The following is a 72,089-nucleotide window of genomic DNA, read 5'->3' on the forward strand; positions in this document are numbered from 1 at the left end:
TTGATAAAACACTGAGGAAAATATGACAACACTCGGGCAGACGTGATAAGAAAGAAGGGGATGTTAGGAATTGGTAAATGGTCTTGTATGTCAAGGGTAAACTTTTGAATGCTGATTTTGTTTTACGTGTTGTTTGAAAAAGAAAAAGATCTGACCCACCCCTAAACTTCACATTCAGGGTTATCTTTGATCACATGCGGTGAAGGAGGAGAGTATTTATCACACTTGTTGAGCAATTCCAGTTGTTTTTTTTGTTTTTTTGTTGTATTCTAGTGAAATGTGTCCTTATATATGTGATAACCCAAAGACATAATGCCCTCCTCCTGTCACCTTTAGTGCTGTTAAACAAATCAGCTTTGACACATAATCCTCTTCTGAATTAGATTGTATCTGAGCTAAATATTGACAATTCCAGTGTGCTTCAGGAGTTATGCTTGTGGATGCTTTTAAATCTACAGTGATGAATAATAATAAAGAAATACAGTCAACTGAATTCACACCAAAAACAAGAGAATCCATTGGTGAAATGGTTGCCAGGATAATTATACAAAAAAAACAACACTGCTAGCAACCTAGCAACTCATATTTTGATAAAGGCTTAGAGTTAGTTAAAGGGGTGATTGAATGATTATATAGGGTATTTTACACTGCTCCTTAAGGTCTCCTAATAGGGTATGTAACATTGGTTGGGCTGAAAATTGCCCAAATGCTATTTTATTAGGCCCTTAACTACCCTGTGAATATGGCTCTATTTGGAACAAGAGCGTTTCTTCCAAATATGGTATGCTCATGAATATTTAGATGAGCTGCGCGCTGATTGGTTTGAGCAAACAGCATAGAAACACATTGGAGATGAGACAGCAGGTCTCATATTTCAGACACTGCAAAGTTATACATTGTTTGTCGGGCTATTTCTGTTTAAAGTTATAAAACTAGTGTGGCTGATAACAGAAAGGTATTGTTTAAACAGCCTGTTCACACCATGACATCTAAGTCTGTCCTTTGTCTTTATCACTCTCTCACGCAGAGACAAACAAACACAATTGGCTTAGGCTTTCTTTGGCTTATCCTGTACTCTGAACATAGCATAGAGAGTGAAGCTCCAGTGAGATAGGCTACTCTGTATAAAGACAGAGATGATAAAAGAAGACAAAGACCAAACTAAAATGTCAAAGCCAAAAGTTTACAGATTACAGACACCACATTGGGCATCTACTGTAGTTCAGGTGTTGGCAACTTTTCTGTCTGTGCTGTAAAACTATGACGTTTTGATCCCTACCTCTATTTTTAAGCATCACAATCTTCATCTATGTCAGACGTCTATTCATAGCTCACTGTACACTTTTCAGGGAACCTTTCAAGTCTATTCATATAACCTGATTTAAATAAACCACAGTGTATAATGCATGTGTGTCAGTGTCCCTCACTTTATTTAAATGAGTTGCACAGAGACAGTGGAAAGTCTGAGGGATGGAATGCTGTCATGCAATGTTTGTGGCTTGTAAGGACACACCTGTAGCACACACCCACACGCCAAGCTATCCTTGAATTGACAATGCTCTTGCACTTGCTCGTGTACTAAGCCTATTTTATTCCAATGTGGCTTTGATTAAAAATGAGGAAACAGCAAGTAGTTTCCTGAGAAGAACCTGATTTACCCGAGAGGTCTGTTTAGACACTTAAACAGCTGAAACTAAATTGACAGAAACTATGCATGATAAAGGACTACATAAAGGAGACATTGTTAACCAGCACTGTGATATGTTAATCGTACTCTCCCAGAAATATGGCCCCGAGCCTGTTGCATGTATTACTGTGAAAACTTGGGATGAAATATATGAATTAGGCCTATCATGAGGCTATCTCAATATGGTACTCTGAAAAAGGTCTGCCCTTGCTGTGACGTTACATTTAAGACTTATGACTAGCTATATATATATATATATATATATATATATATATATAGCTATATATATATATATATATATATATATATATATATATATATATATATATATATATATATATATATATATATATATATATGGCAGTAGTGCAACATTAAAGATGCAAGCTGCCATTAAAACCCAAAGAAGAAGAGTCTTTCTGTGCGCCTGGCAAGTCAAGCCGCCGTGGTCACACCCTTCCCAGCGTCCCCCCCTCCCGCTCTGCCCGCCATGTTCTGGAGGAGGAGATACGTGTAGCCTGGCTTTAGCTGGTTTAGCATTAGCAACACATAGCTAGGCGGAGGCGCAACAAGCTCCCTGAACGCCAAAATAAGTACTCTTTTTTATTTTACCCTGGAATTGGCAAAACTCGTTTATGGGTTTATATCCCTGGAGTAACAGTTAAATCTGACGTAACTCAAACGATATGGTAAGTTAACGTCGGCTTTCAAGACAGTGGAGTTGTTTTGTTTTTCCAGGGTGTCCTGTAATCCAGTTTGCTCTGGTGATGTCTCCACCGAGCACCCGTCTTGGCTGCTAGCTTGAAGGATTGCTAACTAGCTTAGCATGCTAGTTTGCTGTCTGAGCACAGAAAATACGTTTAGGAGCTGACCGGAATGGTTGTGTATCTAGGTGTAGGGCTGATTGTTAATCCAATACAGGCACGCTTTGTGTTACATTTAGCTGAGCAATCAACAGTTGAATGTTCAGCCAGACTACAGGAGAGAGGAGACCTGCCGATGGCTAACCTAACATAAGCGTTGCTAGCTTCGGTCCAACTTTTTTTTCAAAGCCAAGTTTTGATCTCATATTAGAAATGAACGTTAGTCAGTGGTTGTGTCGAGCGCAAATATCAAAGCCAGTGGCAAAATCAAGTTGTACAGAAAATGCATTGTTAATTTTATTTAGTTGGGTCATACACTTTTACAACAACCTGAGTTGACTAACTAGCTAAATCAACGTAAGCAAGTTGTTCGCTAGCTTATTTTGCTAGCTAATGACAACTACTTTCCGCAAGTTTGCACTCAACTTGCTAACGTTAGCGGTAACCGTAAGTAGCAAGTTATTCCATGGTTATTCCCCCCCCGATTTATTAAAGTGACGTTGCACAAATTAGATCGCTGCAGCTACACCCAACATTATTTCGCAATTTCAAACAGATCACTTGACTAAGAAAATTGGAAATATGATTGAGGCAGTTTACTTCACTAATGTTAGCCATAGCTATTTCTATGGGGCTAGCAATCCCGTCAGTGCAATGAAACGCCGTGATTTGTTCTTTTTCTTGTGTTGTTTTTTTTAGGAGCGGCATCATTATTTGTATTTTCTCTACTAATGCACCGTGCTTTGATAGAGAAGACCTGATAAGCTAGATCATACTATTGTGAGTCACCAAGGCAACACTTGACGTTCTTGTATACTTATTGAGATTGCATACATCTTGGCATTAACTCTTTGCTGAAAGACGCTCAACAGTGGTAGGGTTTATTTATTTGATGAGCTATAGTCGGAGGTGCTGGTGTTTGGATGTAAGCTTTGTATTTAGATCTACACTGAGCCCATATAAACGTGGCCTGAGAGAGGAGCAGGGCTTTGTCTATTGTCACAGTGATCAGTCAGTCACAGTGGGTGACAGATGCATCATTACCGTCCTCCTCCCTTCCCCGACTTGGCTTTGTCTCCCAGCCGGCCAGGGAGGACAAAAGGCGGGGTGACATGCCGATCAGAAGGTGGCTTATCAACATACCGTCTTTTACTCACTGCTTCAGGTTGCTGCTCATCATAACTCATGTTAGTAGTTTGATTTTCTTTGGGTTAGACTTGATATGATTGTTATTTTGGTTAACGGAACTTAGTCCTTGAGTAGCTGAGTGGGTATGGATTAATTACTGTATGTTGGATGGTAAAGAACCGGCTGGATAACTTGATGTCATGCTGTTGCACACTCTACCCTCTCTCTCTTTCTTAACACACACACACACACACACACATACACAGGCACCCAGTTGTTACATTACATGTCATTTAGCTGACGCTTTTATCCAAAGCGACTTCCAATTAAGTGCTTTCAACCTTGAAGGTGCAAACTCCAGACAACAAGTAGTAAGTGCAAGTACATTAGCTTTAAATAAGCAATACTACAAAGAGCCATAGATGACAGTGCAGCTTTAAGAATATATATATATATATATATATATATATATATATATATATATATATATATACACACACACACACACACACACACATATATATATATATATATATAATTATTATTTTTTAATCCGAGGTGCAGTTGGAAGAGATGTGTTTTTAGCCTTAATCAGAAGATGCGTAGGCTTTCGGCCGTCCTGATGTCAGTTGGGACCTCATTCCAACGTTTAGGAGCCAGGACAGCAAACAGTCTGGATTTCGTTGAGTGATTAGTTGTCCCTCGCTGTGAGGGGGCAGCAAGCAGGTTGGCTGATGCAGAGCGGAGTGGGCGAGTTGGGGTATAGGGTTTGACCATGTCCTGGCTGTATGCTGGGTCTGATCCGTTCGTGGCCCTGTATGCAAGAACTAGTGTCTTGAAGCAGATGCGGGCAGCAATTGGTAACCAATGAAGAGAGCGGAGGAGCGGTGTAGTGTGAGAGAACTGGGGGAGATTGAAGACAAGTCGAGCTGCTGCGTTCTGAATGAGCTGCAGGGGCCGGATGGCACATGCAGGCCATCCGGTTGTGCAAGCCTTCTATTGCCAGATCAGCTTTACTCTTGTTGTTTGGGCCTGGCAAGGTAGACCTGTTCTCAGTGTACAGCTTCTTAGCCCTTAATGCTAATCATAGTATACCTATGTTTTGCCAAGACACGCCCAGACACCGGCACAGGATAGGTTTGCCTCTTTGTGTTCTTGACATCGAACAGTACACTTGTGTCCAGTGTTAAGTTTCGTCTTGGTCCACATTCACTGTCCTATTGTAGGTCATTGCATTTTCTCATACACTACGTTTTTCTTTTCTCAGTCTCTATTACAGATGTTATGTGTAGGTTAGTCTCACGTTGTCAGACCTCTCTCCAAAGCACTGCAGAGAAAGGTCTGGCTAGTTCACCCACAACATTCCAGGATAGGAGAAAAACATGCTCTCCTTTTATTGGCATTTCTTTAAACCAATCACAATTGTCTTGGGCGGTGCTAAGAGCCGGACGGAGCAACGGGGCCTCTGCAAAATAGACCTTGGGAAGGAACTTGTTTTGGTGGAACATTTGTAAGTTCACAAGTTGTTTTAGTCGTGCAAGAGAAAACTCTGATTCAACAGATAGTCTAGCTAGCTGTCTGGATTTACCCTGCAGAGATCTGAGGAGCAGTTAACCATAGTCCTCATTAATCGACCAGAGTTTAGAATGCCAACAGAAAGAAAGCGTCCTTGATATAGACTGTGTAGATCATTCATTCACCACACTGTGAAGTTCCAGTGTTTTAACCAAGTGCAATAGGGCATTTTTGATAGCTGACAATCAGCCCCAAAAACGATCCTGCCAATCGGGTCTTGATGTCCCCTGTTGTAAATGCCTTGGACAAAGGAATTGATTCACAGCCTAGCAAGGGATTTCACCTGTTGATAAACACCACCTCAACAGTAGATGGACATGTGGTCAGTCTGTTCCGTGCATTCATTAAATAGGCCTACTTGAAATGATTCTGTTTAGACTCTTTTATTCACTTTCTGATTGCCCATATGCTTTTCTTTCTGAAGCTACTTTTTACAACCTAATTCTTTTTTTTTAACATCACAGTATCAAATTAGGGATTTTTCTGCTGATGCTACAGTTCTGTACATCTCTAAACATTAGGCTAATAGTCAGAAATTTCAACATGAACTTGACAGCTTGATGGCAGAAAAGACAACCACATATGTCAAAGTCGACATGACTAATACTAAGAAAACAAAAACACAAAATGTAGGTAGGGGTAGAGGATGTCGGGAAAATCTGTAATGGTCAATGAAATCCAATGTAAATCCAGTATTGCTACTAGGCAAAATATACACAAGTGTATCTAATCCAGGAGAAGGACCACTGATTGAATTATAAATGAAGGAGTCTTATTATAAATTAGGGAACAGGAATGTCATGAACAGATACCAATATTTACCTAATTTTTTTTTAAAAATTTATTTTCAAATTTCGTCAACCTCCAGTCAGATACAGACAGGCAGAAAGAGGAGGGGGCCGAAAGGGTGGCTGCAGATGTTGGGTGTGTGAGTTCATCTGAAGCTGCAAGAACTAGACCCTGGACTTAATTATTTTTATGGTTATCCTCACATTCTAGCAACAACGAGGCATAACAACAATTCAACAAGAATGACATTCAGACATAATGAACCTGCATTGACACACGAATATGTATTTCTGCACACACACAGATAAGTCTTGGGTGCAGTCTCTTCTGGGCCTTTGAGTGATCCAATAGCGCGTTCTATTTATACTCGGAACTCGGATTTTCCGAGGTCAAAGTCGGAAACACGCCCCCTGACCCGGCTTTCCGAGCTCGGAACTCGGACAACCTCGCAGTAGCCCGAGTTCAAAATCCAACATGTCTGCCCCCTGTATCAACAGTTGTGAAAGCTGTAGTAATACAAAGTTATAAGCACTTCTGTCTCACTAAATCGGTCGTTCGCACAGGCGTGTTCAACTTCTCTCTGTGGACATTGTTGTTGTTATGCTGTTTGCACAAAAAAACGGCGTAATGCGTTGTTATCAACTAGTATTACTAACAATGGCCAACCGGGCTAGAGCTAATGAAAACAATGAAAATCCGACTTGTAAATGGAACGCATTCTACTCGGGTGTGACGTCATTCCCAGCTCCGGCTTCCGAGTTCCGAGGTAAATGGAACGCACTATTAGCACAGAAGGGCTGAAGAAAGGCGGCCCAGCGGTGTCTTGTGGTGGGGGTTGTTCCGGGGTGTGAGGGAGGTGTGTGTGTGTGTGTGTGTGTGTGGGGGGGGGATGGACGGACAAGACAGACTCTCCTCTCTTCTTCCTGTCTGCTATGGGTGAATAGGTGATTATAGCAGCAGATGTGTCATTAGGTCTGAGCTGTATTCATGCGGATGCAGGGTGAGAAGGAGGGTGATGAAGGAACATTTGGGGGGGGGGGGGCATGCTCCACAGGAATCACATTTCACAAGCGTTTAGTAAATTTAGGGGATGTGCCAAGTTGTTTTTTTGACCCCCACCCCCCAACACATACACACCCACCTTCTCGTTCCCCTACCCTCGTCCCTCCAGCTGTCTTTCCATGACATTGCTACATTGCTAGGCAGGAAGCTCCCTGAAACAAATGCACACACATGCGTAATTTACATCGTTTAAAAATTTAACATTTTTAACTGTTGCATTTAACACGGGAGTCTGCATAGAATGCAAATCACTTTAAACACTCTTCCTCTGTTCATGAAAGCACTAGGTTTTGTGGCATGCCGGTGCACGCTTGGTGCAGGGATCAGATTACTGAATAGGATAAGTCATCATGGGTCTCCCTAGATGGTAGTCAGAGGAACAGTGGGCACAAAAAGATCTCAGATAACCTAAGCTGCTATTTATTACCAAGAACAAAGATTTGGTCAATTTGGAGTTGATGTCAATGTGTGAAGCTATGCCAATGTAAGGATGTCACGCGACCCGGTGCTTCGGTACCAAAATTCTGAAAACGTGACAGTACTCGGGGGGGGGGGGGGGGGCTTTACAGTACGTGGACATGCAATTCTTCCGGACATGACGGGGGAGGTGTACGCCTACAAGTGTTCTAGTCTGCTGCTAATTGCTGGAGAAGAAGAAGAACGCCCACCAGCACAGAAAAAAAGAGCGCCTCATCTCCGTTGCCGCGCACGGCGGCTTGACCGCGGTCAGCCTCTGGCTTTACCGTAACTAGAGGCCGACCGATTTTTGGCATTTTTTTACATAATCGGCATCGGCCAATATCCCAGTATATCAAACCGATTAATAGGCAGGCGCATCTGCGGGCAGCCTAGTGTTAAAAACATGAATAGGCGACATTTTTTTTACAGCGCACCCAGACCAGCTGCCTCCAGCCCCTCCCCTTGTGAAGTCTTGCGCCGTGTGTCTCGCGCAGTCACTTCAGGCTCAGATGCTACCGTTAGCAGTAGCATGTTGCTGGTGTTCTTGCCTTGGGATTAACTGTACTAATAAAACCGTACGAAACAGCGCGGCCACACCGCTGTGGAAGCTCCCCGAATGTCATTTATCAGAGTCTGGTTGTTACCCCTGTCCGTGGCAGTCTCATCCACTCCTATAACGGAGCTAACTGGAGCTAACCGCTAACGGAGCTAATCGTTGCTAACAGAGCCTTCAGTTCTCCGTGCCTGTATCCATTAACTGCATCTATGGACTCAAGCACGAATAAAACCCTTAATTTTCTTAAATTGGCTGGACGAGTTTTAAATTCCAACTAAGAGTTGTTTAAATGACTCTTGATAATGCTCAGATAAGATCATAATGAGTGCAACAGGACATGTAACAGTAGGATCCCCAAAACACAGATAAAAGACTTCAACAAATGAACAACGATCTAACAAACAAGGTGAACAAGAACTGACTTTAGAGAGCCCTAGTCTTATGTGATTCAACAGGAGTTAGGAGGAAATAGTGTTGAGATTAATAATAACATGTCACTTTCTGTGAAGCTTGCAGATGTGTATTCTCAGAAGTTTAATAAATGCTGCTAAGTGCACTAAACTTTATTTTTTCATTGAAAAGTTTATTTGACAAAGTTTATTTTCTTCTAACCTGTTTCGTTTAATATATTTTTCATACATTATACAATATACAGTATGTTTTTACATTATACATTTTTAATTGAAGTATACAAGTGTAGATTGGTGAAGTGTTCAATAAATGTTTTTGTTGAGAAATTCTGTGTATATTAGTGTTACATTTTGTCTTTCAAATAGAGGTTTAAAAACAAGCACATATCGGCCAAATATCGGCCAAAATAAATCGGCAGCATTTAGCGGCCATCGGCTGACCCTGATTTTTAAAAGATCGGCATCGGCCTGAGAAAACCCATGTCGGTCGACCTCTAACCGTAACGTAGATTTACCGTGGGGGATGTTTGGGATTTCCCCCTTTCTGGTCTACATATCCCTGCCACTGCAGAATCATTTTTAAATGTATGCTTTCCCAAGTTGGCGCCTGCATGTATACATGAACGGTATTGTCTTTTATAAACTATCTTTTTAATAAACTGTCTGTAAGTTCTCAATGCTTCAGTTTACATGTAGGGACACTCATTATGTTACCATTGAAGTGTGGTGATATTTTGAGCCTTGTTAGTGGTATAGAAATAGCGATTTCTTTTTACTTTTTAGTGGTCGCATTCGATTAGCATGAAAACATATCCCAGAGAACGGTCGAACACGGACACACGTATTAACACGTTATTAACCCCTGGGTTCATTTTGCGCCGTAATTGTCCTTTTAAGTTTTGGGAAAAGATCGTGTTTTGGATTGAAACACTCCCGAGGAACGAACAAACGTTTCCTGGGTGCATGGATTTTGTTTGCGCCGCAAAGTAATTTCCCCCCTCTCCGGCTTGAAAGCGCTGTGTTTAATGTTGACACCACTTTGTGCAATTTCATTTTGAGATTATTTTCCATTGGATATTGAAGTTCATAAATAAGTGCTTGGAATGGCTGGCCGAGTGGCACTATATCCATGGTATTAAAAGAGGGATTTAATTCTTGGATGTTTTAATAAATATATATATATATATATATATATATATATATATATATATATATATATATATATATATTATTAGGGGTGGTACGGTTCACAAAACCCACGGTTTGGTTCGTATCATGGTTTTAGGGTCACGGTTTTTCCGTTCTGTACGGTTCTTGTTATTTTTTCTTTTAATCTTTAACACTCCAGAAATATACTTCAGCATATGATATATAGCTTAATTATCCACAATGTAGGATACAGTATTAAATAATTATATAGTTATATCATGTAATCATGCACAAACTGAATCTGACTTGACTGTAAGAACATTATTGGGACCATCTCAGCAAGAGGGAAGACATTGATGAGTTCAACGTGCTTTTCATTTATTTGGCAAAAAAAGGAGAATGTGTATTGCCATCTACAGGAACTTATGTGCCTTTTTAGCACATGAAGATTGAAATATTACAGAATATCAATTGAAATAATTTATCAAACTGCCAACTTCAGTGTAGCTCTTACAAAAATGTATCCTTTAAAAGAAAAAGAGAGGAACTCTTAAAGCTCCGTCTTTTGAATAAGTCAGAATACGTTAAACATAAAAACAGTTATCCCAGCCCAGTCCTATCCTGGGCTGGGAGACACAGTCATACGGTTTGATAAAGTACTTATTGGGACTTATCATTGCACTTACAATAACGAGCGTAGCTGTGTGGTCCTCCTGTATACGTCTCATCTCCGTTTTTTTCCTGCTGTGTGTGTGTGTGCGTGTGCGCGCGTCAGTCACGGGGAGAACTGAGCAGCCCCGCCCGCTGTGGAGACCCGACAGGATCTAAACTGCAGCCGCTTCAGCGACTTTAGAGTGAAAAAACATTACAGTACATTGATGTTAAAATGTATACAGGTTGGCAGGACGGTCTGAAATGTTTTGCACGGTCTTTAGCTGTACGTTTTGTTGATAACTTCAGGTCCACACCTCTTCTTTCGCGCGAAAGGGAAACACACTGTCTGAGGTCACATATGGGCACCTGACGGGCACGAGGCTACATTGCGCATGTGTCGAACCATGCGGCACACACACGCTCCGAACTGAGACAAGGGGACCGAGCGGTTTGGATGTTTTTTTCATGAACCGTACCACTCCCATATATATATATATATATATATATATATATATATATATATATATATATATATATATATATATATATATATATATATAAATATATAATGCCGTTGTCTGTCACAGCCTAACGTTAGCTCCAATAGCTGACATTAGCTAACTTTAGCGCTTGTTTTAGCAGACGTCTATAACATCTGTTAAGTTAACTTTAACCAGCCTGGTTCTATGTGAAAAAACAACAACGGCAGAGAGAAACAGACTAACTAAACATGCTTGCTGTCTGGAAGTTCCAGGTGAACTCCTGGAAGACGGTACCGTACGCTGGCTGTGGTGATGCCAGGTTTCAGAGCAGCGGACTGTGGGTCCAGAAGATGTAAATCACTTGCCCCCTCCACTTCACACCAAAACAGTGACAGAAAGTTGAAAAATACTGACACTGAAAAAAGAGTCACATGAGACTGTCCCAACCTCCCCCTCAAATGTTTTTTTATTTTTTTTAAATTTTTTTTACACACTGTGGTATCGACTTTGGCATTGAGTATTGTGTACTTTTGGAGGTATCGGTACCGCCTACTAGATTTTTGGTATCGTGACATCCCTATGCTAATGTGGTGCATGCCAGTAGTGGGGGATTGTGTGTGTGTGTGTGTGTGTGTGTGTGTGTGTGTGTGTGTGTGTGTGTGTGTGCGCGCTCAAGAAATATGTTGTGGATAAATGAAAGTAGACCAGCGATGTACTAAACTGGCTGAATGACTAAGCCAAGAAAATCCTGCTGTGGTGCGTTTGCATCTGAGCTTAAACCGTATTATTACAATATCGTATTTCATTGGAATCAACTTTTAAAGAGCCAATATCACATAAACATAAGGGCATTACTTGGTAAACAGAGAGCATAAACGGTAAATGTGTGTTTCATAACTTCATGTTATGTACTAAAGTGACGTCTTTCATACTCATCAGAGTTAGCTTTGGAAATTAGATGTGTAGGTGGTTGCACAGCTGTGAGTCTCCACACACTTTCCATACGTGTGCGTGTCATCAAGTGTTTAGTAGCTGGACTGCTGATCTGTTAGAAACAGGACAGAGGAGTTATCAGTCACTCCTGTAGTCGTCATCAGACTGGAAATGGTTTATCTCCCCTGCCACCCACCAAAGGGTGGAAGCACATTTTTACTCACTCATTGTACTGGTATCTCTCATAACAATACATACTGTTAATACTGTGGCGTTGGGAAAGAGCACAGATAAATGCTCATTAAGATCTAAATTGTTTAAGAATGATGCTCAAATTCATCGGAAATAAAATGATCCAAACTTTGAATCCAGCTCTGCTAAAATTAGCTATTACTTTTGTGCTACTTTGTGGTACTCAACACTTGGGCTGCACAATATATAAAAAAAATTTTTTTATCGCCATTGCAATATCAACTGGCGCAATAACCATATCGCCAAAGGTTGCAAAATATCGTGAAAGACACTCCGAGATTTTTTGTGTTGGATGGTAGAAAATATCAGTATGCACTTATATATATGTACTTTAAAATGTAACTGTCATTTTCTTTTTAGTGCTGACTTTTATATTCAATTCAATGTTCAAGTTGTTCAATAAAACAATGTTGGAAATTATTTCCTTTCATTTGTTTTAAATTCAACTATCAGTTTGTTGTATTTTAGCAGAGTACTGAAAGCAGCAGAACTGAAGACACATTATCTGTTTATGTACCGCAAGTAATATCGTTATCGCGATATTCAACAGCGCTATCGTATGTTTTCCTCCTATCATGCAGCCCTACTTAACATAGCTCTGCAACATTTGCTATTGCTATACTAAAATGCTATTTTGGGAAATGAATGCATTAGGCATAAGGGTGCTCAGTTCAGCATATTTGGGGCCGATAGCTGAAAGCAGTATGGGCCGATAACGAGCCACTAGCTGATATTAAGATTAAGAGATGAAAGTATCGTAAATTGTTTATTTAATGGCAGGCAGTTAGCCTGGATGCCAGCCGAATTTAGCCCCGCCCACAACATTTGAGGTCGGGAAGTTCGGTCTGGACTTGATCCGAGCAACTATGTTTGAGCCAGAGCTGTTCGGACCAATCAAATTGTCAGGGCGGGCTTTATACGATGATGGACAGATGATCAACAGTAACGTAATTATCACGATCATATCACAATATCGATATAATATCGATATATTGCCCAGCTCTATATACACATTGCCACACCCGTCCGCACAACACGGAAACTGCCGTCTCTGCCTTTGCTCTGTCGAAGCCTGCCTTTGACTCGCAGCTTCTGTGACGTCTGTCTCCGTTGATCTGATTGGTTGTAGGTCTATCCAATTGAGTGCAGAGGCATTTTCTTTCCTGGTTCGGTTGAAACACGGCCCATAATCACAGCCCAATGGAGCAGTATCAGACTCATATTCTGACTAGAATCTGAGTATGACGACGTCAGGCTAGCAGGCAGTACATTCCACTCTCTGTTTTACGTCTGGGCCACACCGACTACCTCTACCTGTGCGTGACGGCTACCATGCTGAAGTGCGGTGGCTTGCATGCGTGTGGTGTCCACACAGAAAGCGTTGCTGCTGCAGCGCTGCCTGCCAGCCCTATCTTTCTACACTGAGTTTGGCTTTTGATAATGGCCATCAATGATAGAATGTTTCATTTCATTATGTACTTCATTTGTTTTTATTTTAGACTGAAAAAAGGTTAAGAACCATGTGCATTTTCCACAACCTGGTGCTGCAAATATTTCACAACAAAAGCTTTAACAAATGAAGGGATCCTGTCCACAGAACTTTTAATTTGAAATGGAAACAGGAAGTGTTGAGTTAGAAATAAATATGTATACTCTTTCACATATCTGTCTGTGACATATTCTACAGATATACACATTGAAACGTGAAAGACTGGCATGGGTGTCAATATAGACACAACTTAAACCGTAGAAATTGTCTGGCGTGTTTTCCGTTATCTGATCGTCTCTTCTGATCGGCCTTTTATAGAGACCAGCGATCAAACTATCTAGATCAGGGGTGTCAAACTCATTTTAGCTCAGGGGCCACATGGAGGAAAATCTATTCCCAAGTGGGCCGGACCGGTAAAATCATGTGTGTGTATATATAACAACTTCAGATTGTTTTCTTTGTTTTAATAGTAATTCACAGAACTGTTTCACAGATCACAGAACTATATCAGGGTGTCATTTCTCAGGCAGAAATGTAGATAAAAATAATGAAATCCTGTTCCCCAAACAAGTGCAAGAACCACAGTGTCAAGAATAGGTTAAATATACAAATCAAATCAATTAAAAACAATAGCACATCAACATAAAAACATATAAACATAGCTGGAGCAGTGTCCAAAAGCACAACATCACTATTAATCATAAAACACCTCAAGTTATTTGAAAATTCTGAGGACAAAGAACACATAAACACACAATGCCTCAGTGATTCACAGAAGTATATCACAGATCACAGAACTATACCAGGGTGTCTCATGCAGCACTTTAAGTGGGGTTGCATAGTTTATTTGACTCCTGATACCTGGCATCTTTTAGCTTTCACCAGCGCATCAATATCAGGCGTCACATCCTGAGTGGCAGCCAACTTCAGGATGTGATTCAAGTGCTTGTGCGTGAGCCTTGAGCGCAGCTTTGTTTTATTTATGCTCATTACAGAGAGAACTTGCTCACAAAGAGATGTGGTTCCAAACATGCACAACCGTTTTGCTGCGAGGGCTGTCAAGTTGGGGTAACCTGGCAAGAGATTCTGATAAAAGTGTCCAAGCCAGCTGCGGCAAATTTGCCCTTCAAATCCGAGTCACACTGCAAGTCTATTATTTCAAGTTGGATGCTGACGGGCAGATCAGAGGGCTTCACGGTGAATGGCGAGCAAAAAACTTTGAAGTCTTTCTCCAGTTCTCCCGTAACAGTCCCGTTATGTTATCTATGGGTCGCGCACACAGACAGGGGAAGTGAGCTGCATCACCACCGGCGAGTTGCGTCTCCCACAATGACAGCTTCAACTTGAAAGAACGTATGCTGTCGTCATAATACTGCGTGACAACTTTGTTGCGGCATGAAGACTCACATAGTGGCGACGAAGGTTATATTCTTTCAGCACTGCGACATGCTGTGAACACACCAAACATACAGCTTTCCCATTCACTTCCGTGAATAAATAGGAGGATGACCATTTTTCTTGGAACACTCTGCACTCCGCGTCCACTTTTCTTTTTTTTGACAGAGACATATTGGGACAATGAGGGTGCCAAAGCACATGATGTTAAAAGTAGAAGCCGTAATAAATATCGCGGGCAAAACAAAGTAGCTCATCCGGACTGGCTGCACTTGCTTGACCTATTTGCTCTGCCCCGGTATAAACAGTTTGCTTGCTTAACACAATTGCTATTCAGTGGACGCAATTGGAACAGCAGTTTCTTTTATTGAAAAATTGCAGCTCATTTTTATACTTTACAAAATCATCTCGCCGGCCGGATTAAACCCGGCCGGCCGGATTAAACCCGTCTACGGGCCTGATCCGGCCCGCGGGCCGTACATTTGACACCCCTGATTTAGATCAAATATCGATCTAAATAGGTCATAGGTCCGCTCTGCTTTAAAAATTGAGTACCACCTTTATCCACAAAGCTGACAACAATCTTCTTTTAAGCTTTTTGATTATTATTTGTTACATTTTCACCGCATGGATCTTAATAGGTTCCTACTAATCTTGTGTTTGCTTTGAATGCCTTGCGTTTTCTGCTCCAATTTCTTGTCCTCCAAGCCCACCCACTGAGCAACTTTACCCTCACACAGACATGACTGCCCTGAGATTATTCATTTTCAACACCCTGCCTTTTAATTTGCAATTGAGTCAGGTTACTGTAAACTCAAGTGAGATCAAAAAAGTGGAAACACAATTCTTGGTCACAACACCATGGCCCTGCATTATAAGAAGGAGGCAGGCTCTCTGTAAGTTCATGGAAATTGCTTATCTAAGTGTGAAAGTATGAAACATTGTTTTGTCTAGTTTCAAAAAGGAAGGCAAGTTCAGCTGCTCCTATAAATACAAATGGTCTACGCAATCGTATTGTTGTGTAGAAATCAGCCAGCATTACAATAACACCTTTTAAGAAAGAAACTCCGATGAGACCCACGACTTTAGCAGATGTTCGGTATTATGTCTTGTAATTTAAATTAAACGCTGCGACTTTTATTTACACCTCAGTGTGTCTCTATTAAAAGATAGGTTTAATATTTTATGCTTCAAAGGTGGCTACTCGAGGAAGAGAAATTTGATAAGTTGGGATTGTTGGCATACAACGTGAAGATTTAGTTTCAGAAAAACATTTGTCATAGTGCGAAAACAAACCTAGCATATTCAGCAGTTACTCCGAAACTGATTACAACAAGGAAGTGTTGTAGTGTATGCTCTTTTTAGTTTGGCTGTATTAAGCGTTTTTCTCCGTTCTTATTATGTTACCTGTCCCTTTTTAATGTCTTTTTTTTCTTCTTCTCTTCCTTTCACTAACCTGTTATTTGTCTGTTTGTCCCAGGTGATGGCGTGGTCATGTGTGCAGCCAGCACTGTGTGTGTGGTGATGGTTTTAACAGACGCTGTTCTGGAGGACTCAGGAACACTGCACTGGCCTGGAGAAGCCTCATAAACAAACCCACACATACACAACAGACTCACACACACGCACCTGTACACAAGATTGACACATATACACGCCACCGCCGTGCCTTGAGAAAGGACACAGGCGCACGGACACGTAACGCTGCACCTTCTGGTGTGTGTGTCTCTACTCGAACATTATTGGTGCCCTAGCTCCTCTCCTTTTGTGAGAGTGTGCATTTTATTTCTCCCCGTCTGTCCCATCTCCGCCGCCACCATGCCGAGCTCCACCATCCGCCGGCAGATGAAGAACATGGTGAACAACTACTCTGACGCTGAGAAGAAGGTCAGAGAGGCCACCTCCAACGACCCCTGGGGCCCGTCGTCTTCGCTCATGTCTGAGATCGCCGACCTCACCTACAACGTGGTCGCCTTCAGTGAGATCATGAGCATGATCTGGAAGCGGCTCAACGACCACGGCAAGAACTGGCGCCACGTCTACAAGGCCCTCACCCTCCTCGACTACCTGATAAAGACAGGCTCCGAGCGAGTGGCACTGCAGTGCAAAGAGAACATCTTTGCCATCCAGACTCTGAAGGACTTCCAGTACATTGACCGAGACGGCAAAGACCAGGGCATCAACGTCCGGGAGAAGAGCAAGCAGCTAGTGGTCCTACTCAAAGACGAGGACCGTCTCAAAGGAGAGCGGTAAGAGCTTTATAAATCATATCAGTAGTTAAAAATCTTCGGCGTCAACTAGGGCTGAAGAAAATCTCATTTTGATTTTCCTGCCAGATGTTGCGATTACGATTCGATTTGCGATTATTATTATTATTTTTTATTTTTTTTAAAGCTAGATATTGCACCTTCCTACGATCCTGTTAAATAAAGTAATACAAAATCAATGAAAGATCCACTGAAAATTGGACGTCTGTAAACAATCTGTGATATGTAACATTATTCCAGCATGTACTGTATGTACTGTAGTAAATATAATAATGAAAAGAGGAATAACAAAAAAAAAAGTCAAATCAAATGCTACACAAAACATTTAACTAAATAATTCACTTTTCCTGCCTTCGATTAGTCGCGGTCTTCGCGATTAGATAATCGCATTCTTTCAAATCGTGGTTCGCCCTGCTGTCAACTCGTGTTTATGCATATAATTCAGGATTTACCAAGTCATGCTCGATTCTGCAGGGTGGGGTATATGACAGTGATAGAACACCCTTCCCAACTTTTCCTTGTCCTCTAAAAGGGCCCCCTAAAAGTCAGTGACTTGAATCATAACCAGTGGTTAAAATTTGCACATTGTTAATTGAGGCATCAGACTTTATTCGCCCTAGTTCTGCTCTGATGCTGAAAGCTAGCGAGGTCGACCATACCGCTCCCGAACCACACCAGACCCTGGCACCACTTCCTCTTATTAAACAATGACTAGTGCTTTCACTGTGTCCAATTTCATTACAGCTGACCGAGAAGCTTTAATACAAAGGGGTCTCTTCAGTACTTTAGGACTCCATTTTGTTTCCACACCTGCTGGTTATAAACAAAGATCCCTAGGACGTCATGCTTCTCCATATTTCCTCTGCTGTTTTGTCATTTACAGTAAATCTCTACTAGTGGTAAGAAGTGCAAACAAAGTTACTGCACTTTTAAGAAATGGCTACAGGGTTGCTGTCTTCCCCAGATTAATAGTCTTCAGTGATTCTCTGTGTGGCTGTATTTGAAGATATTGCCGAAAAACTGAATTTAGAAAAAAGGTTATGACGACACCTGCGCTGGTCTCCTTTTCTTATGCCGTTAGTTTCTCTATTTGTTCCTCCACCTGTCTTTTTTTATAACACACGATATCTCAGACTGTGACAAAAACGAGGGCATTGCATCATTTCCAGAATTATATAAGTTGGCCCAAAAGGGGTGCTTCATCATTTGTTTGGCAGCATGTGTAATTCTAGTTAGTGATTATGTTCACCCTGATTCTCGGGGTGGTTTTGGAAATACAGTAGACTTCAATTTCCCTTTTCATACCTCATGCTTATTTTGTCCTTTTGGACGTCACACTAAGGATTAAAAGAATCTTGAGTTGAGTCAAGATGACCGATCATATGCCATTATGTTTTTTTTTTTTTGTCCCACTAGGTCTCAGGCTTTGAAGACCAAAGAGCGTATGGCCCAGGTGTCCACAGGGAGCACTCAGATGGGTTTTGGCCGAGGCTCGTCTCAGCCCAACCTCTCCACTTCCTACAGCGAAGAGTACGGCCGGTCAGAGGGCTCACCTGCGTCCTACCATGGCTGTGAGTATTAGCATATACAGTAGTTGCCACATGTTTAAGCGACACGTGATACAGCATATTCCATTATACTGTATTGTGTCCCCCGATGGTGTAACTTTGGCCTACATCCAGAAACCTGCCCCTCCTCCTGTTCTGTCTCTGGCTTGCAGTCCTGCAGTAGAGCTGCATTCCTCAGCGTGCGTGCGCGCGCACACACACACACACACACACACACACACACACACACACACACACACACACACACACAGAAGAGGAAGCGGAGTTCACCACCCCAGCTTCTATCATCCACATGACAGAGGAATCTGCTCCTCTTTTCACTGATCCGCTCACTCCTCCAGAGACACAGTGAGGGAGAGATGTAGAAACACACAGTGACCGACAGTGTAGCAAGGGATACATGATGGAAAGAAAGAAGTGAATGGAAACTAAACTTGGATAACCTTTGATAAAAAGAGGGACTAGAGAAGAAATGTCTGTCTGTTTTGTTTAATGAAGTGTGCAGTGACACTCGGGCTTATTTTCTACAGATGCACATTACTGCCCTCTGTAACTAGCATGATCTATTGATTAGTCTGATATCGTCACCGTGCCAAGCTTGGAATATTATCACATATATACCTCTTGAAGTAATCAATTTAAGGGGGTCCTCATACTTGGTGACATATTTGGTGATGAGTGCTCTCGGGTTTCTGTACTTGAATTTTTACTGGTACTTGTTTCTTCTTCTAGTTCCAATAGCTCACTCTAACAGAAAATAAAAGCAGAGTTCAAATGGATTGAAAGAAAGATGGGGTGAGCGAGGGGTAGAGTTGAAAAGAAACAGAAATCCCTGTCTGGGAATGGGCAAAGAGGGAAGAGGGGAAGACTGGAGAGGTTGAAATTAAGAGTGAACCATGGCCTCTTTTTTCCTTTCATCCTCTGACCCCCAGTCGTGTGTGTGTGTGTGTGTAAGACTGTGCATGTGGTGTGTGTGTGTGTGTGGTTTGAGCCTGCGTGGATCCTACGTGTTGCATGAAGCGTGTGCATTGCTGCGTGTATGTTACGTTTGAGTGTGGGGCTCAGAGCCGGAAGCTCCAGCAGCTGAGTCATCAGTTGAGAAAACTGAAGGAGAGACTGACCAATACGAGTGTGGCAGCGCAGTCTCTGTGGGCGTTTCCGGGGGGGTGGGGGATTTTTGGGATTCCACTCGAACTTTCCGAGTATTGTTGTCCAGGCAGGGCCGTGCAAGTGTGACTGTTGGTGTTAGCTTAGCATATCCCCTCTCTATCCCTTCATCCTCTTTTGGTTGTCTCTCATCGTCCTGACTGGTGCTCCCCTGCCTTTGCGTGCTACCCACGGGGGTCTGGAAAAATGTTTATTTTCACAGATTCACACAAAATGTCTCACTCACCAGGTTTCAAACAGCCACTTAATTCTTTATCTAGAGAGACATGGGGATCCGCAAATGTTCTGGTAGTTCGCCGTCGACACCCTGGGATAAAACTCTTATGGCCATTATCACCACATAAATCTACTACAGAGAATACGAGTGGTCATCAGCCCGTTTGGCTTTCTCCAAAACGTTCTGTTCAGAGCTTGAATTGCATGCTGCACTTAGAGACTTAGCTTTGTTTGAAGGGTTTTGTAAGCTTAAGTATTTGTTTAATTTCAGTGTGCTTATTTCCTCCAGTCAGTAAACATAGCACCACGGAAAATGAACATGACAAGATAAACATATGGACTAAACGGCGAACGGTAGAAGAATGGCCCAGTTATTTAGATGCATTTTTCTGCTAGCAGGCAGAGCTGTGTCTGTGAGAAATGCCAAGAAATTGTGATTATCCATATATGGTCCATTCCCACAGTGGTAGGCAAGAAAGTGGTGTGTTTTAGTTGGCTTTGAGTTTTGTTTATTTGTCTCTGGGACTCACAACTGTCAAGTGTTATTGTGTTGTCAGTCAGTCTCCCTTGAGGCTTAGTGGTCGAAAAACTGTTTAATTAGCCCTCTTTTGCTTTGCAGTTGTTTTCGGAAAGATTTAAAGTGAGCTCAAGGAAAATATTCCTTTTGATAGAAGAATGTAATGGATATATTAGGGCTGTGTATTGGCATGAATCTGGCGATACGATACGTATCACGATACATGGGTCACGAGTCAATATATTGCAATATATTTCGATACTGTGCGTAAGGCGATATATTGGGATATTTGGGTGTTCCCTGTCTATTTAAGGCAGACATGTAGCTGATGTCGAAGCCATGACTTAAGGCCCACCAGCTAACCAAACGCACCTTTACCCCTGGTACTTCTGGTCCCTTTCCCTGGAGACACAGCCTGGAGACAGAGCTTGGGAGACTTGCGTTTAAGGAACAAATAATAAGGCAGGACAAGAGCTAAGAAGAAGCGCGCAACATGCACGGAGGAGACAATGACTCAGATCTGAGGCTGGAGTTTCAAGACAAAAGCAGTGAATTAATAATTAGGAATATGTATGTTGTCATTATAAGTCATGTAGAAAATGAGGCTGTAATGCTGCTACTTAACCAACACATAATAGGCTTATAGGATTGTTGCTGTCGGGCAGAAACTATGTATCTCCATATTTCGTCATTTTAATTTCTTTTCATAAATCAATGCTCTTGGTCACCCTTTACATCAGTCTGTGGGTTTAACAAATATTTAAAGTGGCCATATAATGCTCATTTTCAGTTTCATAATTGCATTTTGAGGTTGTACCAGAATAGGTTTACATGGTTTAATTTTCAAAAAACACCATATTTTTGTTGTACTGCACATTGCTGCAGCTCCTCTTTTCACCCTGTGTTCAGGTCTCTGTTTTAGCTACAGAGTGAGACCTCTCACTGCTGTAACAGCTTTGTTGGCAGTCGCACCTGCCAGTAGCTAGGTAAGATGATCACATCATCTAGCTAGCTAGCTGTTTCTGCAGCTTCGGTCAGTACAAGGCAGGATTAGCCGGGAGACTTCTTCTAAACGAGGGCGCACTTCCAACTTTGTGTGGAATACCTGCAGAACAGGGACATGTAAGTAGATCTTTTGTAGATTATGGTGAACTAGTTTGTGTGTTGTAGCAGTGTTTTGCCATTCGGAAGGAGCTAGCATGCTAGCGCTAGCATGCTACGGTTAGCCACCTCGTTTCGGCTAGTGACGTAAAAAGCCCTGCCAATTTTGACCAGCTCACCCGGAGACTGAAGGCAGGACACATTCAGAAACCTGTATCTCACTCAAAACAGCATGGATGTTTTTTTTTTTTCAAAGTATATGAGAGTGTATATATATATATATATATATATATATATGTAGTGTATGCGTGTGTAAATGGACTGTATTTATATAGCGCTTTTCTAATCTTAACGACTACTCAAAGCGCTTTTACATAGTACAGGAACCATTCACCATTCACACACATACACTGTGGCCGAGGCTGCCGTACAAGGTGCCACCTGCTCATCAAGCCTTTTACCTGTGAAAGGACATCTTTTACATTCACACACATTTATGCTCCGATGCGCAGCATCGGGGGCAACCCCGAGTTCAGTGTCTTGCCCAAGGACACTTCGACATGGGACTGCAGGGCCAGGGATCGAACCACCAACCTAACAATTGGCAGGCAACCGCTCTACCACTGAGCCACAGCCGCAGAATTGGAAGCACCGGAGACAAAAAAATGACACCCCAAATCCCAGAAAAGGTTTTTTTTTTTTCTTCTTCATAATATGGGCACTTTAAACAGTGACGAGGCGATTTCATCTGACTTTGTCTAAGGTAAATAGCGCAATAAAATCTTTTAAAATTTGTCCTTTTTTAAATGTTCTGAAAAGCAATAGTTTTGGACATACAAGGTTTTTCTCTAACCATTTGCATTCAGAATAGCTATCAACACAATGTAACACCATACACAAGATCATCATGTATCCATGAGTGATGAGTATCCAGTGAGTATTTGTGTGGGAGTGTCCACATCAGCAGCAGGGCATGTCATGACTGGTCTTTGTTGTTTGGAGCAGAGACGGAGGGGGAAAAAAAATCGCACCAAAACATTAAGATTACATTTTCAAATCACATCTTTTCAATGCATCCTGTTTATAATATATATAATATAAAACAGCTTTGTATTTGACAAATTGCACAGAAAATGTTAAACCCAAAACCTACCTTTTGGTACAACCAAAACTTCTGTGTTCTTGTCATAACTTCCCACACTACAGTTCCCACGTTTCTAAACTCAAAGACACACAGTCCCACTTTGAATTCAAGAATACTAGTCTGCCTTAATGAACATTACCTTTTGGCGTTGTTACTTCCTTCACCTGGCCTGTGTGGTGTGTGTGTGTGTGTGTGTCTGTGTGTTTTTTTCTGCTGCCACGTGGCCTGATCTAATCCAATAAGCTGAATGCAGGCTCACTGAAGGCTTCTAATCACACACACCAACACACAGTGTATTTTCTGTACAGTACAAAGCGGCTCACGGCATCCCCGTACTGTCATCACAAATACCGCATTATTTATTTACATTTATTATTCGAGCATTCACAATAATCAGCAGCAAGTGGAGGCGCGTAGATCAGGTCTGAGCTGGTCTGTCTATCGATCTCTACTCCGTTTCAGTAGGCCTAGCTTACAGTTGTCATATGCCAAAAAGCATTAAACCACTTGTCAGCATACAGTGCATTTACTGTTTTTTGTTTTTGTTTTTTTCTCTGGAGGATCGCAATTGAAAACGGTTGAGAACCACTTTACTAGACAACACTGTGTGATATCTATTCATACGATTGTAATTATTACACCAGGGCTTGATTATGGACTATTAACAGTGGCCCTATTTTTCCATATTATTATAGTATATACAGTATGCGATGGAGTCCCATGTGGCAGTGATGTTAACCTACGTTCTGAATGTGTCTGCTAGCCACGTCTCCCAACGCGGGTTCAGAACTGGAGCAGGCCAGACCTCAGACCAGCGGAGAGGAGGAGCTACAGCTGCAACTGGCTCTGGCCATGAGCAGAGAGGCTGCGGAGCAGGTACATACTCACAAACACACATACATAGAAACGCATGCTAATGGGGCAGAGCATGCATCCATGCTTGTCATTATCTTTTCTTGCTGTGTTTGAAATGTGCAGATAGTTTATATTCCATCTGTGGATAACCAGCTTATTTTAAGATTTCAAAAGATGCTGAACTGAGAGAAGTTGCATATGTGCTGCTTGGGCTAACTTTGCTCTTGGTGTGTGTTTAGGAGGAGCGCTTGCGCAGAGGGGACGACCTGAGACTACAGATGGCCTTGGAGGAGAGTAAGAAAGGAGGTCCAGAATCGGCAAAACTGCCCAAGAAGAAAAGAGAGGTACTACAATAACTCAGTTATTCTGTTATAATGACCATGCTCATGGAAACATGTCGCTTCTCTATATCCTCTTTTTCTGTCTGACACTGTTTGCTGCTTCATGAGCAGTAATGAAACTACTAACTGGCAGCAGACTACCTAGTTTGCTCATCATTATTCTGCCTGAATAGCTGGCTGCCTGGAGTTTGAGGGCACGCAGAGCTAAAGTGAAGAAGTATGGCTGCATGACCAAGGCTCATGTTTTTATTTCCGCACATAACGACATGACCACCATCGGTATATTTGAAGAGTATTTGTGCTGTAGAGGATAATGGCTGACCAACAGACGGTCCTAACCAATGATTTTCCTCCTCATCTATTCCCGCTCTATCTTTACTCCCCATTCTTCTTTTTCCTCTCTGTCTGCTTTCTTTGTTCTTTTTTTTTCTTCCTGTCTCTCGGTCACTTTCTCTGTCTCTTTCTAGCCACAATCATCTTTGATGGATCTGATGGATGTCCCTGAGCCTGGTGCCCGTGCTGACCCCTGGGGGGCCGGAGTTGGAGCCGGAGTTGGAGCCGGGGTTGCGGCAGCCTCTGCTTTAGAAGACCCCTGGCACTCTTATGGTATATACACATACATTCTCTGCACTGGAAATGGTCACATGAGATGATATCGACACACTGACTGTTTTTTATTTTTTATTTGAAGTATTAGTGTATAGAGACAGTTTTTCTGTTTGTGTCGTTTCTACTCTCCACCTGCAGCTCCTATGACTGTGACTCTTTGTTAAATAGGAATGCTGCTCCACTGGCTCAGCAGCATTACTGCATAGAGAGGAGGGGAGGATGTTAGAGGAAGATATCATCAAGGAAATGAGTGTGGAGAAGCAGGGCAAGGAGGCTGTTAGGGAGTTTGATATGTAAATGTTAAAGGGTAACTACAGTTTTTTTCAACCTGGACCCTATTTTCCTACGTTTTTGTGTCTAAGTGACTGATGGGAACAACAATCTCTAAAATTGGTCCAGTATTAAGCAAGATCACTGCAGTTTGCATCGGCGAAACAAGCTACAATGTATGTTAATAGGGCAATTGTCCAGCTTGTATTTACCTTCACAAAAGTGCTCGTTTTGCCACTGACATGCTCATATTTATATTCTAAGTGTCCGACAGCATTATGGAAAGGATCCCTTCACAGATAGACCTTTAAAAACCTATTTGAGACCTTTTTGTTTAACCAGAAACAGCTCTGAAGTCGCTAGCGCTAAACCCACCAGACTCCATTTAAAGAAGCAATACTTTTAGCGTGTATAGAACCAGATTTTCACATGTAAATTGGTAAACTATGTGTTGATTTCAACCAAAACTAGATTTGTGATGGTTGGAAAAGTGGAAAGAGGACCCAAAACGGCTTTTCTTAGTTTTTTGTTTCCGTCGACTTTGAATGAAGTGTATTTTACGATGCTAAAATCACGGAGTCTGGTGGGTTTAGCGAACGCAATTTCGCGGATATTTTAATGTTTAAAAATAGGATCTTTTCTCATTAACAGAAAAGTCGACCTCCTTAGAAATCCTTTCCATAATGTTGTCAGACACTTAGAATATAAATCTGAGCCTGTCAGTGGCAAAACGAGCACTTTTGTGAAGGTAAATACAGGCTGGACAATTGCCCCATAACTTACATTGTAGCCTGTTTCGCCGCTGCCGACTGCAGCGATTTTGATTAATACTGGACCAATGTCAAACATGGTTGTTCCCATCAGACACTTAGACAAAAAACATAGAAAAATAGGGTTAAACAAACAAAAAACCTGTAGTTAACTTTTAAAGGGGGAAAGGAGAAGGACAATGAGCAGTGGTTTTAGAATGGGTCAGCTCAAATACACCTGCTATCAGAACCTGCATGAAACCACTCATCTTATTTTACCTTTCTCCTGCTCTCTTCCTCTGTCCCTCCTCCTCTTCCTATCCAATTTGCCCTAACGTTTTGCATGCTTCATCCAACCCCCATTCTCCCCTACTCTCTAGGGTCTGCACCTAAGCCAGCAGCCCCAGCGGACCCATGGGGTGTTACTCCTTCTGTTCCACCCATGAAGAGTGCTGATCCCTGGGCATCAAACTCTACTCCTGCCGCTGACCCCTGGGGCTCCGCAGCCGCCCGCCCCAAGACTTCCAACACAGGTGACCATAAGGGAAAGAGTAGCTTTTTGTCCACAAGCATCAGTTACTAGGGCATTTACAAAATTCACCAGTCAACTGTACCTCCACCATAGAGGTTAATTTCAGTCAGTTATTGTCTGGGAATTATGTATTTGAGGCTGAAAGATACTTGGAAAATCGTTAAGTATTTATGGATGTTTGCTCTATTTGAGTTCTCTCTATTTTAAGAAATGGAAAAGATTTCTAATAAATGGCTGGCAAGTGTTTCGAAGACCTAACTGCTTTGTCAACTGGGGAACACACAGCACACAATAACAAATGCTTATGTACATCTGCATGCTTTCACTTGTTTTTTATTTCGCTTTGTTTGTTAGTTTACCAAATTCTCCATACATTAATTCTTGTATTGTCTGTTTCCATCTGTCTACGTATGTGTCTGCCGTGTGTGTGCGTGTGCGTATGCGTTGTCCCCTTTCAGGTAGCTTTGACCTGTTCAGTGCATCCAACGGTACGTCTAAAGAGGACTTCTCAGAATTTGACAGCCTGCGCTCTTCCTCCTCTGTCCCCACTGGTACTCACCCTTGTCTTTGTCTCTCTAATGACACGGAGTCTGTGTTGTTTTCCCTCGGTGTCTGAAATGATGCCTGTCTGCAGATACAATGTCTCTGTGGGGCAAAGGCACCCACATGTCTTGTCTTTGTATGTAAATATCACCAGACCTGAGCAAAGACAGTGTTAACACCGCTGGAGTCATGTTGTTTGATGATTTTTCCACTGCAAATGCAATCCAATGCTGCAGTAATCGTATCAAATGGTGTAAAAATATCTGTTTGCTCTGGTTTGGTCCCATATCACTGTGGTGCAATGTGATGCAGCTTTTGTGTTTATTACTAAATGCATTATTAGACCTGGGCCATCCAGTTTATGGAATCCCTCTTGAGATCTGCTGTGATCTGTTTGGTTCATCTGAACCAACATGTTCCAATTTTTTTTATTAAACCCATTCACAACTCTATTCGGGTTGGTATGTGAGAGGGTTCCAGTGAACAGCTTGGCACAGGTCTTGAGTGTTTTTCCCCATGTGGTTTGGCAGTCTCTGGGTGTGGGAAAGTGACATTGGTATCTGAGTTTTGCTCCGGCTCAACACAAACAATTCTGAAACAGTCCAAGGACAAGGTGAGAAGGAACATAAACACAGGAAAATTACTTTTCCCAGAAGGGTGGAGGTCACACACTTCAGTGATATTAAGGATGAGTTGCAGGATGAGTTGTAAAAATGTTACTAATTGAGTCAGCTCTGGCTGAAATCTATAGGCCTTATGGGACTCTGATCTTATCATGGCTCTGATACGTCTCAGTTTCTGTTCTGAGAAGACATTTTTGACATTTCCTACTTGTGTACGTTGCTGCTGGCATGCTGGGTTTTTTGCGTTTTCATGTGCGAGTGCATTAATGAAGATCTCCACTGCTGTCTGCCTGCTGCTGCAAAAAACAACAGCCAGGCTGTCTGCCATTGATGGCCTCTCATAAAATCATCTACTGATCATTTAATTACATCAGCTCGGAAACTGAGGAGTTTACACATGGCAAGAATATCTTTGAATACATTTTTAAATATCTATTAGACCTGTTTATAATGCAAAATGTGAGTGTAAATAAAAACAAACCTATCACGTACTCTGTTCTCGTGTGGTAGCCCTAATTACAGATTTATAGTGACCTCTGCAGTTCAAGACTAGAAAAGAAATATTGTCTTCCTGTATTCATAATGTGTAAGTGTTTTATTTTGTTCCCTCGAAGAGAAGTTCATTAACAGTTTTTCACCAAAACAACTGGTCTTTGTTCGCCAGGTGATGGGGGCGTAGCATCCTCTCTCCCCTCCCAAGCCAGTCTCGCTAGCAGCGGCAGCATGGACCTCTTCGACCCCCTGCCCAGCTCCATTTCTATGTCTGCCACCACAAACCCGACTAGAAAGACTCCAGAGTCCTTCCTGGGTCCCAATGCTGCCCTGGTCAATCTGGACTCCCTGGTGACCAAACCAGCCCAGCCTGCGCCAGTTGTCAACCCATTCTTAGCTTCAACAGGTGGGGAGATGAAAAAGAAAATATGAGGAGGTTGTTTTCAGAACTTGAAATGTTCCTACTCAAACTGATAAGATAACATTGTGCTAGCCAGGAAGCCAAGAGACATGGACATAAAGGTACAGGTCTGAACACACAGGCACACACATCCATCTGCACGGTTGAATGTTGAATCATTAACCATGCCCTGTCTATTCCAGCAGTAAACTCAGAGGGCAGAGAGATGAATAATGCCTGATTCAATTCATAAAATAGCAGTATAGTAGTAGTAGTATAGTTTTGAAATACTATTTTAAAATAACAAGAATATGAACGTTTAGTTCTATTTATCACAATAATATTCATCTCATTGTAGAGCCCAACTCCGCTTGTACTGTATACTGTACTGGTACTCGGTGAGCTCCATATTATTTGTTTCTTTCCTTTTGTTCAGGTGGCTCTGCTCCAGCTCCTGCTCCAGCTTCAGCAGCCCACGCCAACCCCTTCCAAGTGAGCCAGCCAGCCCCCCCCACCCTCAACCAGATGCGGGTCAGCCCCATGCCCGCCAGCTTTGGCATGGCCGAGCCCATGGCCATCTCCTCGGGGCCTGCTCAGCCCATCACCATGGTGCCCCTAGCAGGCATTGCCCCCATGGCCCGTGTCATGCCCGGAATGGTCGGCGCTGTCGGAGGTGTGGGGATGAATGCGGGGATGCCGGGCACAATGTCCTTGCCCCAGCCCCTGATGAGCATGCCACCCCAGGCCGGGACGCAGCCCACCGGAACCACCAACCCCTTCCTTTTGTGAGGGGGTGACCGGGGGGCGACTTTCCCCAGAGTAACCCCTCCTCTCTCTCTTACTCTCTCTCTCTTCCACTTTGGCTCCTGAAGTAGCTTCAAAATGAACAAGGAGATGTCTTATCCCATCTATCTCTTCATAACCAACTCCTAGCCAGGTCGTAGTCCCAGTCTGGCCTCCCCCTCCCCCCACACACACACACACACCTTAACACACTCCTTTACTCCTTCCTCATTTGTCTCAATGCTACAAGCTGCCTAGTCCTGTGTGCTCCATATTGATCCGACGATGGTGTTGATGACCGCTAAGAGTTTTAATCTGTCTACGGATTTACAGAGTAGCAGTGGTGTTTACAGTCTTTCCACAGAGACCGGGCCCTCCTCCCTGTCTCTCATTCACTCGCCTCCTCTCCCTCACTTCTTCCCTTAGGACTGCTCTGTTCTTCTTCTGTGGTGGAGTGACAGGAGAGTCTGACCATACTAACGCCAGGATCTTATCTCTTCACTTGAGCTAATCTTTTATAAGCCCTGTGTGTGTGTGTGTGTGTGTGTGTGTGTGTGTGTGTGTGTGTGTGTGTGTGTGTGTGTGTGTGTGTGTGTGTGTTTTCAGTACTTTTAACCTGTATATTCCAGTGGGTTTTACTTATACACACTGGAGTACGGATGAGAGAAGGTCAATGTGTTTATACGTGTGTGTGTGTTACTAAGCAGGGATTTTGCACAATTTTATGTATTTTTTTTTTTCTGTCTGCGACTGTTGGGCTCACCGTTACACCTTAGCGTAGGGAAGGAGGCTAGCCGCTAAAACGCCCTAAACAACACACGGCCTCAGCTCTCGGTACCGCTCGGTCACAACTCTCGTCCGGTCACTTCCTGTCAACTTGGACCTTTTTTTCCCGATCCTCCACGTGAACTTTGACCTCCAGTGGTCACGGGATTAATGCTGAACATTTATCAAAGGGGGGTGAACCCCCTGTCCTAGGGGTTGAAAAGATGCGTAAACGCAATTTCTGTCAATGTGTGTGCTCACACGCAGGTGTACTGTTAATGCTTGGATACTAACAGCCACACGTTGGTGCATTTGTTACTAAGTCTCCCCCAGTGAGTGTTGAGATAAAAAAAAAAAAAAAAACATGAACTGTGATGGCATCGGTATTTTGCTATCGGAACATATGGATGCACTGAGGCATCGTGGGACAGTTTTTTTTTTTTTCCCCTTCTTTTTAGTTTGTTTATAGGGTCAAAGGGAAAAGGGTGGGGTGTGTGCGCACGCAGTTTGCATGAGAGATACGTGTAGCTTCCAAGTGTACTTTAATGAGCAAGTTTTCCATTCAGTAGAAACCGACTTAGAAACGGCTTTAGATAGTTTCTGAAGTGCAAGTAAAAACGGGGGAATAATGTAGACATCTGCATTAAGTCTGTGTGTGTGGGTGTGCTTGCATGTGTTTTTTGTGCAACCGTATAGAGTGTTACTATGGTGACAGGGTTGCAAAGAAAGCTCTGGGTTTAAAGAACAAGTCAACCACTCCGCATCGCGAAGAGAGTTTACCTCCAAGTGGATTTACTGTGGCTAATCTATCTACAAGAACATTACCAGGTGGACACACACACACACACACACACACACACTCTCGCACACACTTACACAGGGCTGTTCCAGGATCGGTCTGTTGATAGCACAGGGAATCCCGCAGCAAACGGCGAGACATGTCATGTAAACAAGCAGTTGTTCATTTTGTTGGTTACTTTTTTGTTGTTATTTACTAATTAGATGTAAATCCATAGCCAAGCCTTTCAGAGTTTTGGAGCTGTCTACTAGCTAAGCCATGTATCATCTTCGTTCTCTCTTTTGTCTATTTTCTGTCATTGTAGTTTTTTCACCCTATGGGTAGGCTACATAATTCTCTTCTCTTAGAAGCACAACTGTTACCAAAGTCATAGGGACTGTGATTTCTGAGGGTGTCGTACTTTGAATAGTTTAAACAGTAGGGTCACACTTCACTGACATTTTCCGTTTATGGATCCATTGTTGTTTTTTATATATATATATATATATATATATATATATATATATATATATATATATATATATATATATATATATATATATATATATATATATCATATTCCATTGCTAATTTACAGTTTGTTCAAGAGTTTGTGTAAGAAAGTGTTACTGTTGGCTGAATATCGGCACATTTACTAACGGCAAGCTAAGCGTCTGTCTCTTCTATTGGTTAAAAAAAAGTGGGTAGTTGAAATTCAGCTGATGAATTGCGCCCGGTGTATAGATCCTTCTCTTTAGGTTACTGTTCCCCCTACTCTTCAGTTCTGTTGATATCACTGCCAATGCTATTACTGTGGAAGTGGTGTTTTCTTTTTCTTTTGGTGTGCGTTGGCGCCCTCTCCTGGTCTGCTGTGGTATGATAGCTACACCACGGGACCCTTGGTATTTCTACTAAACGCAGACTTTCATTTCTCTCAGGCAAAAGGAGGGGCAACTCCAACCGTGTGTATGATTTTGATGATGCTGAAGGTGGTCATGATGACTTTTATGCTCGGGGTCCTGAATGAATGGATGTGACACTTACTTGCAGACCAGCAAACATTTTTAATCTCAACTAAATATATGCAAAAATTGGAGTTGGAAAAGTAAAAAAAGATAAGAAGACTTTAACGCTTGATGTGTTTTGCAAAGTTAGATTTGCTAATAAAGTCTTGTCTATTAAAATGCTACTACGATATGCTAGCTAAGACTTTCTCACTGGCCTTGATTTCACTGCGGCCTGACCTTTTAACTTAACTCCAGCGATTGTGAAAAAGGTTGTTATGGATGCATCGAAAACACAAAACAAAAATTTTGCTGTCTTGAACAAATTCAGCACTCCCAAACAGTCCGATGTCACTGCAGTTGAACACTTTTTCCTGATCCCTGGCAGCAGTTTCACAGTCGTGGCTATGGTGCAGTGAAAATGTGGCCTGTGTGTAGCGAGCTCCTCTGCGTGTTACTATGTATTCACTATGCTTTTATCAAGAGGACTAACTGACCTTATGGACTGTCTGTCTTTATATGCATAAACAGCCTCCTTTTAATCTTTTCCGTGTCTGTCTATTTACCCTTCTCATAGTACTGGGAGCAGGCTGCTTTTTTATTGGATATGTGCTCAATCTGTTGGCATTATAACTGTATAATATAATTTATCATTTGTACTATTGTAACATACTGTTCCTCTGTATACCTTATTATTCTGTGTAATGGGTTTTTGTAGGAAAAGTCACCGTGGTATTTTAACGGCATCTAAACAAATGAACGCAGCAGGCCGCGCCCTGTTGGATGAGGACATCTGTAGCTGCATTGGTTCAAAATAAAATGTATCACTTCAGCTCTGTAACTCCAGTGTCTGTGTCCTATTTATTTAACCAAATGTCCAAACAATCAGTGATGTATGTAACATATGCTCAATACTTCCAAACATGAACAATTTAGAGGTCAAGTCCATTTATTTGAAAAAAAAGTTAAAAAAAATATAGTAAAACTGAAAAATTCAAGACATTATCTGAAACTGCTTATACATCTAATAAAATCTCATTCAAATAATTTCATTTTGACTAAAAAAACACTAGGCAAAGGAGTGCTTGTATGTATATATGTGTTGCAGTAGTGTGGATTTCTATTCTAACTGGAAATAAACAAGTCCTTTTGAGTGTTGTGGTTTCGTTTTGGCAGAGACCAAACATCCTTGAGCGTAAAGACAAAGCGGTCTTTTGTTATTCCACGTTGTACGGTTGTTCCCCTGTCGACCAGCCAGATGTGGCAGACGGTGTGTTTGCGAGCCTTGAGGGTCCTGTGTCGTAACCCAGTTTCTTTATGTCTTTAGTAATGATGTGAAAGGAGACGGTGACAAAGCCTTGGGAACGAACCCGCGTCACTGCAACACATAAAATGGGACATGATGTAAAAAGTTTGACACAATTTTAACCTGAAAAGGTACTATTAGACTTAAATGGGGATTGAAGAGTGTACCTCATTAAAAAAAAATAATCAGGAATTCATTTTTAGTCTTGCAGTATACGCATCCACATCTATTTATTGGAGAGAACAGCATGTATCTGCTTTCAGACCACCACCACTTTTCATGGATCCAGTTAATGTTGTTATATAGTCCAGCTTAAAAGTAACCTACCTACTAATAAGTGACTCATTTTAGAAATGTCAGTTTGCTGTTATTTTTTGTTCCACCAAATGTTTTTCTGTGAAAAGGTGAGGACTGCTGTGTACCTAACGTGTCAATGGAAACAATGGAAAAAGAAATACAGAAAAATGCACAACATACCTTCTCTGCCTTCACCCTGGGCCACTACTTTAGGGTCTGTGTACTCTGGCCGCCGTCCTAACAGCCAGCTAAACAAAAAAGGGAAAAAAAACATGTTGGAAAACTACAGAGAGAGGGAGAGGTACAGTATTAACCCTTCAAGTGAACTGAGGTTCTAATATACTGTTGGAATAAAGGATAAGTAAAAAATAAAAGTAGAAATGCTATTCTAAATCACTCCCATGAAAAGTCCTCTCCGGCAGACAGGAAGTGAGGTGTTAATATAACTTATGTAAAGTACTACTAGGAAGAGTGCATGAGCAAGAAAGCACCACCTACTACTACATTATTATTATCAAAACTGCACTAATTGCAACTTGCACAATAGGTTTATTTACCTACAGCTTTATAAATACTATTTAAACAGTTGTAGTTTTTATTCCCAACTTATAGATATTTTAAACTATTTGTTCTTATATTCTCTCCTATTATTTCATGTATATTGTATCCTTTTACTTACTTACTTTACATGTATATTCTGTATGTGTGATGTATGTGATATTTTTGCTGCTGCAACACCAGAATTTCCCATTTTTTGGTATCAATATAGTTATCTATCAACTTGAAGAGAAAAACAAAATATGCATCCAATAGTGCCATCTAAATTGCACATCCTTGCACTACTTTAGCATCTCTATTAGCTTACTGTCTTGGTGCGAGTTGAAAGGAACTGGTCATACCTTTGTATGTGTGTCTTTCCATACACTGATAACAGCAGCTGGCAAACAACACATACAGATGTGAAGTACTAAGACTGTATCCTCAATAAGACTTACAGCAGCAGTAAATATTTGCTAATGCTCAGATATAGATAGACGGACTTTATTAATCCCAAACTGGGAAATGACTGTGTTACAGCAGCAGGTATAAGACACACAACGTCCACACAGAATAACAAGAAATAATACCACAGCTGCTGAGACAGAAAAATGAACACACAAACACACGACTGTTCACACATCGCACCTCGTGAATTTCTGTAGTCTCCATGTGGGCTCAGGAACAAACATGGGGATGGTTCGTGTGTGTCTAAAAAATTTAAAATACAGACAATAAACAAGATTAAACAACAACATTGATTCATTCCCCCATTTCAAATTGCAACTCAAAACACATCTGTTTAAAACTGCCTATTCCACTTGATGTCAATTGCTCTGCCTCTTTCTGTTTCTATTTTGTTCTTTATTTTTATTTTTTGCTGCTTTTAAATGTCTTATGTATCCCTGTACGGTGTCCTTGAGTGCTGAGAAAGGCGCCTTTAAATAAAATGTTGTATTATTATTAAGAGCATGTAAACAAAAAAAACAATCAATCAAAATCAGATCGTACCTTGCTATGTTCAAGCTTAGTTTTTGTGAGGGGAAACAAGCAATAGTCACATGCTTTAGGCAGTGATGTGTATTTTACTAACCAGTCACTTTGATGCAAGCATTTGTACAACATAAATTGGTGCAAAGATAGGCGTTCCTTAAAAAAAGGAAGTAGATGGAGGTAATACTGACTGTCCAGGTGTGAAGGGGATGTGTGTTGCTCCATAGCCTCTGACCACATCGTTGCCAAACACATCTGGACCGTACACACTCACTACGAGCTGAGGCCCTGGGAAAGGAAAATGACGTCTTCACTTTGCCGTTATATTTTCTCTCAGTGTTATTTACATGTAATATCAGAGATGTTTATTAATGTGTACCAAATTCCCTGTGGAAGATTCTACGTGCAGTTTAGTGTCCCAAATTTCCCATACAGTGTCCTTAATTATGACCTGTTTAACAGGTGTTTGGGTTATGGTTAGGGTTAGGGCAACCTGTCTCAAATAAGACCCTCATTGTTTGGGACACTCAGTTTTTGGAAAATAATTTGGGACACTAAACTGCACATATGAAGGCTACCAAACAACATTGTGTCAAATGTATATGTGTGTGTGTGTGTGTGTGTGTGTGTTTGTTTTACTATATTCGTGGGGTTCAAAAACTGGGGCATACAGTATACTTGTGGGGTCTGCACAGCCTTGTGGGGCCCAAAATGCTGGACCCCACAACTTTAAAGGGCTGTTTGAGGGTTAAGACTTGGTTTTAGGATTAGGGTTAGAATTAGGTTATGGTTAGGGTGAGGGTAAGGGTTAAGGTTAGGCATTTAGTTGTGATGGTTAAGGTTAGGGTAAGGGGGCTAGGGAACGCAGGGTCCCCACAAAGATAGTGAAACAAACATGTGTGTGTGTGTGTGTGTGTGTGTGTGTGTGTGTGTGTGTGTGTGTTTGTTGCTCACATCCAGATGGGTTTGTGCTCTTAAACGTTGTCTCCAGTGGGAAGTTCCATATTAATTTGTGTGAGGACTCACTTCCTTTACATGTTATTTGAGTGATGCCTTCCTCCAACCCCTACAGAGAAAGAGACACAAAGACAATGACATACAGTAAGTATGATTCGTTGGGATTGATATAAATAGATAATTTACTTATTGACATAGACAACCATCAAATGATATACATTTTCTGAGACTTTATTTGTTAACATTACTTCAATTTACAATTCAGAGGTAAACAAATACGTAGGATATTTTTTATTCGAGACTATTTCCCTTGTTGCTTTACAAGAGGAGCTTCTACATGCAAACATGCAATGCATGGCTTGACTTTAAACGTACCAGCGGCATATAACCTCAGACAACGCTATGTAGAGTAGTTAGACCACAACATTAAAATACTAATTTATTACCGATCAAACCATTCCTCGATAAAGCCAGCTACTCACCGACGTTGGAGCCCAGTCGTGGCCGTAGACAAAACAATATTTGCAGTATAAGTTGTCATACTCTGGAAACTGAAACACAACAAAATATCACATTCATACACGAAAGTAATGAAACACAAACTCAGAATTAAGACAAATTCACGCCACGGTATGACGCTGAGTGTTAACGTAACTAGGCTAGCTAGGCTAGGCTAGGCTAAACTCAAAAGCACCACTTACGTCTGCTCCCTCAATTTGTCCGTTAACCGAGAGAAGAAACACTGACGGGTTGCTTGTAGCCATCACGGCTTTAGTTAGTAACCTGAAAATGTAAAGCGCATTTGCTTTATAAGGAATTCAACCCAGTTTAGAAGAACTTTGCTGCTACTCATTCCAAACAACTGTAAAATCCCTATTCGTTGCTAAGGCGACGTTTGTTCCTCCTTACGGCTACTTGCTAGGTTCAAACTGAACGGATGCGCCGAAGCGGTGCTGAAATAATCCACAAGATGGCGGCAGCGCAGCGAACACAACTCGCTCTTCATCTTCATAAATTAAAACAAACGTGGTCCCAGTTAGAAAGGTCATGGTAGCCTTTTTTTTCCTTCTTCATCACATTGCATTACAACGGAGCAACTCCACCCTCCGAGGAAGGCCACGGGATGTGGTTGAAAGCTTTAGAAACAAAAAGTGAGTGGACCTTGTGTTGATATATTTTGACACAGAGTTGGTTTACCGGATTCACATAAGGTGTTCTAAGGCATTTAAATGCTAATTGTGTGCCAACAATGAAAAAGACGCAGTATTCCCTCCTGCAGCCAAACACATGCAATAAAGTTACAGCAAAATACGTATGATAGCCTACTCAAGATGTTGACACAGTCTCTTTGCTACTTCTGTAATATAGGCCTAGAACATAACTTAATCATGTTGTCATACAAAGATATGAATTTATAAGTGTAACTTATCCCTTGTTTGCAAGTAGCCTCGGGCTAATATTTGCAGATGCACTTAAAAAATAGCAACTTTCCAGTTAGATAACCGTGTCCAGTGCTGTGTACCATTGATTATCAAGGACATGTTATCATAAGGTTATTTACATTTCAATATACAAAAAAACAAACTAGTAGATATAGTACTTTATATTTTTCCACCAGAGTTATATTTATAGGCTATTAATAGCTAGATAATTATCTGGCATTGCAGAGAAGGCTTTGCTACACACCTGTGCTGTAGCAAACAACAATTTACATTAGGCAATATGTTTATATCCCACAAGGCACAACACCATATAGGTTGTCTCATTGGAACTACAGCCGCGCGAGCTGTAGTTCCAATGAGACAACCTGTAGGGGGACCGAAGAGGGAAAAGTTACATAGTATGCCTTTTAAGGAGGCTAATTATTAGGCTAGGATCCATTTGCTCTAATTAGCTCTGTTATAATTTTATTGTGGGAAATCTATCAGCTATCAGTTTCTATCAGCTGTCACACACACACACACACACACACACACACACACACACACACACACACACACACACACACACACACACACCAATAATTTCCCCCTCTGTCTGTCTCTCCATCTGCCTGCTACCCCCATGTCTGTCTGATAGGTTGCTGTTTGTCCTGCTGTCCCTGAGTCTCTGACCTTTTATTACTGCCCAAACAGCAGCTCCCTATCCATCCTCCATCTTTTTCCTGCGCTGTTCATTTGGCGTCCTTTAAGCTTGGGATTTCTTTGATCTGTCTCTCCTGTCTTAACCCCCCCCCCATATATATGCAGGGACGCAATAACTTATCATTAGTAAACAGGCCACCATTACACTGTCAGCAGAAAGTTATCAGCCATTCCTAAAGTCTCAGAGACATTCAAGTAAACAATCTGTAATAAGTTCACCTGTATGATGACACTATATGACACACTTCTCCTCTCACTGATTTTTTACTCCCTCCTCCTATCGACCCCCTTTTTTGACTCTCTTTAGTCTCCCCGCTCTCTCCCTCTCTGTCTCCCCTCTTCCTCCAATCCCTCTTTTTTTCTTCCTGCATATTTTCCTCCTTCCCCTTAGCCCCCCACTACCACGCCATAACTTTTCATGTCCTTCCCAACATCTCCCTATCTCTTCATCCGAGCACCACTTCACTGGCCTTCCTCCCTCTCCACCTGCCAATTGGGTATTTATGTTTCTCCACCTCCTACAATCCCTCTGTCCCGATTTCATCTTCAATCATCCCCCTATTGCTTTTTCTCCGCCTTGCCAGCATCTCCCGCCTCTTTCTCCTCAATGTCCTGCCTGTTTTCTCTTCTGCTTATCCTCTTCCCCACAACTGACTCCCTGTCTTTCTCTCCTCAATTTAACATGTCACATTCCCCCCGTTGTTGTTCCTCTTCGTTCTTCTCATTCACCTGGCTCTTGTCTCCTCCTCCTCCTCCTCCTCCTCCTCCTACTTTCTTCCTGTCCCTCTTTCCCCTTCTCACCCTCCACACTCTACCATCTCTCTCTAGTCCTCCTTCTGCCTGCCAAATGCCTGATTTGGTGTCACGGCCCATTTAAAGTTGCTGTAGAGTGGCCAGTCCAAAGCGGTCATCTGACCACATGGGATCTAATTTTCTTTGGATTTTATTTCTCCTGAAAACTCATACAAATGATGAAAGCTGGAGTGTTTTACACAACTTGTGTGTTTCCAATAAGCCCACAGATCAGACTTCATCCCATTTCACGGTACACCTTAGATGTTTTTTAATTATTTTTACCTGGAGGCAAGAACACTTGATGGTTTTGTCAATCACTGTACATGAGAACACGCACTTCATTGGCCACCTAGTGCCCTTCACAGGTCCCTATCATGATTGAAAGAGACACTACATGTTTCTTAATTCCTTACGGAGATTTGTTTTTTGTCACAGAGAATAGTCTCACGTCTGGAGGCTGCAGCGTCTTGGGGAGAAAGTGCCCTTCACAGGGATCTACTGTGTGAGTGTGATTTATTCCGAACAGATGTGGAAAATAGAGGAATCGAATTAGAGAGGTTTACTGAGAAAGACCGCCTTTCTATTTTAGCTCAAACACACATACACTCACCATACAGGGAGTCTTTGCTCACTAACAAACTGTCATAAAATATTATGTATGACAAGCGTAATTCAGTGAGTCATAGTTATAAATTTTCAAGTGGCTACACACACACACACACACACACACACACACACACACACACACACACACACACACACACACACACACACACACACACACACACAGTATAGGCTTACAGAAGTGAGTTATGCTGATGGAGGTTAATGTCTCAAACTGTGTGTGAATAATGGTCCAGGACACCACTGGTTTACAGATTTTGCTCCTAAACGGAAGCCCCCCCCCCCACACACACACACTTAACCTGCTGACAAAGAAGCTGAGGAAGTGATCTGACCAATAAAAATAAAAAAAATGACATTAAGGACACAGAAGAAGTGTAAGAGGAATAGGCCTAGATGAAGTCCGGAAAGTGTATTTCATGAACTATTAGTCGTTTAGTGAAATGACAGAAAAGGAATTGACAACATCCTCTCAGGACTGCGAAGGCATGTAAACACTGCGCTTGATTGACATCTTCCTCACTCTCCTATTAGCTTTGTTGCATCTGTCGGGGAGTTGAGACAACTTACACTTATATCATTCTTATTGACCTTTTTCTCGTGACATTCTGACATGTCACAGTAGGAAAAAGCACAGGTGTAAATAACAAAATGGATGATTGCTCGCTTGCTCTCTATTTACTAAGACCTAGAAGAAATGAGGGAGAGAAAGGGAGAGGAGACATATATGGCGTGTAACGTGTCTACATTTCTACGCTTCCCATTCATTGTCTATGTGAGCAGCCATGCAATGCGTTTTGATAGTGTCCAGCGACTTTAGAGGATTAGGACGTCAAGTCGCCCGCACTTCATTTGCATATAGTTGAGGTCTAGGCAACTTTATGCAAATCAGGGGCGTCGACTCTTCGCCTTTCGACAACTCATGAAACTTCAAACTGACCTTCGTAGATCTAAAATAAAGAGAGATTCAGCATTAGGGATGAAACAATTACCGGTGTAACCGTAAACCGTGATAAAAATGTTTTTACCGTTTTAATACCGAAAACCGTTATTTAATTTGACTTTAAAGTGTTCATGTGTACAGTTTTATATTTTAATTTTGATTATGAAAACAAGTATATAATTAGTTGTGTTTCTTTGATTTCTTTACGTATTTTCTTCATATCTTAGCTTGAATGTTTGGATTTGTATAAGTTAAACCTGCGCTACTGGAAATGTTCCTGACAAATAAGCTGTTTACATGCTGAACCCTTGTTCCTTTGATGTTAAAAGTTGCACTTTTGATAAGGTTTTGCCTATATTTTTGTAATATAATAAACACTGTTACACTTTTTGAAACTATTTCAGCTTGTGCAGGCCTATCAGTGCTTTCTGAACATATTGAACACACTTTTAAAAATTCGATAATACCGAAAACCGTGATCATTTTGGTCACTATAACTGTGAGGTTAAATTTTCATACCGTTACATCCCTATTCAGCATCTGCATAGGTTATTTCTCGCAGAAAATGTTTTCAGAGACACATTTCGGTGAACTATTTTCGTAAAATAAGAGAAAGTTTCCAAATGAGCCACTATGTTGGGTTTAACATTCTGGAGCAGACAGCCCCACGTGAAGCGTTCATCCAATCAGGTGCATCGATCGCGGTTGTAGTAGGGTGTAACCCAACATGACATCGTGACTTAGCGTGAAAATAGACGCCCACTTTCTTAAGCCAAGTGGCATGTTATCTGTACGCATTTTGAGCTTGCATCCGCGTGTATGTCTACGCTGTATACAGTGGACGTAAACATACACGCCACTTGGCATGTTATCGCGTAAACATACACGCCACTTTCTAAAGCCAAGTGGTGTGTTTTACACGCATTTTGAGCGCCGTATACAACGGACGGGTTGGGTTTAGGAAAAGAATAACCGGTTGGGTTTAGGAAAAGAAGAAAGTTACGGTTGGGTTTAGGAAACGTGACATGCGGTTGGATTTAAGAAAAGAAGAACCGGTTGGGTTTAGGAAAAGAAGAAAGTGGCGGTTAAGTTTAGGAAACGTGACACATGCGGTCTCCTGGGTGAAAGTCCTGTGTTTTACCCATCCACCACCCCGTCCAACCTCCCTACACAGATTTTCGACCTTTCATACTACTTGCTATGGCGTAAATCCATGCGCAAAGGTAGTGTAAGTCAAAAACGCCAAACGTCGTTGATAAACATCTAAAAAGCGAGTATGTGTCTTGATAATGCGCCAAAAATGGCATACGAATTGGCGTGTCATACATACGCCACTTCATGAGATCAGTCTGTGTAGCCCGTTTTCTTTGCTTGTCAGTGGTCATTGAAGAGAAATTGATAACTGCTAGTAGGGGCAAGCCCACCAAGCGTCCAATGCTGGGAAGTGGGGCAATCCCTGTCGTCAAAAAAAGCCAGAGTGGACAGGTACCATAATATAAGGATTAGCAGAAATACTTCCTGAGCATTTCTTAACTACTGATTGCCGACGTTACAGAGTCCTTTTCTCCTAAGTAAACTCAACTTCCTCCATACCAAAAGTTACCTCCTCCCTTCCAAGGCAGACTGTGTTGCACTCGTCCTGTATTAAAGCTGTCCATTCATTCCACACCAGCCGTTCTCAGTGGCTTTATGAGGACAACTGTGTTCTGACACCTGCAACAGTTGATACATTCAGCCTGTCTCATAAAAAAAAAGAATCCCAAACTTTCAGGTGCAGCCCTTCACATTCAGTTTAATGAGCTGTTCTTCTGGCTGTCTCCTCCTCAGTCGAGCCTCTCTGTCTCCCTCCCTCCCTCCCTCTGTTTCTGACTAAACTGTCTGCAGAAGTTTCTTGTCCAAGTCGTCTTCTTGTCTGCCTAACCTTGACTGCTTGCGTGTGTCTGTGTGCTGCATGCATGTAGGTGAGTGTGTGTGGTCTTTGGCCCAGTTTGAGTCTTTCTGTCCCTCTGGGAGAAGCACCATCTCCACATCATATTTTTAAACTGCTCTTCTCCTCCCCCCTCCACGCTGTCCCCCCTCTCTCTGCATCTCCCCAAATGTCTTTCTGTTTCAGTCCTCTTGGCTCCCAAGGGTAGTTCTCACTACCAGTAGAACTATCTTTATATCAATCTCGAAACCCATCGGCTGTCGGTCTGCTGACGATTAAGCCTCTGGGGGAAACCAACAAATATTTCAGGGGTTCTGGTGGAGCCAGTGGATATCCGGGCCGAGGCTTCCTCTTGCATGCGCCGGGTCCGATTAGCAACTTGTGACTCAAGACTGGAGTTTGAGTTGAGAAACGACATTTCTATTAACAGATATCTGCATATAAATGCTAAACATTGTTTTAAAAGCTACTAAAGGCTACCACACAGCTCCGTAACCTTTACTGTCCATCACTGAGTGGGAGACGACGAGGGGGGGGGGGGGGGGGTGGGATCAAGCAGCAGATGAAGGGGAATAGGAAAAGGAGAGATGGATTTGAAGAACTCAGATGGGAGGTTATTTAGATATTCATCACTGGAGTGAGTCTCCCCAGTGATGGAGTAATAAGTCATAACGCTGTTGGCTCTCGTTGGAAGAAGAAAAAAGCTACCAGGGAGAGTTTTTTTTATGTACTCCAGCTTGTCAGATAGGAGCAGCTTTTCTATGCGTCAAATTTGTTTAATGTACACAATTAAATCTCCCTGGCTCGTATTTGTTTAACCAGCACTGCTACTTCATTCATTCAAGGGTTATTTTGTACATCTGTCACATTATCAGAGAAGGCGATCCTGGTAATAAGTTGCTCTTTAAATTACATGATGTTGAATGTCAAAAGTAACCATTGGATTAGGGCTGCACAATTAATCGCAATTTATTGAAATCGAAATATGGACTAGGGCAGTATCCAAATCGCAGGGGGGGGCGCAATATTTGTCAAAGGCAAAAATATGTGCCAAACCATTCTGCATTAAGTAGAAAAAAAAGTAAAATCATACTATAATCATTTTAAATGTTTTTTTTATTTTTTTTTATGAAAATGAGAATAATGATACAAAAGGATGATTCCCTCTAAAATCGTGAGTCATATCGCAACATCAGTCAAAATAATCGCAATTAGATATTTTCCTCATATTGTGCAGCCCCACATTGGGTGCTGTAGGCTTGTTGAGGAGCCGTCAGTGTTTAAAGGTCCAGTGTGTAACGTGTTTAGTTGTTAAGTCGTTCACAAACTTGTCCTTTTCATGAATATTTACCTACACCATCAATTCCAAGTATTCCTATTGGCTTGACATTTTACATTTACGTTTGCATGAACTGGGGTAGACGCTCCATATTCATGCGCCATCTTGAAATACGTTACAGGATATACATATATACATACAGGATACGCTGCTCCGCCTTTCGCGTTTTCGCCGTCACATGATACACTCACAGGTGCTGCTAATGCTGCTAATGGGTATCGTCGCTTCCCGGCCCCGGCAAGTTTGAAGAAGGAAACATGGAGGACCACACGTATTCAAAATCCAAATTTCAGGAACAGGAGTCTTCTTCTTCGCCCAGAAAAAAAAAAAGGACATTGAAAAGCGCAAGAGACTGGCGTCATCTGAAAAAAGCGTGAAGGATACCGTAGCTGTAATACGTACTTTGAATTGCATGGTGCGAGAGAGTTGATTGCGATATATGATCTCAATGCTAGATGGGAGAAATTCCCACACAGTGGACCTTTAAGCCCAGTGCATACTAACATGAAACCCAGTTCAAGGATAAACGAGCTGCAATCCTTAGCAATTAGAACATGAAACAGTGTTTCCCTGTGTCTGTCACAAGCAAGTGTGGAAAATTGATGGTTAGATAAATGGCCTGAGTGGTGAGTGTACACCTTTTTCATACATCTGGACAGATGGAGGAAGCCAAAGAATGCCTTTTAGCCGTGCGTCTCAGCTGTAAGACATGATCTGAGTTGGTTAGGTGCCATCGTTGGGGAAGTCATTAGATTACATGATTGCTCAGGATAGTTCTAAAACAGCACAGCACATTTTACTGTACCAGGTGCACCGTACAGTGTAAACACAGATTACCTCATGACAGTCCTATATTTAAAAAAAACAATAATTCCCTAGAATACTCTGCTAAACTACTACAAGTGGTTTCAAAAGACTGCAGGTGCTTCTCCAGTCACCTGATCTAAACATCATTGGAACTTAATGGGAAATGATGAAGCCTAGAGGGCTTTTGTTGTGTAATTTCTCCATTCCCCTGTACCTCCCCACTGCTCTGGGACTCAGAAGCGAAGTGTAGGATTTGTAACCTTTATTTAACCAGGCAAGCTGTTTAGGGCCCATTCTTATTTACAGTAACCGTCTGGGGGAGTAGTAGTAGAGAGAGGGTGGCTCACAAAACATTCAAACACTCATCAGTTAAAGTAGCAGTCAAATGCAAAAGTTCAGCAGGCTTTTTCTGGAGAAATGCTTGTTCGATAATTTAGGAGACTTTTAATGAGCCAAAGGCAACAGCAAATTGCTTGACTCTAAATTGAAGACGTGATTCTTAAGGCACATGTGTGCTTAAAACTAAGTAGTTTGTACAAAGTGTAAGTGGGCAAACTGGAAGGCAGGTAAAAAGCCAGCCATCACAGAGAGCGGCAAAATGAGATAATCTTTTCAATGAGGATAATGGCACACACTTTTGAGCAGCTTGTCCTTGTCAAAAAAAGGGGGGGGGGGGATCCCTTTTTGCACTTGTCACGTGAAAAAAAGAGTGCTCGTAGTGCTTGAAAGAGAAGTTAAAATCCTGCATACTTTCTCATCTCCGCACACCTTGCCAATTTCTGCATGCTAGTGGGCATGGTTGTCAGATCTGTTTTCGAAAGTTCAAAAATGTATGGATCCACCCCTACCTATTCCAACACTGAAAAGGTGTGAGGTGGCGGGGGTTTCAGATGCTGTTTGATGTTCTGACAAACACTTCATTTGATGTAGGTTTCTGCTGTTGGTTTATGCCAAGTCTTGGTGTTTGATACAGAAGGACCTGGAAACCAAACAAACAGGGACAACTCGCGAGGCAAAGATAAGTTCGTCGTTAAATGTTGTTTAATGGATTTAGTGCTATTATATTTAACAGTCGCCATCCAATAGCATCCATCCTCTATATTATATGAACGTGATCTCACATTAGTATCTTGTGGAAACCAACTGATTGACAACGGGTGCTGTGAGTTATTATTTTTTGCTGAAATCTGATCAGTTGTGTAGCTGTCATCCAATCTATAACCCGTCTGTTCTGTGCAGGGTCACAGCACAGTACTAAGCAAATGAGTACACCTTATCCTTATCTCAGGGAACTGGTCAGTTGTATCACATATTTAACAATTTTATGCAATCCTTTTGGAAGCTTTTTGATGGCTTATTTTAATTTTAATTCAACCATGTGCTGTGTATTCTTATTTTTGTAGACTGCTGTTTAGGGGTTACCAGTGGGAGGGAGGGATGGATGGGATGGATGGATGGGATGGATGGATGGAAGGATGGATGGACAAAAACACAGACATACTCAGTTGCTACATGTCACAGCCAGACAGACTTAAACACAGGCACAAATATGTGAACACACACACACACACACACACACACACACACACACTCACCCTAAATAAACAAACATAGCTCGTTACTGTCAGATTTATAGCATGCGTCCCTAGTAGTATTTCCCTGACGGAGAGAAAAATCATGATACGACTGATAATGATTTCCCATCTGCTCTGTGTACAGCCTATGTGGCTGTGTGTGTGGCACAAATCATCATCTTTTAAAACGTCAGATGTCGGCATCTTTTTGCTTGCAGATAATAACTGGCCTGAATAAAACTTTATTCAATAGATGAAATGGTCAGGTAAACAGAGCTGCTGTGTCTGTCTGCGCGCTTGTGCCGGGCGAACGAATAAAATAAAGGTCAGGTAAAATTGTCATCGATTTATGGCTGGCGTCTGAGGAATGAAAAAATCATTTAATATGGAAGCCCATTAGTAATGTATGCATATATATATATGTGTGTGTGAGAGGAATAGAAGAGAGAGAAAGACGGTGGAGGGACAGCGCATCATCATTTATATGGCTCCTCCATTAGCCTGAGTGCTTCCGTGACAATGTAATAGCGGTCGCCCAGACAACAGGGTCACCGTAGTTATGAACACACTCGTCTGCTGATGTCTGTGTAGCAAAGTGGGTCCCAAAGTCCCACTTGGGATGCACCCACACCCACCCTCAGCTTGGGCAGGGCAACTATCTGGGATCTGAGAGGTTTTTGAACTAATCAATAATGAAAGAAAGGATGATGGGAAATGAAGGAAAGAGCTCAAATGAGGGCGTCAAGGAGAAAGACTGGAGGGAAATGGCGAGTGGCTGAAAACAAACTAGACAGAGAGCGATGGAGAGCCCTCCCAGGGGAGTTGTTTCCAATACAGCACAGTTACAATACAGGCCCATTTTCGGAAAAGGCATCTCAGTGGTCAGACAAGCTGTTCCATTATAAACCGATAGACTGAGAAGTGACTCGAGATGTGTTTGTGACTTGGCTCATTTTTACCATAACTCGGTTCAAATGGATTGTAAAGTACCAGGACAAGGCAGAGGAAGGGGACAGGGACAAACATACAGATGTAGAAAGAGAAAAAATAAATAAAGTAGTGAAGAGAGGGAAGAATTACCGAGTGCTGGAGCACTGAAGTTTGTGGTGTGTATGTGGATGTTCCAGACCAACAGTGACAATATTGTTGGTGGAGAATATGACTATACAAACAAAAAAACTTGGATTTTTAACATCATTTCTGCTGCAAACTATTTTCAGTTTTTGTTCCCCCCTCTGTGATTTAATAAAATCTATTCCAAATCACGTTTGGCTAATCAGAAGGAAATAGAGCTTCACTCTGTGACGTTTCATCCATCTTGCTCCGTTTGCTGATTTATTCTTGTTTACTCCTCATGCAGGGATACAAATCCTCCATTAATTAGTAAAAAGGTTTTTTTGTTGACAAGTCAAGACATATTGACTTTGGCTTATGGGTCAATTAAAGGTAAGAAAGGATGAGTTATAAATTGGTATTACCCTGAAAATGTTTTTAGTCACAACAGGGATAGGGATGTCCATCTGTCCACTATATTTGATGGACTGCCATGGAATTTTGTGGATTTTGTGGATGGATGGTTCCTAGACCCTACATCCTACTGTATTTGGTGATCCCAAACAATAATTGAGCCGCATCATCAGGTCAAAATTGTAATTGCAGCAGGCATGGTCCCACAGGCAATACAATCTATATTTCAAAAGCTGTAGAGCTGCTTTAGACTTGTGCCTGCTGCTTTGAAGATCAATAGTGGAGGGGGGTGTAAGATGGGTGGTGGCTAAGGGGAGAAGGTTGGAAGTAGAGGCCAAGGACTGGAGGGAAGAGATGGAGTCGGGAATATGACATATAATGACTAGAGAAGCATGGAAATGAAGGCAGCAAAAAATCAGAACTGATCATAATCACCAGATGCAGGAAGCAAGATCAAGTGCTTGTGAAGCCGTTCTGCCAGGAAAATAATGCTGCCCATATAGCTGGCATCAGACAGTGCTGCTCAGCAAATTACTGAAGAGATTTAATGGAAATGATGCCTCACTTATCTACTGTCCCGTCATTGTCTACAAATACCCCCTCGACACACTTTATGCATTTGCGAGGGCATAGATTACAGATAGGGTTTACAAAAGATAATTTCCTGCATGTCTCTTTGTCCACAACGTTGTTTAGTACAGTGCTGTGAACCCCAGGCTTTCAGATGTCACAGTCTCACCATGTGACTCATTCCAAGCAGCACAAATAATCAAATAAGAGTTATGGGAATAAACAAACTATTAGGATTAATATACGATTTGATGTAGTGTTGTGATAGCTAATTACTTCCTTTTATGGTTGGCCCTAATGCCTTGTGCCTTTAGTCATTCAATTATACTTCCTACAGAGTAAGACTTATCATCTGCAGTGAGTTAGAGTTTTTATTTTCACTGGAAAGTGTTTAAAATGTCAATGCTGTTATTGGAAGCCAACTACTGACTTTAGTCTGTCTTTTGAATATGTTGACATAACCTTTTGAAGGACCTGCATCACCTGCCAGACCAATAATATCGCTTTAGATGTCTTGCTATTCATTATGTTTTTGAATTTATTTTTTTTCCTTGTTACATAGTAGATTTAGTTTTTTTAAGAAAGTTTTCATAACACACTGAAACAATGTTTGCTCTTAGCTACAAGTGTTATTGAACTGATACAGTTTCTGGTTGGTAATATGCATGTTGTGATTTTGTCAGTATCCGTCCTTGTTAGAGTTGATGTAGTTATAGATTATAGATTACCTCGGTAGAAGTGGTGTTACAGTATTATTGAAAAGACATGTCATGCTCACACATTGCACAAGTTATGGATATTGCCATGGTGTCATTGCTGTGTCATGATGCATAGTGGTGGAATGTAACTAAGTACATTTACTCAAGTATTGTACTTAAGTACAAATTTGAGGTACTTGTACTTTACTTGATTCTTTTTTTTTTTTTTCATGCCACTTTCTACTCCACTACATTTCAGAGAGAAATATTATAATTTTTATTCCACTACATTAATCTGACAGTTTTAGTTACTTTACAAATTAAGATTTGTGCACACAAAACACATGTAGTTTATAAAATGTGATGTTTTGTTATAAATTAACCTACCCAACAATATAAAATCGGCTAAAATAATTGGCTGATTAAACACAGAACTATTTTGATCGTTTCCAGTTTCTAAAATGTGAGGATTTTTCTGCACTGGGTACTTTTAATACTTTAAGTACATTTTCCGCATGACACTTACATACTTTTACTTAAAGCTATAGTGCGTAGTTTCTGTCACCCCCATGAGGAATTCTAAGTAACGACAACGCTGTTGGTACGTCCACATGATACAAGCCTTAGGTGATTGCCCCCCACCCCTCCTCGATGCAGTTGAGGACACGGAGGATTAAAAAAACATGATGGACTCTTCAGAAGAGGTAATTATTTTTACTCGAGTTTCTGCGCAGGAAAGTCACTGGACGCCACATTCTTCTGAACATAGTCATACTGAGAAATACAGAGAGAGTTGTGTGGAGCTGATAGTCTTAATTAGCTTTGTAGCAACTCATTTGGCAATGGCTTGAATGTAACGCACATTCATTAATATCAAAAAGTTACGCACTAAAGCTTTAAGTAACATTCTCAATGCAGGACTTTAACTTGTAAGAGAGTATTGTTACAGTATGGTATTAGTACTTTAATAAAGCATCTGAATACTTCTTTCACCACTGGTTATGCTCAACTTGTGTTGAGCATAACCATAACCCCTGAAAATCTTGTCTTTGCTGACCTCCAATGGTTTAACTTTTCACTCTGCTGGTTAAACAGGTTGACACAGTGGCTAGTAGCAATGGTAGTGGGTTAGCTATACATCGGTGTACAGCACACAGGGGGCTAGTGTGGATTTATGAGCTGATGTATAAGGGGTGTTCAGATCGCCCCACTGACAATGAGACAAAGGTATTGCAATGCCTGGAAGATAGCACCATGGGACATGGAGTTGTTATAGAAATGAATATTCATGCATTGTTATGATTGGTCCTGGTGGGCCACATGAGAGCAGAATGACGCTCTTGCTGAATTTACAATATGCTTTAGGTCATTTATCTACACCATTATCCCCGGAGGGAAATTATATCATGCCAATGAAAGGAGCATTATTCAGTGTGCTTTCAGAATGGACCCAATCTCTGATAACCAATACGATAACCAGTCATTGATCGCAGGAATATGCATATGAATTGGAGAAAGAAATTCTGACATGACGTGAGCACACACACATAACATTTTTTTTAATGTGTCTGAACACGCAGGTGGGAATTCATGGGAGTGTTTGTGTCTGTCTTTGCAGTTTCCCACCGTTTCTGCATGTGCGTGGGTGCATGCATGTGTGTGCACGGGTATGCACTAACTCATTGCAGAGTGGATGGTTATGCTCTCAAACAGCACAGTCTGGTTGCATAGCAACAGACTTACTCCACTCCCCTCTTCTTTTTCTTCTTCTTTCTCTTCTCTTCTTCTGTGCGAGCGTTTGAACTACAGTGTAACCTGAAAACATTCTTAAGGCTGTCACACACTCACAACTGAGTGCGCCGCCTTGCCTAAACGACACTGCAGCATGCGTGTGTGTGTGTGTGTGTGTGTGTGTGTGTGTGTGTGTTTGTGTCTCTCTGTGAGTGTGTTAGTGTGTGTTATCTATGGATTACACAGAGCTGAACACATGAAAGAGGAAGGAGAGGAAGAAGTCCTCCTCCCAGCTCTGCAGTATCATTGACGGTCTAAATATTGATGTTTTCACTCTGAATATCAGTGAGGGCTTTAAAGTCTGCCCTGCTCTTATACAGTAGTTTTTTCATCTTCAGCTTTCTTTCGTTCTATCTCTTCCTTCATCCTCTCATAACCCCCCCCATCTCTCTCTCTCTCTTTTACATGCACACAGTCTCTGCTTGCACAGCAAAGTGGGAATTCTGCAAGTCTTGACAATCACATTACACCCCCCGACCGCTCCCTCCCCACCTTCCCTCTGGCCTAGATAGAAAAATATGCGTAACTTCTTCATTTACCCCTGCAGCTAAAGTATTACACTAGATAATTCACAGTACTAACAGATGCTGCAAAACTGTAATAGCCTCCTGATGTTTGCACTGTCACCGGATAAGATGCCCCACTGATGTATGTATGTGTGTGACACATGCAGCCTCCAGGGGTCATCTCCGTATTGAACAGTAATCATGACACAGAATGTGTGTGTGTGTGTGTGTGTGTGTGTGTGTGTGTGTGTGTGTGTGTGTGTGTGTGTGTGTGTGTGTGTGTTTGCAGCCTAAGTCAGGGAATGCCCCATGTTGGCTTTGGTGGCAGTATATGTGCAGTTTAATGCATTCGACAATATGAGAAGATTGGATTTGGATAATGTGGTATCTCACTGTGCAGCCAGCAGAGAGCTTGTTATGACCCAGTAATCCAAACATTAATAAAAAGTTAAATCCTGCCAGAGGAAGGCAAAACAAAGCAGGATTAGTGAAGTGCTGTCAGCCACACTGCTCTCTGCATAAAGGCAGGCACTCTAGATAAAAGGCACTTCATAACCTCTGTATTAAAATGTTGTTGTTTTAATGACTCAACATATTGCAACATCAACACATTGCCTGGTTGTACACAAGACTGTGTTGGTCGTCATTATTATGTTTGGTTAGGTTTATGATATCCAGCCTTTCCCACCATGGGAAACATACCGACATAATAACATACTCTCTCCAAAGTACTTATTTTGTCAGACAAACTTAACATGTTCAATTAATGCCGATATGAAATGAAGAAAAACAACCAGAGCAGCAGATCTTTATTTTTATTTGAGTGACTTACAATTTTCAAATGTGTTATTAAAGTGGTTGAAATAAATATTTGTAATATTAACAATGGATCATATAACTACTTGTTTGTGAAAGTGGTCACTCGAAGTGATGAACCCACAGAGAATTATAACCTGACTCAGTTCCTTCAATTTTACAGAGCTTTATCGCATCTCGTTTGTTTTGGTGTTCTGGCCCACAATTTTACTGTTTTGGTCCACTGTCATTAAAGCCGTTTACAGCTGCACCAGGCAGAAAAAGCTCTAAAAACCAACTGTGCCCTACCTGCCCAGCAACAAACAGCTGACAGTCAAAGTAAGCAACTAGCTGATAAACATAAAGGAGCATTAAGCATCTAAAGAGCCAGGTATTTCCCTCAGGATTGGAAGAGAGCAAAACGCTGCTAAAAGAAGGGGGGAATACAGCTTGCTAACAAGTTCGCCATATATCAAACTAGAGATAATAGTCTTGTGTTTACAGCTTGTTTCTTTTGCCACCGAGTGGCCCAAAAATGTAATTCTGTAATTCTTATGATAATTTCAGACCTAGGACAACCTTTAGCTCACCCCCATAGAGCGTGTCCTTGGCAGCGGCCTGGGCTGCACATCTCTCTCTCCCTCCTATCCTGTCATTCTTCAGCTGCTCTAATAAGTAAGTAAGTCACGTTTATTTATATAGCACTTTTCGCAGATAAAAATCACAAAGTGCTTTACAATAAATTGGAATATGATAAACAGAAGACGTAAGAATACAAGGAAACATAGGTACATAAAATCAGACAGCAACAAAAGCCCTTGTCTAACTAAAAGCCTGTTTGAATAGCCAGGTCTTCAACTGCTTTTTAAAAGCCACAGCCAGGGTGCCACTGCCTGAAAAAGTCAATAAAAGTGCTAGATAAATATTCACATATTGTTCATCTTTAAAGCTGCCAATTAAATATTTTTGTATAGCAATGGATAAAATGGCTTTGTGTAATTTGAAAGGTGTTGATCGTCGTGACGAATCCACAGAGAATTAAAACCCCACTCTCCAGTTCCCCTCAGTCCTACGGAGCACTTTAGTGTCTTTCAGCTAACCGTTTTGGCTTTAGATCCACAAATAGGCAACTAATTGGAAACATGTTCGCCATATCAACAGTATAAGGTGACAATACTGTATGTCAATGTTGCATTAACAGCTTGTTGTGCTCTAAAAATCGATCAATGCAGTTTTAAAGTACTCTGCAGTCTTGTCTTCTGTGCTCAAAAAGTTGACTGATATTTGTACGTATTTGATTTGTTTGGGTTCCATCTGCACAATTACAAACTAACTAGGGCTTGGAAACACAATGTGAATCCTCTCTTTTTAAATTTAGCAAACCATGAATAAGCTGCCTGTTTAGGAAAGCAAATGAGAACCAGTCCAGGTGGCAGTTTAATTTAACCACGGTTCAGTTTGTTATGCCAGGTTTAAGCATGAGGAACTGTTGGCTCGTAGAGGCTGACATCTGTCCAAACTTTGTTTGTGGAGGGTGTTTGCAGAGGGTGGATCAGATCCGCAGTTAAACTGCATCACAGTGGCCCTCATTTACGAAACGAACGTAAGACAGAAAACAAGCGCAAAACCAGCGTACGCTCATTTCCACGCAAAGCTCGGCATTTATCAATATGGACGTGAGTGGAGGCTGCGATCAAATCTCACGTCAAGTTTAAACTCGTGTTCGCAAGTTTTCGAGTCAGTGTGGACTTGCGGTGCAGCATATACTGTAATCAGTTTAACAGGAGAAGTCATCAGTTGATCACTTATCAGCAATGGCAGATCTGGCCCTTTTAGAAGACCTCTATGACCTCTATGAATACCTCTATAACAGTGCACACATATGCACACGGGTCACGGTGGCGCGCTCCATCAGATTGATTAAGGGCTGATGGCTCTGTCTTGCATCAGCAGGGGGGACCCTACTATACACGCCAGAAAAAGTCTGCAACATTGCTTTAGCCTGTGGGGTTCTGCACAACATCGCGCAAGAAAACAGGGAGCCACAAATGTAGAGATGGAGCCAGATGACCCGATGCCCAGAGAGCAGTGTCCAGCACAGCCCCAACTGGGGGCTATACAAAGGAAACAGGATATTATTCCTCACTTTTAAAAGGTATAGTGTTACGTTTGGCAATGATACTCAATACAGGAAACATGACGATGCACAACATTTTTATTTTTTCTTCAGGTTTCCGATTATCTTTTAAATGGCCACAAGTGAACGATTTATTTCTGCCATTGACCAACATGTTTCGGCATGTTTTTCCAGCCCCTCTGCTGTCAGGAGACAGGGTCGGGGTGGTGGTGGTCCAGCACGGGGGGGGGGGGAGGACACGCGCTCACCCTAACACTTCACGGTTGCCTGGCTCTGACTCATGAAAAAAACATGAGTAAAAGAAAAGACACTGCATAAACTCCGCTACTGTGGGATTATTTAAATATAGGTACACCTACATGTAGGCCTAAGAGATTGCAATATAAGCCGTATATTAGGCTACTATTAGGACTATAGCATACGTATGTCAAGGATGTATGAATTATAAACTTCAGCTGATTTACTACAGCAACACTGTTGACCGCATCTGTGATCTCTTTCCATTCCGCATTCTTTCTACAGCCTTTAATACCGGTTTTCAGGCTGCCAAATAGTACACAATCTCCACCTCTGAAAAGTGTCGCTTCTTAGCCGGATTACGTCTCGCCATGTCGTAAATTGTAGGGGCAAGGCCACAAAACCGAGAATATATTGGGGCGTGATATTTAAATTGCGATTGTTTCCAGCCGACCATTCTTACGCTCTGATTGGTTGGATACGAACGTTTCATGAATCACACGTGAAGCCTGTCGCAAGATGATTTCTGCGCTCATATCTGCGCTGGTTTCTACGATTGATAAATGAGGGCCGGTGTGATTAGAAGAGGATGGGGAGAAGATACCATTCACTAACTGTGTCATCCTCGCCAGGTAAATGATGCTCTACACAACGCTGTGGAGCTGGAGCTTTATGAGGTGAAGCAGGCCTGTCCGCTGTGATTTCAGCATGTTTGATCAAATCTAATGTTAAATGGCTCATATAGTCAGAATACCACCTCCATTAGCATGAACACACATCATTTGGCTCAGTGGCTTCTTGTTCTTAATAACTGTAAATCTTTAGATGGCTGTTAAGGCCTTTTGTTATATTGTACTCTTTATATGGCAAGGGTGACTTTAAACCTCTCCCCGCATCACAAACAGCATCCCTGCTCTGAGAGTAGAAGGTGTGAAAAAGGGAGGGAAGAAAGCAAGGGTGATGTAACGAGAGGAGGAGAAGGAGGAGGAGCAGGAGGAAGGGTCACTTCATATATCTAAACTTGGCTTAAACGTTCTTGGCCTGGCTGACAGGATAGGCTGTCTCTCGGTATCCTCTGTTTGTCCGCAGCCACTCGCGCTGTCAACACGAGCCACCTTGCAAGTAACTTGCACTGAAATTACAAAACCGTTTTGGGCCCAAAGTGTTTTCGCACTGCACTTTGCAGAGATCTTTTGTCAAACACTGTCCGGCATTGTGACTTGAATCTCTGAATGCCGCAAGCAAGTCATGACATGCTCTGGAGCTGTTGCTAGAAGCTTTTGGGGATAAAGAATCTAGCAATTAGGTGACCATTTTGGCCACAAGGGGTATCCGTGTCATTTGGTTGTACCCTACTATCGCTTTGCCAGACCTTCCTCAACAGTGCTGCGGAGGGGGTCTGGCTCGTCTAAACAGCATTCTGGGATGGGAGAAAAACTGGTTTATTGGCATTTCTTTTAACCAATCCCAATCATCACGGGCGGTGCTAAGTGCCGGGCAGAGCCAAGGTGTGGAACATGTGTACATTCAAAAGTTGTTTTAGTTGTGCAACAGAAAAGTCAGATTGGACAGATAGTCTAGCTAGCTGTCTGGATTTACCCTGCAGAGATCTGAGAAAAGGTTAACCATAGTCCTCAGAAATCCACCAGAGTTTAAAATTCTAACACAAAGAAAGCAGAAGGTAACGGACATCCGGCGAAAAGAGTGTGATCCGGCTGAAATTTTCGGCAGCACTGGAGCAATCCCGTAAGTGGAACGTCGTGGATATAGACATGTTGTACCCTAGTCTCGCATTGCCAGACTATCTCCACTGGAATAGGAGAAGAAAACCATCTGGGTTGTTTGTATTTCTTTAAACCAATCACAATCGTCTTGGGTGGTGCCATGCCTCGGACCCAGCGACGGTGCCTCTGCAAAATAGTCTTGGGAAGGAACTTGATTTGGTGGAACAATTGCACCCCGCAAAAGAAAACGCCACATTCAATATTAAATGAAGTTAACTGTTCAAACAATACAGTAACGTTAGCTTTTTAAATTAGTTGGATACATGGTTAAATGTAATTTGCTCTTACCATTCTCTTATCGCCGTGCGTACTTTGTCCACAGCAGTCCCCACCAAAACGTCCCAGTTAGAGAGTAAACATAAACACATATAATTGTTAATCTTTAGCCTACAGTCATTCCCCCGAAAGAACCAAGTAGGCCTGCCTTGTTGCACAATCCAAATTTTCTTCAAAACTTATCAGCGTGTAGCTTGCTAGCTCGAAATTTGTTGTTGTTTCGTGAAGCGAACGGAGTTTGAGAACGGCAACACACAGAGCTTAACCCCCATTTTCCACTGGGCACATCTGTGCTGTGTTCTGGCTGCGTTCCAGTTTTGTTCCGTCCTCCGCCATGCGCCGTGGCGCAGCTGGTGGAATATCAAGCATTGACTCGAATGGCCGCAATTGCTCGCGGGGCCCGCAGCCCCCTCCAGAACGCAGGGTGGAAAAAAGGGGTAAGGTGAGTGACATCCCCGGACGTCAGGCAATTATCCTGGAAATGTACTTCCATGGTTGTACCCTAGAGAGTCTGGGGGCCTGATCGAGAGTGCTATCATCAAGGTGGGTCTTGTTCAGATAGAGTGCAGGTTCACAGTCATGTTAAACTGACATTTGATGAAAAGTGGAATGTAAATCAGCAGATTTAAAAAGATAAAAGCAAGAGGAGCAGGAAAGGAGAGTCGATGTTGATGACAGGTTTTTATGAAAGGCAATAACGGAGTGCGCCAATGGTGTCTCGCCCACGGCACATAAAAAGTCAGGAACTGTACTTGTTGCTGCCAGTGCGATGACACTTTGTCCACAGGAACACCACCAAACGCTAGTAAAACAAAAAAAAAGAAAGAAAAAAAGATATTTTATTATATATTTATTTTATATAAATGCTGCCTTGAAAAGTCAATGGTTCAGTTAGTGTCAGGAACGTTTCTAATACCTGGAGTTATTGAGTAGTGTTTGGTCGGTGTGTGTGGTGTGTGTTGTAGTGCCTTGATCCATATTCATCAGCCATTATCTAATCCAGACAGCCTCATGAATTAAACATAACCGAACTCTGGCTCATTTAACACAACTAAGCCGGTGTGTTAGCTCAAATAATGCGCATTAACCACTTCAACTAATTGATAGTCTGACATCAATGAAATGATCAAAGAGAATTTTAAGGATAAAAAGAGGCCCAGGCTGCACTATTTAGGACAATGTTTGGTTCAACAGGTGTCAGTTGTCACTGTCAGATCTGAATACCGTGAAAAACCTTCCATCCCAACTCGTCAGCTAGGGAGTGAGGAACAGCTCACTAGTTTTTTCAGTGTCTGCACTGACAGCTCATTGTGCCAAGTATGTTACTCTTTTAAAATCCAAATAATGCAATTTTCTATTCATTGTTTTAATATACGAGCACATGTTTTCAGATGTGGTCTGTGTTTTTAATCAAAACTGTATACTCTACCATGTGGCTCATTTTTAGTTGGTCGAAGCCTCGAATAGCCTAGTATATAAGTATATGTAAGTAGTACAGTAAATATATAAATATGAATAGCCTAGTTAAATACAAGTACATAGACACAGACACATGAAGTGTGTGTATATAATGTACTGAGATCAATAGATTCTAGTTTGATTTTCCATTTTGTGTTACTAATAGCATACAAATAAACAAGCACAGCTGCACTTTGAATACGAACAATACAGGGAATTGTAAACCTACCACTCAACTGATAATAGGTTAATCACCTCGCCGGTTGTATTGAGTCTTTCTACCCTGTAGCTACTTGTTGGTCCAGACACTTGCAATCATTCAGTCCCGCTGCAATGTGTGCTGCATTTGTGTCCCCAATTTATTCAGTTCCAAATTTGAGGGGACACCACGTTTCAGTCTTTATTGATTTACCAGTTATTCTAATCGATTCAATTTTAGATACACGTGTTTAAGAGATTTATAACCCTATTTTAGAGTAAACCTACTTCTGGTTTTGGCAGAGCTGAAAATCCTGATGGGGGCTGTGTGTGTGTGTGTGTGTGTGTGTCGTGTGTGTGTGTGTGTGTGTGTGTGTGTGTGTGTGTGTGTGTGTGTGTGTGTGTGTGTGTGTGTGTGTGTGTGTGTGTGTGTGGTAAGGAATCATAGCATTGAAAGAATTCAGGACTAGTTGGAGGACAGAGGGATGGATGTGGGGCTGAAATAGTATCCATGACTGTGAAAGGCCATCTCCTGTGATATATTTGTCTCAGCATCAGGTCTGTGTACCTGTTCTATTCAACACGTGAGCAAAAGAGCTGCAGAAATGATGGGACAAAATATACACAGAAAGAAAGGCAGGTTTTGTATCCGCCTTAACACACCCACAACATGACTGCTCATTTTTCTTTCTCCTTCCTATCGCTCCATTTCCCTCTCACATTGTCCTCCACCTTCAAAATGATTATTGCATGCAGTATGAATTTGATTTCATATAGCAGCTGGTTATTTGCTTTAGAGACATCATCCTCGTCTTGTCAGCAAACATATGTTCATGCGTGTGTATGATTTACACAGTATAAAAGCAGGAACATATAAAACACAGGATAAGAAGTTAATGGGTAGCTAGCTTGATAGTAAACAGAGACATATTAAATGACTGTGTGTGTGTGTGTGTGTGTGTGTGTGTGTGTGTGTGTGTGTGTGTGTGTGTGTGTGTGTGTGTGTGTGCGTGTGTATCTAATGTCTAGTATATTTTTGATGTAGATGTAGTTATGGTAATGTCTATAAAGTGACATCCATTCATGATGTTACTATAGTCCCAAGTCAAGAACAATAGCAGCAAATGTAATAGTCACATCCTGCTAGGTTTATATGGAGAGGTATGCTGAGCCATATTACAGGACTGAGCATGCATTCTCTCTCTCTCTCTCTCTCTCTCTCTCTCTCTCTCTCTCTCTCTCTCTCTTCTCTTCTCTCTCTCTCTCTCCCCCCCTCTCTCAAGACATAACATTAACTCTGTGTTGTCATTTTCCAACCAAAAATAATTTTCCACTATCACTCCACCTTTGTCCCTGCATCCCTTGCGTCTCTTCCCTCTATCTCCATCATTACCTTCCCCCCATCCTCTCCTCCTCTACTTCATCCCTCATCTCTGTTCAGTTAAGCTCCATTCAATGCTAGCACTAAGAACAAATGAACATGTACTGCCAAGGCTTTTGTGTTTATCACTGATTGATGAAAACATAAATTATGATAACTAACACAAATCAGCAATCATAATTCACTTAAATATAATCGTATATGCTCGCTCTGCTCGCTTATCGCTTACATGACCACATCTCCTCCCTGCATCAGGTGTTATTTGTTATTTGAGTGCGTGTGTGTGTGTTCTCGTGTTTTTTATTTTACATCACCTGTGCCCTCTCTCTCTTGCTCGTACTGCAAAACATTGATATAATGTGCAACATGAAAAGAGAGAACAATTTCCCACACTTGCCATTTAAATTGAATCAGGAAAGCAATAAATCAAACATTATGTTTATGTTTTCAAGAATAGCAGCGTCTTTTTCACACTCAACCCATTTCCCCACCCTCTTTTATCCATAGCTCAGTGCAGTCCTTTAAAGGATATGTTTCTGAGTTGTATTATTTTGTTTTTGCTCTGGCCTCATATTAGCTTTGGCTGAACTTTAAAATGCATTTTTCACCAGAACGTGAACTGTTAATTTTGTCCCTTATCTTAACAGTGTAAAGTATTGTTATAAGATAGACTTTAAAACAATCCGAACCTATCCTTATAAAATCATTAAGGTGTCATTCATATTTGATTTCCTTTTCTCAAAGTAATTTTTTGGGCAGTGTGTGCTCAGCAGAGTAATAGACCAGGAAAGGTCAGCTTGAAAGAAGGAAATAAAATGTACATGAACACTGCAAGAGAAGAACACAGAAGTGAAGAAGCAGATGTTTTTTATTTCGTACCATTTCAGCATGAACTCCTTGTAAAGCTCTAGTAAAGGATAAAGAGAGAGAGAGAGACAGTCTTAAGACAATTGCACATACATATTCTCACCTTCTTCATCTATTCTTTCCACCTGCATCTTCAGCTGCTCATACTTTGTCCCATCAGATAAGACCTTGATGTTCTAGTAAACAAACAAGTACTTTGCGTTAAAAAAAAAAAAAAACTTGGCTTTCAGTTGACATGATTGTACAGAGCAGCCTGCATTGAGTGCAACAGTGAAAGACATTATCTTAACTGACTGAGTGGCCTGATAACATGAACGAGATCCTTGGTGCTACAAATAGAAAATAAGAAGAGATAAGATGAGTTTTAGTAAGATATATAGAGGAAGAGATTGACAGGGTGAGAAGGATTCACAAATCCCCCACTGCGGAAGGGCTTTTTGCCACAGAATTGAGTCTAAGAACTCCCAAACCTGAACAAAATGAGAGCAGAAAGCAGATTATTGGGGCTACAGTGACAGATGCTTGTTCCTTTTTTTTTCCACCTCAGAATTGAAACACGCCATTGAAACTTAAGAAACGGTACTGTATATAACTGAGGGAATATGTTAAATTAATGTGCCAAATGTTTTTCTGTAGATTGCTTAGTTTGAAGTGGAAAGATTTTCATCTTGCACATCAACATTTGCTTTGCCTTGAATTAATTAATTGAATTAATAATAATTAACTTATATTTAACCTTGTTGATTGGGTGATCCTGCTGAGAGCTCAGTTCATGTGATGTGGAAAACAACGTATTAATATTTGATGTTTGGAAAAAGATGTTGCCGAAGCCATACAACTGTCCCCATAAGTGGCTTTATACTCTATATAATCTGTTTGATTTAACGGCATTCTCCTGCCAGGTTGACAGGGTCGTGGCTTTCAGTGTAAATGTTAACAGGTTATGGAGTTAGTGCACTTTGGAGAGCAGAGTTGAACAATTTGACATACAAATGCGAATTGGCTTGGCCACACAGTTTAGGCCACGATGTTCTCTGCACCAGCTGGTCACTTCTAAGCCTTGGCAATGGTGCTGAGAAGTGGCTACTGACTTGTACTGGCATGTGGTGTGAAGCTGCACAATTTGATTTACTCAGTCAGAGAAATGTAGTCCGCCCTGTCACTAAGTAACATTATAGAAAATCTGATCAAATCAGAGTTAGAGACTTTAAGGAAAGAGGATATGACGTTTTATATTTTAGTCTATGAAATATGATCATTTTGGTGTCTCATAAATCATGTTACCCATTGTCTTTTGATATGTTTGATGAGTTTAATTTAATTCTAAGTTTAGGCCTAGTCATTATTAATTTTAACATGAATTAAGTCTTTATATCATCTTATGGCATGCAACAAAACCCAAATAATGAAAGAAATTCTTTACTGATCTATCTAGCATTTTTTAGGCTTCCAACTGTTTTATCCCAGTCGGTTTATTTATTATAAAATTCAATTATTTCAATATATATATAAAGAGTATACCAATATTTTATACTGTTAGACAGTAAAAACATTATTGGCCCTATAAGAACAAAAGTGAGTTATAGTACTGACTGCTTCTTTAGCTCTCTGTGTGTTAAACATTGTCACACACACACACACACACACACACACACACACACAAACTCACAACTTCCATTAAAGAGATTTAAGTAATCTAGGGAGTGACGTGTCGACGTAAGGTGAGCGGTTTCTGTGAGATTTTACTGTCCCATTGGGCTGAATGTTTTACACAAACGCACACAATAAACCTCTTGCTTTAATTACCCCGAGCCTTTACACAAACACACATACACTTGCAATCACACATTCAGTGTATTCCCCTGCCTGTTGTGCACTTCACTATATATAACCTATTTACACATCAACACACACCATTAGGTACACTTCGTTCATCATTGACAGCTGAGTGACCACATCTTTCCAGCTCTATTGTAACCAGAGGCCCGAGGGTTCAATGACAGGTCGCCTAGAAACCCTAACCACATCACCCACCTCTGTTTCTTTGGTGTGTGTGAGTGTGTGTGTGCGTGTGTGTGTGCGTGTGCGTGTGCGTGTGCACGTGTGTTTGCAGTCATGCCTGTAGGTGTCTTTACATTTGTGAGTGAGAGAGAGAGCGGGAGGAGGGAGAGAGTGAGTGATTAATTTTATTTGACACTGTGTAAGAAACATAAATAAATAAGAAGACTGCAGGCGGAGAGGCCTGTCAGCGAGAGCAGCGATAGCTGTCAGAACTCTGGTGACTTCCCCGCCACGCTTAAAATCCCTTAAATCCTGACTTACAATGCACAACTTTTAAGCTTCAATTTACTGCAGAGTCTCTCAGTGGTGTCATGGTGCTGATTTAATGAAAAGTCCATGATGGATGCACCCATTTTGAAACATACCAGCACCAACGCTTGTTTTTCAAAGGACCCATTTTGTAAAAAATGAGATTTCAATGTCTTTTTTTTTTTTACTTTAAGGCCGGTCCAGGTGCTACATAAATACTGTGAAAGTATCAAAATGCTCAATTTACAGAGAAATGCACACAGCCCGTATTCAGAAACTGTGCATTTTAAACAAGCCTTCAGAACTTCCATACGGTTGTGATGTCACAACTACTATACACAACTACCATATATATAGATATAAAATTGCAGCTACAGTGCCATCATTCCCCCGGGTAAAATGGCGGTGCAAAGATTCTGTGAGCATGGATGCGGAAGACCCAGAAACACTGACCTTTCAGAGCAGACTGGGCTTTTTTGGGATGGGGGCTTAAAGAGACAGTCACTAAAACGGAGCAATTCAGACATAGGGTGAATACAGGTATACATTCAGACAGACAGTATGAGAAAAACAATGTGGATTTTCAACATCAAAGCATGTAAACATGTTCTAGTAGAAACCCAAAATACAAGTATGAACCTGAAAATGAGCATAGTATGGGACCTTTAATATCCAAACCAGGTTTCTGTGGGTGTAATGGCACAATTTATTGTTAGATCAGATTTGGTGTATGGAATGTTTTGTGTTTGCATTACAAATTTTCAAGTAACCATGACAGCCACCATGATATAGTAGAGGTCAGTTAGGGAAACTATACTAAGAAAGATAAAGGAGAAAGACGGCTTCTGTGTTGCTTTTGAACCTGTTGAGTTTACGAGAACACAATAAACTGGTCTGGTCTGTTTCATAACCCTGTCAGTTGTAACTGGAGAGATGCTGTGGTTGAATGGTCCATTTCAAAGTGGTATTTTATTTATATTATTGCAGTCTTTCCCAAACTAGGGAAATGGGCCCTTTAATGGTCTGTAGACCTGTTGCAGGGGGAGCATCCATTTGCAGGGAAAAACATGGAGCAGAGCAAAAGCTTAATGAATCTGATTAATTAGGGAGCTATAAACAAACAAGTGTAATCTGATGCTGGCAAGGCTATCAAGATTCAGATCAGCAAGATTTATCAGTGAACAATATAACATGCAGAAGAATATAAAGAAAACTGATAGTTATTGATTAAACACATCAGTCTGGCCTTACAGTGACACGTAGGTTGAAGACGTGTGCCACCTTATCACAACATCCTCTTCAAATTAGGATGAGATATACTTATTGTCCCCAAGGGTACATTTTGCCTGGGCTACACACAGTTCATATAATCAACCTAAAACAATAAAAGGCACAGTAAATAAGTTACATACAACAAGGATGTGTAAGATATTGCGCATGATATGTAAAATAGTGTGCATGCCCTGTGAGATAACACATAAATGCATTATAAAATGAGAAAGAGAAATCACAAAGTCAGTCAGTGTAGCAGGAGAGTCACGCATTTGGACAGCAGAAACCCATGAGGCTGTTTATGAACAGTTTATGTTTTTGATAATATTTCAATAAAATCAACTTCCCTTCTTTTGATACTAGTTTCCCCAATGTCCTTACCAGTTGATAAGAATCAAAGAAGTTCTGCATCAGGAAGCATCATTGTTAATGTCATAGTTGGACAGGTTGGAAATGATTTGAACTACTGTAATGTAAATACTGTTGGGTGGAATAATCTTTTAGCAATTAATCACATTTTATAAGCAGATCAAAGTACAAAATCTCCCTCTCAGATGCAGTAGATTAAGGATAAAAAGTAGCATACAATTAAATACTTAAATGCAATTACCTGAAATGATATTATAGAATATTTTCTTAAGTGTCTTTCTATCACTGGAGACGCATTAGGTTAGAAGGTCAGAACAAAATTGAGATTTTGCAGGATGATGAAAGAAAACACATTGTGTAAATCCGGTCCCCTTATATCAAAGATTACTAGATATGTGATGATCCAAGTCCAAAATCGATCAGATGGAACAGTGACGTGCTGAAATCAGCCCAGATGTTCAATGATTCTATTCGACATCTCCAGACACAGTGTTACAATGGAGTCCACAGTACAAGCAGCAGCCATGCATCACTTTTCTGAATTCTACTCAACAGAGCCTATCACGTCAAAAGGGCCGATGGTGTCACAGGAGTGATACATTTGAATGGCAGAGATTTGTTTTCCATTGTGGCCCTGTGCCACCAATCTGTCTCCTCCATTGTGACAGGATGGGCACTCACTCAGTAAACACATTTTGAACTCACAATAACTCACAAACATTCAGGGGATTTACGTGATTATTTGTGTGGACATGAGTTGTGTTTACACAAGTGTGCATTTATTGTGTGTGTGTGTGTGTGTGTGTGTGTGTGTGTGTGTGTGTGTGTGCGCGTGTGTGTGTGTGCGTGCATGCGTGCGTGTGTGATTCAAGGAGCATTGTGTCAGGGGAGACTGAAGGCTACTCTATGCTGAGAAAGATGCACTTTGATGATACTTAAGCTGCTGTTAATACTGCCACTCTTTGTCTAGCACAGCTTGGAGCTTGACTCACCTTCTCACTCACTTTTATTAGGTGTTTTTAGAGGCTTTCTGTAGCCTGACAAGCCAGACCCACATCAAGATGTTGGGTCTGGGAACTCACCATTGGCAGGGCTCAATCCGAGGGGCGGGATAAACGGTTGTCTTTCAAATTCCTTCTGCACACAATAGGATAGCGCTACAACCAACCAGAGCAACGAAGAAGGTAGCGGAGCTAGTTGATAGATTCAACTTTTGCCGTATCCGCTCGGCAAAACTCCGAACACATCTTCCTTTTTTTAAGAATGACTTCAGTGCCGCTCTTTGTTCTTTTTTCAAAGAAAAGCTTAACTCCAAGTCTTCCAGAGTCGCGGCCAAAGCTGATTCGAAAGATCGCTGTTCGCCAGCAGCAGCAGCAGCCATCTTCTTTGTTTTCAAGTAGCAGGGAATTCACGCGGAACCGTCGTAACTCTGCCATCATTATGTTAAGCCCGCCCACCGACTCTATACACGATGTGATTGGCCCGGCTAGAGTTTGGCTTTTCCAGCTCGCAAGCCAACGGAGAGTTGCTAGACGACCCTGGCTGCAAATTACATTTGCTGCCGCTAGGGTGCGTCTAGATTTCTAGGCTAGGGTTTCTGTAGAATAACTTGTTATTTTGCTTGATTCTAATAGCCTTTTTTGCATGTTATTGAGCTCTTGATTTGAATATATAGCTATGAAGGCTCACGGAGCAATCAGGAAACAAGATTCAATACCCAGCAGCAGTGCCTCAGGCTTGGATGGCGATCCACCGAACTCAGCTGGCAGTATGCAGTAGATGGTGTGAAGGAGGCACGCAATAATTTCCCTGTTGCTGCAACGGTGATTTGAACTGGTTGGTCAGCATGTCTATCCAGCAATGGGGTAGGGTGGGATAGAGAGCCTGAGGGAGATAGTGTCAACTTTCTGTCCTGGTGAGCATCCTTGTTATCCTAAGAAAAGATATAATAGAGTTACTATATCTACGCTTATAATATAAATAAGTGTCTGCACACCAGAATCTCATCAGGGCTGTAAGTACTGTAGAGGACACTTCATTTTTCCAGTGTAGATATAATTCATTTAGGAGGGAAATGAATGGTCTTGAATTCATTAAAAATGGGACCGTTATTGTAGCGAAACTATTTTCAAATGTGTGTGGAGAGTTGTGCGACTGTATCTCAATCAGTGTGCGCGTAATCAGATTTGTAAATGTGTAGAAAAATCTCCAAATCTGTATTCAGCATAATTAAACAAATACACTTTTTGCAACCTAATTAAAAAAAGAAAATACAGTAGTCTTTTGGGGAAATACACCTATTTGCTTTCTTGTTGTGAGTGAAATGAGAAGATTGATACCACTCTCTCAGACTTGAGTGGTATAGCATCTTCCCATGTAAGTCTCTTGACAAGAAAAATGTCAGACTACGCATTAAAATACCAAACTAATGGGAGAAATAATCCTAAAAACCCTCACAGCTCCACTCACTATAAATTCCTTGTTTTCAAGAAGTTTGAGACATTTGACAAAGCAGCTTGTTTGCTTCATACCTCTTTGATGATGCCACAGGAAGGAACATAATATTAATATATAAAATACACAAATTATAAATATGTATGTACACAAGCCTGTTTGGCTGTGCAAGTTGCAATTATAAAACAATTATTCATTTAGTAAAGGCCCCAAACCTTGCAATTAGCCAAACAATACTAGCATGAGTCAAATTATGTTCATAGGAAATGGTTTTGCAAAGCAAAATATTATTTAAGGGAAAACACACCACCACCCAGATTACATTGCTACATGTACAAGGCAATGAGATACTCGATACCTGAGCAAAAAGCAAACAAATAAAAAGACTAGGTTAGATCCTTGTGTTTTCAGCGGCGCTATAGTCCTCTCTCTGTTGAAGAAATACAATCCTGCGCTGTGCTCTGAATCACAATCACTTGATTTAACAGAGAACATTTATATTTTGGAGGAAACTGTTTGGTGCCAGTTTGGTGCCAGACAGAAAGAACATCAGCAATACATTTAGAATTGCAATAAGAAACCACAGTTTCTGCTCTCTTGATGGCCACACACACACACACACACACACACACACACACACACACACACACACACACACACACACACACACACACACACACACACACACACACACACACACACACACACACACACACACACACACACACACACACACACACACACACACACACACACACACACACACACACACACACACACACACACACACACAGTCTCACAGACACCTGTCGGAGAGCAGTGTTTACCCACGGCGTGATCTCCCTGAAGGAGTGTTTTTTCCTGGTAATTGGACCTGACCATCAGCTGTCTGTGTAGCTGCTCATGACAGTTTGTGTTTTTTTTTTCTGCGTTCCGTTTGGTTGCTGTCTTGCACATTATATGACTCACACTCATTTGATGAGTTCATCTTATTAGTTCATCTAAATTCATCCTGTAAGTGTTGTCTTTGATATCTTGTTTTTACTACTGCCGCACTTCTATGTTTTCTTATCAAGGTAATTCAAACATGTTTCTTCATTATTGAAAGTCTGAAGGACCATGACCCATTTCAATTCACATCCCTTATTCATTTTGCCTGAAACCAGACGTGGGTCAATGGCATTTGTTGTAATCTTCTTAAAATGCCAAGTGGGTGGAATTAAATGCAAAGAATATTAGACAGTCAGGCAATCAAAGTGAAATATTTTAGAAGGAACGGTCCCAAACTGTACATACTTCACATACTTTGAGATCATTGGCCTAAATTGCATAATCTGATACAATAAACCTCACCCCTCTATCGCTCCAAGTCATTAAACGTGAGTGCTAATAACTACTTCCTGTCAGCGTCTAACTCTGGCTTTTCTGGAAACCCTTCCATAACCCCCCACTACTCTTCACACCCCTCCTCCTCTGACTCATCCTCTATTCGCTGACCACAAGTTATGCCACAGTGCCACTTCTGTCTCGACAGTTGTCCTGGCAGGAGGCTGAGGTCCATCGGGACCTCAACCACACGCCACATAAACAGTTTTTTCCACTAGCCTTATCAACAAGGCCCGGTACCCACCCTGACTCTCTCCACACTCCACCTCTGGCTCCTCATGCCACTGTACCTACTCTGCTGTAGCGTTCCTTTTTTACTACTGTTTAACTTATTTTATTATTTATTTACATTTATTTTATCGTTATTGATACATACTGTGTATATATGTATATACTTATATTGTTTATATTCTTTTTATTATTTATGTTATTATTTATGCACCAACAACACCATGACAAATTCCTTACATGTGCAAAAACTTACTTGGCAATAAAGAACTTTTTGATTCTGATTCTGAAAGCCCTTTCTGACGCTTGGCACCCTCCTGTCCCTCCTTTGTCTCCCCATCATTTCCTCCCCCTTCTCTTCTTTATCCCTCTTTCCTGGATCATCACTCAAGTGTTGCACTGGCATATTCTTATCTGCTCAAATGTTTGTTGCTCTGCTCTGTCTAATCTATCTTGTTTTCCACAAATTGGCAAATATTAGGCTTTTGATTAAAATGGCTATTAATAAAAAAAAGAAAAGAAAAAGAAAGTAGTATTATATTACAATTTTTTTTTTTTAAAGGTAATCTTTTAGGACTTCTTTTTGGAGCCAATGGAGTCATCCCTTGCTGGCCATTTGAAAGAATGCAGGTTTAAGGCACTTCCACATTAGCTTCATTTCTCAGGCCTTGGGGGTTGCTGATTGGTTAGCCTTGAACTCCTTAAAGGACAATTCCGGTGCAAAATGAACCTAGGGGTTAATAACATATGCGTACAGAGTCGAATGTTCTCTGGGATCTGTTTTCATGCTAATCGAATGTGTCTGTAGCTTGAAACTAGCTACCGCAAACCGGTGTTTAGCTGCTAACGCTAGCTTTTCGAGGCACATGTTTACATGCGGCCGCAATCTTGGATAACAGTCATGACCAGTCGAACGACGAACGCCGTGCAACCAGTAACCAGTAACATAGCTCAAACACAGCGCTCGTGATTCGACTGCTCATGACTGTTATCCCAGATGGCGGCCGCATGTAAACATTAATGCTACTGTCTTTATAATCAATCTTTGTAATAAACTGTCTGTACACTTACAAAGTTCTCAATGCATCGGTTTACATGTAGGGACCATCATTATGCTACCGTTTAAGTGTGGTGCTATTTTGAGCCTTGTTAGTGGTGTAGAAATAGTGATTTATCCTGTGCCCCGAAAGCTAGCGTTAGCAACTAAACACCGGTTAGCGGTAGCTAGTTTCAAGCTGCAGACACATTCGATTAGCATGAAAACAGATCCCAGAGAACATTTGACTCTCTAACTTAAAATATGAATTGCTACAGTAAAGGTACTTTATTGTCACATACACATACATGTAGCGAGATTCATTCTCTGCATTTAACCCATCTCTCAAGGGAGCAGTGGGCAGCCATTTACAGCACCCGGGGACCAACTCCAGATCTGAGCCAGTGCCTTGATCAAGGGCACTGACTGCAGAACCTAGTACATGTTTTTTGATGGTGGGGGAAACTGGAGCACCCGGAGGAAACCCATGCAAACATGGGGACAACGTACAAACTCTACACAGAAAGGCCCGGAACGACCTGGATTCGAACCCAGAACCTTCTTGCTGTGAGGCCATAGTGCTAACCATGGTGGCCCAACCATGCTGCATTATGACAAGTAAATGCTATTAACTGACTGTAGAAATGAAGTGCTTTGAAGCAGAGTCATACTGTTGTATCTCATGAGCAATGGATACACAGTGACATGAATCTTCGGCTGGGTTCGATCGCTGGAGTAGGTTTTTAGTCTTTTGGCCAAAAACAGTCAATGCAGCAGTTCACTGATTGATGTTTGCTGAGGCCACTACTTGGTGTGTGTGTGTGTGTGTGTGTGTGTGTGTGTGACAGCTCAGACAGACTGATTCCCAAAATTCTCCTTTTCCTCCAGACTGCCTCCTGTTTTGTCTCTTTGCATTCATACAACTTAAATTGACACTCAAGTTGAAACAGTTTCATTTCAAAGTAATGTTTCTTCATTTCCATTCACAGCACATTGGGCAAATCTGCTTCAGTTTGACTGTTTAAATAGACCATTGCCTTTAATGGCATTTATGCCACATCTATACTAACTAACTGCAGCTTTTGCCACATTTACTTTGAAAACTGGTATTTGTGGTCAACTATGTTGTTGTTGTCTTAACACCTTAAGTTCATAACATTTGTTCTTTATATATTAATAATGACATTCTTAACATTTTATATTCTTCAGTTTTCATGGAGATAAGGATGTGCTTGTAAACCAACTGTTGATGATTGTTTTTTTTAAGATATTATTGAGTATTTGTATATTTTAGTGAAACAAATACAAATTTTATTATTAGTATTTTATTCTTCGTGTGTTTTGCAGCTGTGTTTAATACGGAAGAGGATTAGGGCCACATGTGGAAAAAATGATTTGAGTTCTGAGATTAAAGTCAGAATTCTGAGATTAAACTCAGAACTCTTTTTCACATGTGGCCCTAATCCTCTTCCGTAGTTTAAGTATCATGCGTGGATCAAAGTGAATTCTGAGCTGATTGTATTGTTACACCTCTAAAGGCTTTTTAATGGTTTCATGTAAATTCTAATCCATAACTATTAGCATGACTGTGAAATAAAGCAGATTTTGATGCTCAGACTCAAGACACACCGTCTCTGCTGTCCTTTAGAATTACCAGAAGTGTTTTTTGTTGTTTTGTATGTCCCTGTCAAAGAAAATGTAGCGGTCTAGAGAAATATTCTATTCTGGTAAATGTCCCATCTGAAATTATTTACTGTGTATGGGTCAACATGGGTTCTGTGGTGATTTTTACTGCCATCTGGATTGACGTCTGCTGTTTCGCAGAATTAGCAACTGACGCACCGATTGGATTACAAGGGGTACATAACCAGCAGCAGCGTAGAGCAGCATCATAATGTAGATTGGATTAGGTGATTAATGATTATCATGAAAATATGGGCTGCTGCAGCAAATATAATACAAAGAAGAAAAATAGCAATTGAATATACATAGACACACACATTGAAACAGTCAATTGTAGGTTTATTAGGTAGATTTGGCAAAAAGGAATACAGTCCAGTAGAACAACACTATTGTTAACTCAATGTCAGTGACAGTTCTGCTACATTGTGTGCATACAATTTGTAAAAATATCAACTTTGTCTGGCAATACCAACGCAGTCCAGTCCAGAAGTGCTTGCTGGCCACAGTGTCATTTACTAAACCATAGTCAACTATGTTGCTGCTTTCAAACCAGCTGACATCAGGGCAGCGAGCTTCACTTAGTTCTTCTCACTGCATCAACCTCTCCCCTCCTCCTCCATCCAACATGTCCTCCCCTCCTCCATCCAGCCTGTCTAGGAATCCCCTTTGATCTGTGGTATGACAGCAGCTGCACTGTGCAGCTTCCCAGAAGCCCATATATCAACTGACAAGTGTTCTTTCTCTCTCACCACACACACACACACACACACACACACACACACACACACACACACACACACACACACACACACACACACACACACACACACACTGGTTACAGATCCCAAAGGAATGCTCCATGTTTCAGGGAGACCAGACTGTTGGTCAGTTTACAGCATAAACGATGAGAACATAAATAACGGTGTAAGTGCATACAAAGTCAATGGAAAGCTTTGGACGGACGTGAATTGACATAAAGTTGAAGAACAGTGATGTCAGGGAGATTTATTTCCTGTTTATCTTTGTCCATGTCTAGCTTACATTTGGCTCAGGTGGTAGGTTTGTCAATTACACTGAAATGCTGAACCCCCCTCCATTCCCCTTAAAATTGCCTACTGAGGAGACATCCTGGTTTTGAACTGCCCGTAGTCTGTTCATTGTTGATGAAAAGCTCTGTTTTTAGAACACGGCATGTGAGTGTGTGTGTGTGTGTGTGTGTGTGTGTGTGTGTGTGTATCTGCACAGAATGCTCAGATTCGATTGGCTGAGTAGCATCACGTGAGATGATTTAAAACGCATGCAATTGGTCTGTGAGTTGCCTGGGCTGCTCAACCAG

At 41.4% G+C, this 72,089-nt stretch overlaps 2 protein-coding genes across 4 annotated transcripts; one reads left to right on the plus strand and one right to left on the minus strand.

The window, feature by feature from the left end:
- The first annotated feature begins 2,198 nt into the window (after window positions 1-2,198).
- Window positions 2,199-29,661, plus strand: epn2 (epsin 2). 3 transcript variants are annotated; one of them, XM_078268928.1, is made up of 10 exons: window positions 2,199-2,376; window positions 16,364-17,132; window positions 18,567-18,721; window positions 23,627-23,739; window positions 23,958-24,062; window positions 24,527-24,665; window positions 26,068-26,220; window positions 26,678-26,770; window positions 28,050-28,283; window positions 28,714-29,661. In XM_078268928.1, the coding sequence occupies exons 2-10, from the start codon at window positions 16,702-16,704 to the stop codon at window positions 29,064-29,066; spliced, it is 1,776 nt and encodes a 591-aa protein (XP_078125054.1). In that variant the 5' UTR covers window positions 2,199-2,376; window positions 16,364-16,701; the 3' UTR covers window positions 29,067-29,661. The 3 variants fall into 3 exon arrangements, with proteins under 3 accessions (XP_078125054.1, XP_078125055.1, XP_078125056.1); XM_078268929.1 differs by having other exon boundaries at window positions 26,678-26,707; XM_078268930.1 differs by lacking the exon at window positions 26,678-26,770.
- Window positions 29,662-31,177: 1,516 nt separating this feature from the next.
- b9d1 (B9 protein domain 1) lies at window positions 31,178-36,606 on the minus strand. Its single transcript, XM_078269979.1, has 7 exons — window positions 36,399-36,606; window positions 36,180-36,248; window positions 35,695-35,806; window positions 34,932-35,028; window positions 34,396-34,458; window positions 33,391-33,458; window positions 31,178-32,985 (listed from the first exon to the last, which is right to left on the minus strand). The coding sequence occupies exons 1-7, from the start codon at window positions 36,459-36,461 to the stop codon at window positions 32,825-32,827; spliced, it is 633 nt and encodes a 210-aa protein (XP_078126105.1). The 5' UTR covers window positions 36,462-36,606; the 3' UTR covers window positions 31,178-32,824.
- Between the last annotated feature and the right edge of the window lie 35,483 nt (window positions 36,607-72,089).

Source organism: Sander vitreus, chromosome 15 (assembly GCF_031162955.1).
Source record: "Sander vitreus isolate 19-12246 chromosome 15, sanVit1, whole genome shotgun sequence".
Taxonomy (NCBI): domain Eukaryota; kingdom Metazoa; phylum Chordata; class Actinopteri; order Perciformes; family Percidae; genus Sander; species Sander vitreus.

Bases quoted from the DNA above. Each gene is read 5' to 3' on its own strand.
- epn2 (XM_078268928.1), top strand. From the start codon at position 16,702: ATGCCGAGCTCCACCATCCGCCGGCAGATGAAGAACATGGTGAACAAC. The intron at 17,133-18,566 runs GTAAGAGCTTTA...TTGTCCCACTAG, and splicing joins GACCGTCTCAAAGGAGAGCG to GTCTCAGGCTTTGAAGACCA. The intron at 24,666-26,067 runs GTATATACACAT...CCTACTCTCTAG, and splicing joins AGACCCCTGGCACTCTTATG to GGTCTGCACCTAAGCCAGCA.
- b9d1 (XM_078269979.1), bottom strand. From the start codon at position 36,461: ATGGCTACAAGCAACCCGTCAGTGTTTCTTCTCTCGGTTAACGGACAA. The intron at 36,249-36,398 runs GTAAGTGGTGCT...GTTGTGTTTCAG, and splicing joins GACAAATTGAGGGAGCAGAC to TTTCCAGAGTATGACAACTT. The intron at 33,459-34,395 runs GTGCGATGTGTG...TTTTTTGTTTAG, and splicing joins AGACTACAGAAATTCACGAG to CTGGCTGTTAGGACGGCGGC.